The following is a 72,089-nucleotide window of genomic DNA, read 5'->3' as shown; positions in this document are numbered from 1 at the left end:
TGTGCCATTTGACTGATGCACTGCAGGTGATCCTCAAGTGTCTGGAGCAGCACACTTCAGAGCACTGAGCCCCTGCACTTAGAGGGATAAGGTTCACAGAGGCATCTCATTAGCGTTCCTTGCTGGTGCCTTCAATGCCTAGCCCTCTTTCCCACCCCCACTCCACTTCCACAGACAGCAACTGAGTTCCCTGCGCTAAAGGATCAGGAACCCATAGCGGCTTCTGCACTTGCAGACAAGATGGGGACTATGAAGTATCACATTGTCACATTGAGTAGCTCCTTTATGCAGGGGTTGCATGGATGGCATCTTTGCCACTGAAGCTCATGTCCCCTCTACCAGGTCTGTCAGGTGAGTGGAAGCAGTTGAGGGTCCACAGCTTGTTGGCGCAGTTGATTCATTCATCTATTTGTGGCATTGTAGGGCAGTCCTCTGCTGGGGTCCCTGGGCAGTCACCACCCTGAGACTTCCTCCCATGCAGAGTTAGCCTGACAACTCGGCCACCCCTCCTGGATTAAGCACCGAGGGAAGTGTCACTGAACCTGGGGACTCAAGCTCCCTGTGATCAGCGAGCTATCTCCTCCTTTGATTTGATTTATTATTGTCACATGTATTAACATACAGTGAAAAGTACTGTTTCTTGCGCGCTATACAGACAAAGCATACCGTTCATAGAGAAGGAAACGAGAAAGACTATTTCCTCGGGTGGATGGAGCTATTACAAGGGGGCATAACTATAGGGTTCATGGTGGGAGATATAGGAAGGATATCAGAGGTAGGTTCTTCACGCAGAGAGTGGTTGGGGTGTGGAATGGACTGCCTGCAGTGATAGTGGAGTCAGACACTTTAGGAACATTTAAGCGGTTATTGGATAGGCACATGGAGCGCACCAGGATGGTAGGGAGTGGGATAGCTTGATCTTGGTTTCAGATGAAGGTCGGCACAACATCGTGGGCCGAAGGGCCTGTTCTGTGCTGTACTGTTCTATGTTCTATGAAAGTGCAGAATGTAGTGTTACAGTCATAGCTAGGGTGTAGAGAAAGATCAACTTAATGCGAGGTAGGTCCATTCAAAACTCTGGCAGCAGCAGGGAGTCGCTTGGTACGTGACCTCAGACTTTTGTATCTTTTTCCCGATGGGAGAAGTCCAGGGTGCGTGGGGTCCTTAATAATGCTGGCTGCTTTGCCAATGCAGCGGGAAGTATAGACAGAGTCAATGGATGGGAGGCTGTGGTTATGGAGGCACAGTGGTTATGGAAGAAGTTGAAGAATCTAACAGCACGACGCACACCATCCAGTCCTCACGTTACACGAGGCAACCCCCCACTGCATAATTAATCAGTCTAGAATCGCACAATTCGGTGCAAATTCCCACTGGCCTCCACAACAGGAAACATCGCTGGTTCCTTCCAAGGACATGGACTTAGAATGAAAACTTCCACCCAACAAATCAATAAAAGAGTGGCAACAATTCCAAATCCAGGGCCTAGCTTCATGTCTCATGGAGGTGAGTGCGACACTATTCAGTGATCACAAAGATTCTGTGAATGATAATGATGCTCTGATGTATATCGAATATTTCATTCTGGGGACATGGGCATCATATCACGGCCAGCATTTTATTGTCCATCCCTAGGTGCCCTGAGAAGGTGATGGTGGGCCTTCTTCTTAATACTGGTGGTAGATCTTGATACAAATGACTGCTTCACTGAGCAACATCAGAGGGGTGTTAAGAGTCAAGCACAGTGGGGCTGGAGTCACGTATAGACCCAGACTGACAAAGACTGGCAGAATTCCTTCCCACAAGGGCATTAGTGTTGAGCTGTTTTCCTCTTCTGGATTGACAATCCCATTCGCTTGCCCACCTCCAACTCCCTTTCTCTGTGTTTTATGAAAGGTTGTAATTTTAGCTGTCTAGTTTTAAAATGCCAGGTCTAGATTTTCAATTTGCACATCTAATGAATGGGTTCAACATTCAAAAATAATCTGTTTCTTCTTGTTACAAACACTGACTCACCTGCCGTGTGCGTGTATTTTTATGTCTGAGCCTCAGTCTTTTCTGGTTTTTATTTTAATTTTACAACACATTTGAACCAGAGATCTTGTGTTGCAGTGGTTACCATCCCTGCCTCCTGAGCCAGCAGTTCTGGGTTTGAGTCCCACCCCAGGACCCAATGGCCAAGGAAGGTGCATTCAAAACACAGCCAAACAGGTTTGAGTGCCAACCTGTAAAATCCTTCCAACATGGCAATGGCTGGCAGTAAGAGAGGATCTGATGGAGGGATATGAAACTTAAAAAGAGATTGATAGAGTAAGTGTAGATCAAATGTTTCCTCTTCTGGGGTAATCTAGAACAAGAAGTCACAGGTATAGGTTGCGATGCGGTAGATTTAAAACGGAGATGAGGAGGAACTACTTCTCGCAGAGGGGGGTGAATCTGTGGAACTTGCTGCCCCATAGCGCGGTGGAGTCTGAATTGCTGAATGGTTTCATGAGGGAGATAGATATATTTCTAATTTAAAAAAAAGGTATAAGGGGAACAGATGGGAAGGTGGATTTGAGACCAGGGACAGATCAGCCATGATCTGATGGAATGGCAGAGCAGGCTCGAAGGGCTGAATTTGTCTACTTCTGTTCCTAATTCCTATGTTCCTATGGTCAGTTGTATGATGCGAGGAAAGTTCTGACTCCACCATCACTATCCTTTTAAAGTGCATGTTCCAGAGCAATTGGATCCCTGAATGGTCTGTAATAGACCAACACCACACAAATACCTTTGTGCTCAGCTTGTATTTTCCGGTGCAATTGCCTAAGATTTCATGTGTCATCACTTACCCGAGTGTGAAATTTCACAGAAACTTTACTCCACTGGATTATATTTTGCATTCTTCTGTTCCTGCCTCATTATCCTTATTTAATGTTTTAAAAAAGCCATGGCCTTTTTCAAACTCCCCACGGCACAGGATAATATAAACATCTAGTATTTAGTTAATATCTTTAATATCGTACAAAAAAACCCCAAGACCTTTGGGCGGCATGGTGGCACAGTGATTAGCACTGCTGCCTCAGTGCCAGGGACCCGGGTTCAATTCCGGCCTTGGGTCACCGTCTGTGCGGAGTCTGCACGTTCTCCCCGTTTCTGCGTCGGTTTCCTTCCACAAATCCAGTCCAAAGATGTGCGAGTTAGGTTGATTGGCCATGCTAAATTGACGCTGGTGCCAAGGGATTAGCAGGGTAAACATGTGGGGTTATGGGAATGGGGCCTGCGTGGGATTGTGGTCACTGCAGATCCGATGGGCTGAATGGCCTCCTTCTGCACTGTATGGATTCTAAAGAAAGAAGCAGATACTGATGTCCAGCCAAAAAAGGACAGCTAGCCAAAAACTTGGTCTAAGAGATTTTTAAGGAGTGGCTGGAAGGCGGTGAGGAAAAGTGTTTGAGAGGCGGAGAGGTTCAGCGAGTGGATTCCAGGGCTTTGGGCCAAGTTAGCTGAAAGCAAGAATGATGCTTAACCTGAATTGGAGAAATGCAAATATCACAGAAGATGAGATGACACCAGAGGTGGTTAGAGAATTAGAGTGGTGCAAATTGGTGACAGGATTTGAAAACAAGGAAGAGCATTCTAAAATCGAGGCACTGTTTGACCTGAACCCAATGTAGATTAATGAGCCAGTGGTGCAAGGTAAAGTGGATTAGCATCTACAACAGAGATTTGTATGACTGAAAGATTATGGAGGGTAGGATGTGGGAGAGCAGTAAGGCATGCTTTAGAATAGTTGATTCTGCAGGTAGCAATAGCACGGATGAGGATTTCAGCAGCAGATGAACAGAGGTAGGGATGAAGTTGAGCTTCATCTTTTGAGATAGAAATAACTGGTCTTCGGGATGGCATGAATGTGTGGTTGAAAGTGCATTGCAGGGTGGAATATGACACCAAGTTTAGCAGTCTGGTTCAACTTCAGGTCAGTAGCCAGGGTTGGAATGGAGTTTGCGACAGGGGCCGAAGGCAATGGCTGCATCCTTCCCAATATTTAATTGGAGGAAATTTCTGACAATCAATACAGGATGTCTAGCCAGTTTGCAAATTAGAACTGCCGACATGGTGGCGGGGAGGCAAGGCTGGATGTCATCAGTGATGCTGATGGTTTCAGATGACATTGCCAAAAGGCAGCATGTAGACGAGAAATAGAAGAGATCAAGGATAGATACCAGAGTTGGGCGATTCCATGTGCACAGTTAACAGATAAGTGTGGGACAAGGTGAGTGTGGTGCCACCGAGCTGGAAGAGTGGAGAGGCATTGGAGGATGGGGTGGTCAACCATGTTAAAGTGACAGTTAACCAAGTTAATCTTTGTCACAGTTCCAGAGGATGTACTTGGTGAATTTGGCAAGAGTCATTTTGGTGCCATGGCAGAGGATGGTACTGAGGGAATTATTGGATATAGGGATTGTATGAGAAGGTGGAATTAAGGTCGAAGATCAGCCATCATCATACTGAATGGTGGGACAAACTGGAAGGGGGTGGCACGGTGGTGAACACTGCTGCTTCACAGCGTCAGGGACCCGAGTTCAATTCCAGCCTCAGGTGACTATCTGTGTGGAGTTTGCATGTTAGAAATCATAGAATCATAGAAACCCTACAGTGCAGAAGGAGGCCATTCGGCCCATCGAGTCTGCACCGACCACAATCCCACCCAGGCCCTACCCCCACATATTTACCCGCTAATCCCTCTAACCTATGCATCTCAGGACTCTAAGGGGCAATTTCTTCTTTTTTTTTAACCTGGCCAATCAACCTAACCCGCACATCTTTGGACTGTGGGAGGAAACCGGAGCACCCGGAGGAAACCCACGCAGACACGAGGAGAATGTGCAAACTCCACACAGACAGTGACCCGAGCTGGGAATCGAACCCGGGACCCTGGAGCTGTGAAGCAGCAGTGCTAACCACTGTGCTACCGTGCCGCCCATGTTCTCCCCGTGTCTGCGTGGGTTTCCTCCGGGTGCTCCGGTTTCCTCCCACAGTCCAAAGATGTGCGGGTTAGGTTGATTGGCAATGCTAAATTGCCCCTTAGTGTCAGGGGGATTAGGACTGTAAATATGGGGTTATGGGGATAGGGCCTGGGTGGGATTGTTGTCAGTGCAGGCTTGATGGGCCAAATGGCCTCCTTCTGCAGTGCAGGGATTCTATGAATAGTCTAATCCATGTTCCTAATCAATAGCTCTCAGGAAGTGGAAATGCAAATCAAACAATCATCCCAATTCGCTGTCCTCCAAAACAAGGGCCAGTGCTTACGATCTGAAATTATTGAACAGTGTTGAGTCTGGAAGACTGAAAAGTGCTATTAGAACATAGAACATAGAACAGTACAGCACAGAACAGGCCCTTCGGCCCACGATGTTGTGCCGAGCTTTATCTGAAACCAAGATCAAGCTATCCCACTCCCTATCATCCTGGTGTGCTCCATGTGCCTATCCAATAACCGCTTAAATGTTTCTAAAGTGTCTGACTCCACTATCACTGCAGGCAGTCCATTCCACACCCCAACCACTCTCTGCGTAAAGAACCTACCTCTGATATCCGTCCTGTATCTCCCACCACGAACCCTATAGTTATGCCCCCTTGTGATAGCTCCATCCACCCGAGGAAATAGTCTTTGAACGTTCACTCTATCTATCCCCTTCATCATTTTATACACCTCTATTAAGTCTCCCCTCAGCCTCCTCCGCTCCAGAGAGAACAGCCCTAGCTCCCTCAACCTTTCCTCATAAGACCTACCCTCCAAACCAGGCAGCATCCTGGTAAATCTCCTCTGCACTCTTTCCAGCGCTTCCACATCCTTCTTATAGTGAGGTGACCAGAACTGCACACAATATTCCAAATGTGGTCTCACCAAGGTCCTGTACAGTTGCAGCATAACCCCACGGCTCTTAAACTCCAACCCCCTGTTAATAAAAGCCAACACACTATAGGCCTTCTTCACAGCTCTATCCACTTGACTGGCAACCTTTAGAGATCTGTGGATATGGACCCCAAGATCTCTCTGTTCCTCCACAGTCTTCAGAACCCTACCTTTGACCCTGTAATCCACATTTAAATTAGTCCTACCAAAATGAATCACCTCACATTTATCAGGGTTAAACTCCATTTGCCATTTTTCAGCCCAGCTTTGCATCCTATCTATGTCTCTTTGCAGCCTACAACAGCCCTCCACCTCATCCACTACTCCACCAATCTTGGTGTCATCAGCAAATTTACTGATCCACCCTTCAGCCCCCTCCTCTAAGTCATTAATAAAAATCACAAAGAGCAGAGGACCAAGCACTGATCCCTGCGGCACACCACTAGCAACCTGCCTCCAACCTGCTATTCGTCAAGCTTTGTTGATCACATTGGAAGAGTGTAGGGGTCCCAGGTGTGAACGACAGTGTGGGGGTGAATTAAAGTGACAGGATAGCAGGAGCTTGAGATCATGCTTGCGGACTGAACAGATGTGTTCAGTGGTGAGAATGCACTGGAATTGGCGGAAATGATGGAGGAGGATCCATGGAAGCTGATGGGTTGGAAGGTGAGGACAAGAGAAACCCCACTGTGATCCTGGGAGGGAGGAGATAGGACAAGGTCAGGAGGGTGGGGCAGGGTACTAGCCCTGTCAATCATATTTGGGGAATCGTCGGTTGGGGAGAAAGGAGAACATATTGGAAGCATATCCATTTAGATTGGACAGAGACTCAAACTAAAACAATTCCTTACTGAGAAAGTGAGGAAATACAGTCAAGGTAACTGTCGGAATCAATAGATTTATCGTGGATTTTGGTCAACTGCACATCCCCGAAGTAGATATGAGAAGTAGAGGAAGGGAAGAGCCAATGGAGCATGGAGCAAGAGAATAGTGGATTCACTTCAGGCTCAGAACAGGAAATAGCACTGATAAGAGTCCTCAATGTTTCAGAAAAAGAGATGATAGAGGGTACCAGAGTAGGACTGGAACAAAGAATGTTCCACAACCAGGTACAACCAGGATCCACATGGGTTCCCATTGCAACACCCTTCACTTGGAGAAAGTGAATCAAGTCAATGCAGAGGTTTGGCTAGGTGAAGGATGGTGGTGGATGATGAGGGTTGCCTGAATGTCTGCTGGAGTGAGGGCCTTCACGACTTCCTTGATTTCTTTCGAAAAAGATCCACTGAGATGGAGTAGTGTCTCAGTGCGAAAAACAGCACACCAATACTGCACTGAGTGGGCCATTCAGCCCTTTGAACCTGCTCCGACATTCAACAGGATCATGGCTAATCCTCTATCTCAACACCATACTCCCACGCTCTCCCCATACCTTTGACATCTTTTAGGGTCTAGAAATATATCTATTTCCTTCTTAAATATATTCGTGACTTAGTCTCCACAGTCTTTTGTTGTACAGAATTCCACAGGTTCCTCACCCTCGAAGAACCTTCTCCTCATCTCAGTCCTAAATGGCCTATCTGTATCCTGAGACTGTGAACCTTTGTTTTAGGCACCCCCAGCCAGAGCAAACAACATCCTTGCATCCAGTCTGTCCAGCCCTGGCAGAATTTTATTCATTTCAATTAAATCTCATTTTTCTAAATTCCAGTGAATTCAGGTCCAGTTGACCCAATCTCTCCTCATTCAACAATCCTGCCACCCCAGGAAACAGTTTGGTGAACCTTTGCTAAACTTCCTCTATATGGCAAGTATATCCTTTCTTAGACAAAGAGACCAAAACTGCACACAGTGCTCCAGGTGTGGTCTCACCAGCTGCAGTAAGACATCAATTGCTCCTGTACTCAAATCCTCTTGCAATGAAGACTAACATACCATTTGCCTTCCTAACTGTTTGTTGTACCTGCATTCTTGCTTTCATTAACTGGTGTAATAGGACACCCAGGTCCCTTTGCAAGTCAGGATTTCCCAGCTATCACTATTTAAATAATACTCTGCCATTCTGTTTCTCTGTCCAAAGTGGGTAATTTCACATTTATCCCCATTATGCTGCATCTGTCATGTATTTGCCCACTCATTCAACTTTCCAGAATCACCCTGAAGCCTCTTAACATCCTGTCGTTAGCAACCTTGAAAATATTACATTTGGTTCCCTCATTCAAATCATTGATGTATATCGTGAATAGCTGGGGCCCAAGCACTGAACCCTGTGGGACCCCACTGGTCACTGCCTGCCACTCTGAAAAAGACCCATTTATTCCCACTCTCAGGTTCCTGTCTGTGAACCAATTCTCAATCCATGCTAATACATTATCCTCAATCCCATGCTCTTTAATTTTGCACACTTATTGGGACTTTATCAAAAGCTTTCTGAAAATCCCAATACACCACATCCACTGGTTCACCCTTATCTATTCTACTAGTTACATCCACAAAAAAAAAACTCCAGTAGGATTGTCAAACAGGGTTTCCCTTTCATAAATCCATGTTGATCTGTCTAATCCCGTTGATGTTTTCTAAGTGTCCTGTTATCGCATCCTTTATAATGGACTCCAGCATTTTCCCTACTACTGATGTTAGGCTAACCAGTCTGTAATTCCTTGTTTTCGCCCTCCCTCCTTTGTTAAATATCAGAGTTACACTTGTCACCCTCCAATCTGTCGGACTGTTCCATAATGTACAGAATTTTGTAGATGACAACTAATGCATCCATTATTTCCATGGCCAACTCTCTTAGTACCCTGGAAATTACATTCTCAGCCCTGGGGATTTAATGACTTTCAGTCCCATTAATTTCACCAACACTATTTTTCTAGTAATATTAATTTCCTTCAATTCCTCCTTTGTACTAGATCCTTGGTTCCTTAGCATTTCTAGGAAGTTATTTATATCTTCCTCTGTGAAGACAGAACTAAATTAATTGTTTAATTGCTCTGCCATTTCCTTGTTCTCTATTATAAAATCTCTTGTTTTGGGCTGTCTTCGCTAATCCGTTTGTTTTTATATACTTACAGAAGCTTTTACAATCCACTTTTACGTTCCTTGCACTTTTGCTCTCATACTCTATTTTGCTCTCTGACTCAAATCTCTTGGTCCTCCTTTGCTGAATACGAAACTGCTCCCAATCCTCAGGCTTGTTACTTTTTCGAGTAACTTTATATGACTCCTCTTTGGATTTAAAACCATCCTTTATTTCTTCTGTAAGGCATGCTTGGATCATTTTCCTTGTGTTTTTGCAATGCATACATTCATTCCTTGAGTATTAGACAATGCCTGTCCACCTTCATGCCTTTTAACAAAGTTCCCCAATCTATCTTAGCCAACTCAGGCCTCATACTTTCATAATTTCCTTTGTTCAGATTTTGGAACCTAGTTTGATTGGTCTTCTTCACATTCTATTCACTTGTTGGACTTAGGCGTTGCTGGCTGGCCAGCATTTATTGCCCATCCCTAGTTGCTCGAGGGCAGTTGAGAGTCAACCAGATTGCTGTGGCTCTGGAGTCAGATGTAGGCCAGACCAGGTAAGGACGGCAGATTTCCTTCCCTAAATGGACATTGGTGAACCAGGTGGGTTTTTCCGACAATCAACAATGGTTTCATGGTCAACAGTAGATTCTTAATTCCAAATTTTTTATTGAATTCAAATTCCACCATCTGCCGTGGCGGGATTTGAACCCGGGTCCCCAGAACATTAGCTGAGTTTCTGGATTAATAGTCTAGCGATAATACCACTAGGCCATTGCCTTCCCATGTCACTTCTATACTAATGAAAAATTCTATCGTATTATAGTTGCTGATTCCTAAAGAACACTGCACAACAAGATTATTAAATAAACATTTCTAATTGCATCACATCAAAACTAGGATAGCATGTTCCCTAGTTGGTCCCTCAACATACTGGTCTTAAAAGAACATCTTGTACACACTCCTTGAATTCATCTGTCACAGTATTGTTGCTAATTTGATTTGTCCAGTATATACGTAGATTAAAGTCACCCTTCTTACAAGCATTTCTAATTTCCTGTTTAAGGACATCCCCGACTTTACCATTACTGTTTGGAGGCCAACAGACAACTCCCACTAATGTTTTCAGTCCCTTGTTGCTTCTTCGTTCCACCCAGACCCATTCGGCATCTAGATTTTCTGAGCCAATACCTTTTCTCACTATCGCACTGACTTCATCTTTAACTAACAACCTCACCTACCTCCTTTCCTTTTTGTCTGTCCTTCCTAAAGATTGAATACCCTTGGATATTCAGTTCCCAGCCTTGGTCACCCAGCAACCATGTCTCCGTAATCGCAATCATGTCATATCCATGTATACCGCTGTTAATTTGTCTACCTTATTGCGAATGCTCTGTGCATTCAGACATACTGCCTTTAGACTTGTCTTTTTAACACTTTTACATTGTTTTTGTGCTATGGCCTATTTGCTGCTAGCCCTTGTTTCTTCTGCCTTCCACTTGAGTTTTCTACTCTTCTGTCTTTCACTTCTATTTTTGTTTCCCTCTCTTATCTCCCCACTCAGATTCCCATTCCCCTCCACTCTAGTTTAAACTCTCCCCAACAGCACGAACAAATACCCCTGCAGGGATATTGGTCCAGCTGGGGTGCAACCTGTCCAGCCTGCACAGATCCCATCTTACCCAGAATTGATCCCAATGTCTCAAAGAACAGTACAGCACAGGAACAGGCCCTTCGGCCCACCAAGTCTGTGCTGACACAGATGCCTCTCTAATCTAATATTTTCTTGTCTCTGTGTGGTCCATATCCCTCTATTCCCTGCCTATTCATGTATCTATCCAGATGCCTCTTGAACGTTGTTATAGAATCTGCTTCCACCACCTCCTCCAACAGCGCGTTTCAGGCATTCACCACCCTCTGTGTGAAAGAATTGCCTCTTACATCACTTTTAAACTTTCCCCCTCTCACTTTCAACCGATGCCCCCTGAGTAATTGACCCTTCAACCCTGGGAAAAAGACTCTGACGATCCACTCTATCCAAGCCTGTCATAATCTTGTAAATCTCTATCAGGTCCCCCCCCGCCCCCCCCCCCCCCCCTCCTCTCCTCATCCTCTGATGCTCCAATGAAAACAATCCATGTTTGTTCAACCTTTCTTCACGCTCCATATCCTCAGGAATTCAAATCCCTCCCTCCTACACCATCTCTCCAGCCACGCATTCATCCGGTCTATTCTCTTATTCCTGCTTTAGCATGTGGCACTGGGAGTGATCCTGAGATTATTACTGAGTCAGCCTAGATTCTGGGCTCAAGTCCATGAAATGCAACTCAAACCCACGACTTTCTGACTCAGAAAGGAAGAGTACTACCCAGGGAGCTATGGCTGTCACTTAGTATTACCCAATACCTCTTTGCTTTTCCTAAATTTCTTAATCCGTTTTTTTCTACGTAAATAAAAATAGTCAAAGTGATTCAAAAACATGGCCGTGCGAGTCATCCCAGAATGTGACACATCATCAGTAACCAATCAATTGAACAGACAAGATTTTTCCTCCTGAAAGACAGAGAAAAACATTAAAAAGAGCAATTTGTGATAAGGAAACTGGTCGGGATTTGATTTTAAATTTGAGAAGTTGTGTTTTCAACAGTCAAGACCTAGAACTCCCTTCACAAACTTCCCTGCCTCTATACCTCTCTCTTAAAACTTAAGGCACTCCTTAAAACCTCCCTTTTTCACCAAACCTTTGTCCACCTGCCCTAACTAATGTGGCTGTGTCATATTTTGTTTTCTAAGAATCCTGTGGAGCACATTAGGATGTTTATCACATTAACGAGCTATACAAATACATCAGAAAATCTACTGATCTCTCTGTCTCAAGTATATATATTCCTGTCCCATTTTGCTTTATCATTCAATCTATTCTGCTTGCCACAGATCGCCTTTTTGTCCTCTCTCTCCCCCTTTTCCCTGCCTCCATACTTACTTAAAAACCTGAGTTCTCGCCAATATTTATCCCACAATCAATATCATAAAAATAAAACATTTTCCGATTCTGATGAAAAGCCGTCAACCTGAAACACTCACTTCACATCAAGGCTGGCAGTACTGGAACTTACTGCACTGTCGGAGGTGCCATCTTTCAGGACAAGACATTAAACCCAGGCACCATTTTCCCCTTAATCGTGTGGATGTTAACAGAACCTCTAATGAACGCTGTTTTGAAGCAAAGCAGGTTCTCAGTATTCCGGTGAAGGTTTAACTCACAACAACCAAAACACGACAAGGAATAAAAACATCTCCCATTATCTCACTGCTGTTTGTGCAAATCCTGTCGTGTTTTCTACATAACAAAACACAACAGCGGCTGCAAAGAGCACTGGGACATCCTGTGAGCACCAGAGGTGTTTTTTTCAATGCAACTTCTCCCAATTTTTAAACAAAAAATAATTTGTTCTTCTTTCCGATTTCGGCTTTTGCCGAGCTGCTGGATGTTGGCAGCAGTTTCTCTGGTGGTTTGAGATTGCCAGAGTGTATTGATTAAGGTATGAGGAGAGCTTTGACTGAACAGCAGCCAGTGTGAACAGGCTGGAACCAGTTACCGAGACAGACAGAGAGCTTTCAATAGCTTCAACCTGCCCCCAATGTCTCCCTCAATGCAGAGTCACCATCAACCCCCCCCCCCCCCCCTCTCTTCACATCAGTGAGAGCGCAGAGAAGAATTGGAGAGTATTTACCTGGACGTGTGAAGACACACACAGCAGTTAGAAACAGGAGCAGCAATGTGAGGGTGCAGCCCAGTGACAGACACAATCCACAGCCTCTGGGAGGGCGGGTCCTGGCCTCACAACACCGCATTCCTATTGGTCACTGCCTACTCTGACTGACAGCCGCCTCTGGCCAATGGGCTTTCGAGTGCCCACAGGAGAGGGAGACGGGCACGGTATGCAAATACCTGCCCTCCCGCCAACGCTGATTGGCCGGACCCCCCTCTCGGGAGCGCGCCCCGTGCGTGCGCGCTGACTGAGTGCGCGCGCACGAGAGGGGCCCCGGCTTCCAGGTGGGTGGCGGCGCGCGGGCTCCTTACCTGGCGGGACGGGACGGGACGGGGGTCTCTGGCAGGTATGGATTGCATTTATATATCAACGGCGGCGTCCCTCAGGTTTGGAATGCGGACGTTGCAGTGTGTGTGGGGTTGGGGCTCCGCCGCTGCAGCCTTGCACAATGTGGACCTTCCCTTTCTTTCTTACACACACAGCAGAGACTAAAACTGTTACAAATCAGACGCTGTGTATCCTTGAGTTGTTCCTGTGCGGGGAAACACAATAACAACATCTCTATCCCCCACCCCAAGGGCACTGTGTCAATGCACTGAGGTCAAGGCTGGAGGCACTGCAAACACCATGGCCACATTCACATGTGTGAATTGTGCAGTGAACAAGGCTACATTCCCATCTCTTGTTGCTACAGTTCAGTTCTCAGTGTGACATTCAGCGTCACTGGGCAGAGAACAAGTGTCCCCATCTCCAAAGGGGGAGAGGAGAGGAGGCTCGGTTCAACCTGCGTGGTAGGTGGGGGAATCAACAGGGGTGGCACAGTGGTTAGCACTGCTAACAGATCCCCTGCTAACGCCAGGGACCCGGGTTCGATTCCCAGCTTGGGTTACTGTCTGTGCGGAGTCTGCACGTTCTCCCTGTGTCTGCGTGGGTTTCCTCCGGGTGCTCTGGTTTCCTCCCACAGTCCAAAAGACGTGCTGGTTAGGTGCATTGGCCATGCTAAATTCTTCCTCAGTGTACCCGAACAGGCGCCGGAGTGTGGTGACTAGGGGATTTTCACTGTAACTTAATTGCAGTTTAATGTAAGCCGACTTGTGACACTAATAATTAAAAGATGTGGTTGTGGCAAGTGTCAAAGTTTAGATAGAAGCATCATCCTGTCAATGTTGGGAGGAATTGGGTATCATTCTGGGAGTTGTCACATGACAGTCATGAGAAAATATCAGGCAAAAACCAGGAGAGGAATACCAGGCCAGGGGGCACAAAATGCAATACACTATTTTAGTGCTAAGTTACTTTATTTATTAGTGTCACAAGTAGGCTTACATTAACACCAATGAAATTACTGTGAAAAGAACTGAGTTAAAAACTGAGTAAGAGTTTTAACAACACCAGGTTAAAGACCAACAGGTTTATTTGGTAGCAAATGCCATTAGCTTTTGGAGCGCTGCTCCTTCGTCAGATGGATTGGATATCTGCTCTCAAACAGGGCATACAGAGACACAAAATCAAGTTACAGAATACTGATTAGAATGCGAATCTCTACAGCCAACCAGGTCTTAAAGATACAGACAATGTCTCATTGAATTGTGAGACATTGTCTGTATCTTTAAGACCTGGTTGACTGTAGAGATTCGCATTCTAATCAGTATTCTGTAACTTGATTTTGTGTCTCTGTATGCCCTGTTTGACAGCAGATATCCACTCCATCTGACGAAGGAGCAGCGCTCCAAAAGCTAATGGCATTTGCTACCAAATAAACCTGTTGGACTTTAACCTGGTGTTGTTAAAACCCTTACTGTGTTTACCCCAGTCCAACGCCGGCATCTCCACATCTTAAAAACTGAGCCAGAGTAAAGGAGAAAGTAATAAATCAGAGAAATTACAGGGACTTGCAAAAATCATAGCTTAATTCTAATGAGGGACTTCATTTATCCAAATATAGATTGAGATATTGGTAGAATCATAGAGTTTTACAGCACAGAAAGAGGCCCTTCAGTCCATTGTTTTTGAACTGCCCAACAAGCACCTGTCCTAATCCCATTTTCCAGCACTTGGTGCCTAGCCTGTATGCTACAGTATTTCAAGTGCTCATCCAAATGCTTCTTAAATGTTGTGAGGGTTCCAGCCTCTGACACCCTTGTCAAACAGTGAGTTCCACCCTCTAGGTGAAAAAGTTTTTTCTCAAATCCCTGCCCCTTGCCTTAAATCTATGTCTCCCTGGTTATTGACCCCTCTACCAAGGGGAAAAGTTCCATTCCACCTACCTATGTCTTTCAGAATTATATACACCTTGATCAGGTCCCCCTTCAGCCTTATCTGCCCAAAGGAAAACAACCCCAGCCTAACGAGCCTCTCTTCATTGCACAATATTTTGTCTTGGTTGGCGTCAAACATCTTGAATGTTGTTGGAGCTGCACTCTCAGGCAAATGGAGAGCAATCCATCACACTCCTGTGGCTTTGGGGAGTTACTCATCACAGAATTGTTAGATGCTGACCTGATGTTGTAGACTACACCTTAAGTCCATATCCCTTCATACCGTTGACTAACAATTTGTTTTTTTATTCATTCATGGGACATGGGCATTGCTGGCTGGCCAGTATTTATTGCCCATCCCTAGTTGTCCTTGAGAAGGTGGTGGTGAGCTGCCTTCTCGAATCGCTGCAGTCCATGTTCTGTGGGTTGACCCTCAATGCCGTTAGGGAGGGAATTCCAGGATTGTGACCCAGTGACTGCAAAGGAACGGTGATATATTTCCAAGTCAGAATGGTGAGTGGCTTGGAGAGGAACTTGTAGGTGGTGGTGTTCCCATTTGTGTGCTGCCCTTGTCCTTCTAGATGGAAGTGGTTGTGGGTTTGAAAGGTGCTGTCGAAGGATCTTTGGTGAATTGCTGCAGTGCGTCTACTGCTGCTACTAAGTGTTGGTGGTGGAAGGAGTGGATGTTTGTGGATCTGGTGCCAATCAAGCAGGCTGCTTTGCCCTGGATGATGTAAAGCTTCTTGAGTATTGTTGGAGCTGCACCCATCCAGGCAAGTGGGGAGTATTCCATCACACTCCTGACTTGTGCCTTGTAGATTGTGTATAGGCTCTGGGGAGTCAGGAAGTGAGTTACTCGCCGCAGTGTACCGAGCCTCTGATCTGCTCTTGTAGCCACTATGTTTATGTGGTGAGTCCGGTTCAGTTTCTGGTCAATGGTAACCCCAAGAATGTTGACAGTGGGGGTTTCAGTGATGGTTACACCATTGAATGTCAAGGGGTGGTAGTTAGAGTGTCTCTTATTGGCAATGGTCATTGGTTGGCATTTGTGTGGCGCGAATGTTACTTGCCACTTGTCAGCCCAAGCCTGGATATTGCCCAGATCTTGTTGCATTTGAACATGGACTGCTTCAGTATCTAAGGAGTCCCAAATGGTGCTGAACATTGTGCAATCATCGGCGAACATCCCCACTTCTGACTTTATGATGGGAAGGTCATTGATGAAGCAGCTGAAGATTGTTGGGCCTAGGACACTACCCTGAGGGACTCCCGCAGAGATGTCCTGGAGCTGAGATGACTGGCCCTCCACAACCATCTTCCTATGTACCAGGTATGACTCCAACCAGCGGCGAGTTTGCCCCCGATACCCATTGATTTCAGTTTCACTAGGGTTGCTTGATGCCCCACACGGTCGAATGCGGCCTTGATGTCAAGGGTTGTCACTCTTGCCTCACCTCTGGAATTCAGCTCTTTTGTCCATGTTTGAACCAAGGCTGTAATGAGGTCAGGAGCTGAGTGACCCTGGCGAAACCCAAACTGGACGTCACTGAGCAGGTTATTGCTGAGCAGGTGCTGCTTGATTGCACTGTTGATGACCCCTTCCATCACTTTACTGATGATCAAGAGTAGACTGATTGGGCAGTAATTAGCCAGGTTGGATTTGTCCTGCTTTTTGTGTACAGGACATACTTGGGCAATTTTCCACATTGTTGGGTCGATGCCTGTGTTGTAACTGTATTGGAAGTGCTTGGCTAGGGGAGCGGCAAGTTCTGGAGTGCAAGTCTTCAGTACTGTTGCCGGAATGTTATCAGGGCCCATTGCCTTTGCAGTATCCAGTGCCTCCAACCGTTTCTTGATATCATGTGGAGTGAATCGAATTGGCTGGAGACTGGCATCTGAAATGCTGGGAACCACTGGAGGAGGCCAAGATGTATCATCCACTTGGCACTTCTGGCTGAAGATTGCTGTGAGTACTTCAGCCTTATCTTTTACACTGATGTGGTGAGCTCCTCAATCATTGAGGATGGGGATATTTGTGGAACCTCCTCCTCCAATGAGTTGTTTAATTGTCCACCACCATTCCCGACTGGATGCGGAAGGACTGCAGAGCTTAGATCTGATCCATTGGTTGTGGGAGCGCTCAGCTCTGTCTATCACTTGCTGTTTTTGCCATTTGGCATGTAAGTAGACCTGTTTGGTAGCTTCACCAGATTGACACCTCATTTTTAGGCACGCCTGTTGCTTACAAATTTCAGGTTTCTTAAACAAATTATTTACTTTTCAATAATTGTCATTTATGAAAGCACATTCCAAACTTTCCCACCCTTTGTGTGAAAAATCTGCCTCTATTCCATCGAGTTTGGACCATGCTTAATCCTGGGCATCCCAAATTATGGAAGTAGTTTCACCTATCTCTTTATCCTAATTTTTTGAAAAGTTGGATTAAATCACCCTTAACTTTCTAAATTAAGGGAGTACAATACTAGTTTTTAAAACCTCATCTCAGAGCTTACCCTTAGTATTATTCCAGTAAATCCACACCTCATTCCTTCCAAGACCAGTATGTCCTTCTTGAAGACTGGTGCCTAGAACTGCTCACAGTAACTCCAGATATGATCTAACCAAAGCCTTGTATAGCTGAAGTGTGGCTTTTACATAATAAAAGTAAATCACTGTGGATGCTGGAATCTGAAACCAAAAAGTTGGTTTGCAGGTGCAGCAGGTAATTAAGAAGGCAAATGGAATTTTGTCCTTCATTGCTAGAGAGATGGAGTTCAAAAACAGTGAGGTTATGTTGCAGCTGTATAAGTTGCTGGTGAGGCCACACCTGGAATACTGTGTACAGGTTTGGTCTCCTTACTTGAGAAAGTATGTACTGGCACTGGAGGGAGTGCAGAGGAGATTCACTACGTTGATTCCGGAGTTGAGAGGGTTGGCTTATGAGGAGAGAGTGGGTAGACTGGACTACACTCATTGGAGTTCAGAAGAATGAGGGGAGATCTTACAGAAACATATAAGATTATGAAGGGAGTAGATAAGATAGAAGCAGGGAGGTTGTTTCCACTGGCAGGTGAAACTACAACTAGGGGGCATAGCCTTAAAATAAGGGAGAGCAGATTTAGGACTGAGTTGAGGAGAAACTTCTTCACCCAAAGGCTTGTGAATCTGTGGAATGTTCTGCCCAATGAAGCAGTTGAGGCTACCTTGTTGAATGTTTTTAAGGCAAAGATGGATAGGTTTTTGAACAGTAAAGGAATTAAGGTTGTGGTGAGCGGGCGGGTAAGTGGAGTTGAGTCCACAAAAAGATCAACCATAATCTTATTGAATGGTGGAGCAGGTGTGAGGGGCCAGATGGCCTACTCCTGTTCCTAGTTCTCATGTTCTTATTTAAAAATCAAGCGTTACGTACCCCATGCTGAAAATGTTCAAGGTGATCAGTCACCCTATCCTCAGTTTTGGATCCTAGTTTTTCCCAATAAGAGATGTTAGGCTAACTGGTCAATAATTCCCTGAATCCTCTCTCTCATCTTTCTTAGCAGAATGTCTGGAGCAACTTACCATCTCCAATAAGTTACAAATGTAATTGTGAAGACTCTGAACAGGACAAGGAGACCAAAAGAGAAGAAATTGTGAGGAGCGGGGTGAGCTAGGGTTGTATGTAGCACTGATAGATTTGATATTTTGAAGAGTGGGTACGATATGTTCTCGGCACAGATTCCCAGATGCTTTGATGACTCCTAGGAATGTTTCAGGAGAAAGTGAAGAGATTCTGGAATGGTGGAGGGGAAAGCAGTGGCAGCCAGTTAGCATTGTCCATGTGGGAGCCGACAATATCGGGAAGTAAAGGCCTGGTTCAGCAATGGAAATTTGAAAACTAGTTTAGGAACAGTATAGTGAGAATGATATAGAGTTTGGATTACTCTTGCAGCCTTGTGCTGGGATAAAGAAGATTAGTTGGGGAGACGGGGGAGGGGGATTCAGAAAATTATCGACCAGTTAGCCTGGCAGTTGGTGTTGAGAAGTTGCTGGGGTCCATGATTAAGAATAGGGTGACTGAAGACCGTGGCATTTTCAGATGATCATGGGGACTCAATCTTAGCTGTGGGGTTTGTATGAGGGAGACAGCTGGTTTGAGGCGTTGACACTGGGACTGAGGAAGCTATTCTATAAGAATGGAAACAGTGGAATCCTTCCATCTTGCCCGTGGCGTGTTTGGTGGTGGACAGGAGCGAAGAATCAAGCGGGAGCCAAAAGGTCAGAAACCCGCCAGCGTAAAATCCCGTTGCTATTTTCCCAGTGGCGGGTTAATGGTGGATTGGCTTTCCTGTTGTCTGGAGGTGTGAACATATTTGCATTCATTTGCCTCTGATGAATGCTCATTAAACAGCCGCCCGCCCAGTGTCCCGTCAGGACTTCCAATCTTGCTACAGACCAATGGGAAATCATGTTGGCGTCAAACCCGATTGTTGATGGGCGACGTGTACAAGGTGGTTCTCAGTTCACCAGAGACTTCGGGGTGAGTGAAACAACTTCCTGCTATAGCGCTGCGCTTCTCCTGATGCGCTGTTCACCATTCTGCCCGGGAAGACCAGTTCCTACCTCCGTCTCCAAGCCCAGCTGGTCTTCAGGGTCAGCACCGTGCTGCTGGACCTATGGACCCTCCTGTGTCACCAAGTCAGATCAGTACTGAGCCTGGGGTTGGGGAGTACAGAGGCCCCCTTCCTCCTGGTGCCACACACCAGTGTCTATCGGCACGGTAGCACAGTGGGGCGGCACGGTAGCACAGTGGTTAGCACTGCTGCTTCACAGCTCCAGGGACCTGGGTTCGATTCCCGGCTTGGGTCACTGTCTGTGTGGAGTTTGCACATTCTCCTTGTGTCTGCGTGGGTTTCCTCCAGGTGCTCCAGTTTCCTCCCACAGTCCAAAGATGTGTGGGTTAGGTTGATTGGCCAGGCTATAAATTGCCCCTTAGAGTCCAGAGATGCGTAGGTTAGAGGGATTAGCGGGTAAATATGGAGGGATATGGGGGTAGGGCCTGGGTGGGATTGTGGTCGGTGCAGACTCGATGGGCCGAATGGCCTCCTTCTGCACTGTAGGGTTTCTATGATTCTGTGATCTGCAGTATGCTGCAGGACTCATGCAGCCACTACAACAAAAGTCTGAAGTACACCCGGGGAGGTTGCGGGTGCAATAAGAACAGAGAACAAAGAAAATTACAACACAGGAACAGGTCCTTTGGCCCTCCAAGCCTGCACCAACCATACTACTCGACTGAACTAAAACCCTCTATCCTTCCGGAGACCATATTCCTCCATTCCCATCCTTTTTGATGTATTTGTCAAGCCACCCTTAAAAGTCACTATCGCATCTGCTTCCATTACTTTCCCCGGCAGCAAGTTCCAGGCACCCACCACCCTCTGTGTAAAAAAACTTACCTCGTACATCTCCTTTAAACCTCGCCCTTCGCACCTTAATCCTATGCCCCCTAGTAATTGACTCTTCCACACTGGGAAATAGCTTCAGACTATCCACTCTGTCCATACCCCTCATAATCTTGTTGACTTCTATCAGGCCGCCCCTCAACCTCCGTCATTCCAACCTCTCCTCAGAGCTAATGCCCTCCATACCAGGCAACAACCTGGTAAATCTTTTCTGTACCCTCTCCAAAGCCTCCACATCCTTCTGGTAGCGTGGCGACCAGAATTGAACACTATATTCCAAGTGCGGTAGGTGAAGTAGGGGTTTGGCCTGCCCAAGACAAGTGGGGCAATGGAGGGAGGACTGTGCAAGAGGGGGAGGAGGAGCTCATAATAGTCGGCAGAGATGGAAGGGGATGGATGAAGAAGATGAACAATGGAAGGCAGAGGGAAGACCGGTGGGGGTGCGGGAAAGCTGGACTCTGACAAAGCTGCTGGAAAAGCTCACAAACACGTGAGTCGAAGAGAAACCATATTGTTTACGGGAAGGGAATACACACAGACACGCAGGCCGTCTGCATAGTCTGGGAAAGACAGCTGGGCTGGAGAGAGTGATGTGAGTGTGCTGGACTGGGATTTCAATATGGGGCTGGGGCCTTCAAACCCATCAGCTGAGGGTGGATGGATGAATCCTGACCTGCAAAGTGACTCCGAGGGAAAGCACCTGGGCATAATTAATAAGATTCCAAGCGCAAATTCTGGTGTGGGATCTGCCATTCTGGCCAGCAGGAAAGGCATTGCCCGAGCACCTGACACTACACTTAGTCTCAGCGACGGAGACTTCCACCCAGTGTGGGAGTTAATGGACTGCAAAGTGAAGAATCATTTAGAGTAGGACAGAAGATGGGGGAAAATAAAAAAACATTCAGAAAGATCAATGTAGGGAATTTGGAAGTAGATTAAATGAATATGTCAATATAAAAAAGATAGTAAAAGAATAGCATGGAGAAGGAATGCAGGGATCAGAAGTAGGATATCACATCATAATGGGATCAGATACCAGCAGAAAAACTGTATTGTTCAGTGTGAGAAATGAACAGGGTAATCAGAGCAATTATGTCACAGGATATCGAAATAATAACACTCATCATGACATGATTGCTAACTGAGCAGGAGTGGAAAATAATTGGAGCAGGTTAGAGTACTTTTTAAAGGGATTGGAATAAGACGAGGTTGTGGTGATGTCACCAAGAGGTAAATACCTAAAATCATAGAATGGTTAAGGCACAAAAGGAGGCCATTCTGCCCTTCAGGTCTATACTGGCTCTCAAAGAGCAACTCAACTGGTCCTTTTCCTTGTAGCACTGCAATATTTTTCTGTATAGATAGCTATACAATTTTCTTTTGAAAGTCTCAATTGGACCTACTTCCACCACACTCTCAGACAGTGCATTCCAGATCCTAACCACTCGCTGTGTGAAAAATGGTTCTCGTTGTGTTGCAGTTGCTTCTTTTCCCGTTCACCTTCAATTTGTGTCTTCTGGTTCTCAATCCTTCCCCCAATAGGAAGTTTCTCCCGATCTACTCTGTTCCAGACGCCTCATGATTTTGAGCATCTCTATCAACTCTCCTCTCAACCTTCTCCAAGGAGAACATCTCCAACTTCTCCAATTTATGCATGTAACCAATATTCCTCCTCCCTGGAACCGTTATGAATTGTTCCTGTACTCTCTCTAATCCGAGAGTGGGATGCCCAGAACAAGCCACACTCCAACTGAGGCTGAGCCAGTGTTTTTCACAATTTCAACATAAATAACCTCCTTGCTTTTATACTCTCTGCCCCGATTAATAAAACCCAGGATCCCGTGTGTATAACTTGTTAACTGATTTCTCTATCTGTTCTGCCACGTTCAATGACTTATGAATTTATGCAGCCAGGTCCCTCTGCTCCTGCATCCCTTTTAGAATTATAATCTTTGTGCTATATGATACTCTCCTCATTTCTTTTGCCAAAATGAATTGCTTCACACTTCTCTACATTAAAGTTCATCCCCCACCCTTCTATCTATTCCACTAGTCTGTGTCCTTCTGAGGCTTTACAACATCAACAATCAATTCACAAAACATCGCATGTTTTTGTCATCTGCAAATTTTTGAAAGGGGGCCCTGTATACCCAAGCCGACATCATTAATATGTACCAGGAAAAACAAGTGGCCTAACACTTAGCTAAGGGGAGCGCTATTATAAACCTTTCTTCAGTCGAAACCACATCCATTCGCCACTCCTTTTTGTTCCCTTCCATTTAGTAATCCTCATATCCATGCTGTTGCTCTCCCTTTTATTTCCAGGGCTCTAATGTGTTTAAGAAACTTCACGTAGCACTTTATCAAAATACCTTTTGCAAGTGCATGTTACCACATCAACTGCATTACCTTTATCTTCCCTCTGTTACATCATCAAAAAACCCAAGCAAATTGGCTAAACACAATTTTCCCTTAACTGGTCCATGCTGGCTTTTCTTAATTAAGCTGCATTTTCCCAAACAACTTGTTAATTTTATCCTGTTTTTTGGTCTCTAAAAGGTTCCTGACAACTGAGGTTAAACTGAATGGTCTGAAAAAGGCTGTGATGTTTGCAATTCTCCAGTCCTCTGGCATTACCCCTGTATCTCAGGATGCTGCAGTGAGGAGGGTTGGTTCACATCATAAAATGGGCTTAGACAGTCAATGTGGGAAAAGAGGGATTGTACATTCCTGTATTGAAGTCCCCCAGTAACAGGAATGAATTGATGAAGAAATGAGAGAGATTATTGGAAATAGCAGTTATAATTCTAAAATATTATTATCCTACACTCTCTGCATCTCACAATTGAATAAAAATGCTAATCGTAAAATCATACAGCGCAGAAGAGGCCCTTCAACCCATCGAGTCTGCACCAACACGTTAGAAATGGGGTACCAGGATATATGGCTGGAAGTATAGAATAAAAAAGTCAGGGTATAATGGTGAAGTAGAGAATATTATTAAGACTATCTTGGGTATCTGTGTGGAGTTTGCATATTCTCCCTGTGTCTGCGTGGGTTCCGTCTGAGTGCTCAGGTTTCCTCCCACATTCCAATGATGTGCAGGTTGGCCATGTTAAGTTGTCCCTTAGATGTGTAGGTTAGGGGGGTTGGTGGGGTAATTATGTGGGATTTCGGGGGAAAAGGCCTGGGTGGGATGTTCTGTCAGAGAGTCAGTGCAGACTGGATGGACTGAATGGCCTCCTTCTGCACTGTAGGTATTCTATGATTCTACAGTTTAAAAACACTGCGTGGAGTCCAAAGCCATACATCATCTGGTTTCAACGGTTGAGGCTGAGAATGAGGGGGTCACAGATATAAGATTAAATGTAAAATTTGGGACAGAGAGTGGGAGGAACATTTTAATATCAAATGGTTGTGTGGAGTTGGTGGTTGGGTCACTATTTACGAATGGATTAGTCGATGGTTGTGAACATAAAGGATATGGAAATTGGAAGGAATTTGGAATAATGCTCAGTTGAGGATAAGCATCAAGATGGATTGCTTTGACCCAGTGACCTGTATTATGTCGATTCTGTGTATGTTTAGAAGAGGTTAATGATGCCCAAGCATATTGTCTGAAAATGTCACATCTGTTTTCTCAGAAACTAAAACAATACGATTTCTAACATAGCAATTGGAAAAAAAATATTCTTCCTGTATCCCCATTGATTTGGGATCGCTTTCTGTTTCACTCCATTTACTTTATATGATGCATTTGCATAACTGGAGGATTTTACTTACAGCATTTTCTTTTTGCGTTTTGTCATTCCACACTAATTTTTACTCTTTGGGGAACAGTGGGGTGAAGTGGGGGAAGGATTTCTGAACCGCTTATCAGCCAGTTGAGGCACATTGAACAACACCAATACAATACCCAGAGAAATTGGGACCAGAAAATCTGTGTTTGCATTGTTCATTAGCAGAAGTTCTGAGAGAAACAAGTTTTATTGAGGAGCTGAAGGAAATCAGCACTTTTAGAGAAATGATTTGGGGGAAATTGATGGGATTGAAGATGGATAAATCTCCAGGTCCTGATAATCTTCATCCCAGTGTTTAAGAAGGGGAACAGAGACTTCCCCGGGAATTATAGACCGGTGAGTCTCACTTCTGTTGTCGGCAAGATGTTGGAAAAAATTATAAGGGATAGGATTTATAGTTATTTGGAGAGTAATGAATTGATAGGTGATAGTCAGCATGGTTTTGTGGCAGGTAGGTCGTGCCTTACTAACCTTATTGAGTTTTTTGAGAAAGTGACCAAGGAGGTGGATGGGGGCAAGGCAGTGGACGTGGTATATATGGATTTTAGTAAGGCGTTTGATAAGGTTCACCATGGTAGGCTTCTGCAGAAAATGCAGATGTATGGGATTGGGGGTGATCTAGGAAATTGGATCAGGAATTGGCTAGCGGATAGGAAACAGAGGGTGGTGGTTGATAGTAAATATTCATCATGGAGTGCGGTTACAAGTGGTGTACCTCAGGGATCTGTTTTGGGGCCACTGCTGTTTGTAATATTTATTAATGATCTGGATGAGGGTATAGTTGGGTGGATTAGCAAATTTGCTGATGACACCAAAGTCGGTGGTGTGGTAGACAGTGAGGAAGGGTGTCGTAGTTTGCAGGAAGACTTAGACAGGTTGCAAAGTTGGGCCGAGAGGTGGCGGATGGAGTTTAATGCGGAGAAGTGTGAGGTAATTCACTTTGGTAGGAATAACAGATGTGTTGAGTATAGGGCTAACGGGAGGACTTTGAATAGTGTGGAGGAGCAGAGGGATCTAGGTGTATGTGTGCATAGATCCCTGAAAGTTGGGAATCAAGTAGATAAGGTTGTTAAGAAGGCATATGGTGTCTTGGCGTTTATTGGTAGGGGGATTGAATTTAGGAGTCGTAGCGTTATGTTGCAACTGTACACAACTCTGGTGCGGCCGCACTTGGAGTACTGTGTGCAGTTCTGGTCCCCACATTACAGGAAGGATGTGGAGGCTTTGGAGAGGGTGCAGAGGAGGTTTACCAGGATGTTGCCTGGTATGGAGGGGAGATCCTATGAGGAGAGGCTGAGGGATTTGGGATTGTTTTCGCTGGAAAGGCGGCGGCTAAGAGGGGATCTTATTGAAACATATAAGATGATTAGAGGTTTAGATAGGGTGGATAGTGATAGCCTTTTTCCTCTGATGGAGAAATCCAGCACGAGGGGGCATGGCTTTAAATTGAGGGGGGGTAGTTATAGAACCGATGTCAGGGGTAGGTTCTTTACCCAGAGGGTGGTGAGGGATTGGAATGCCCTGCCAGCATCAGTTGTAAATGCGCCTAGTTTGGGGGCGTTTAAGAGATCCGTAGATAGGTTCATGGACGAAAAGAAATTGGTTTAGGTTGGAGGGTCACAGTTTTTTTTTTTAACTGGTCGGTGCAACATCGTGGGCCGAAGGGCCTGTTCTGCGCTGTAATGTTCTATGTTCTATGTTCTACTTAAGGAAGTGGCTCTGGAAATTGTAGATCCATTCGTGGTTATTTTCCAAAATTCTTTGAACTCTGGACGGGTTTCTATTGTTTGGAGGGTAGCTAATGTAAGCCTGTTATTCAAAAAGAGAGGGAGAGAGAAAACAGGGAACTATATTGAGCCTAACGTCAGTACTGAGGAAGTTGCGAGAGTCTATTATCGAGGATTTCATAACTCGGCATTTGGAAGGCAGTGGTATAATCAGACAAAGTCAGCATGGATTTACAAAGGGGAAATCATGCTTGTGAATCTATTGAATTTTTTGAGGATGTAACTAGTGGAGTTGACCAAAGAGAACCAGTGGATGGATGTGGTTTATTTAGACTTTCAGAAAGCTTTTAACCAGGTCTCATGTAATAGACTACAATGTAAAGTTCAAGCATATCAGTTTGCAGGTAATGTCTTGAGATAGATAGAAAGCTGGTTAGCAGATAGGAAGCAAAGAGCTTCCATAAATGGATCTTTTTCTGACAGTGACTAATGGGGTTCCGCATGGATCTGTACTAGGACCCCAACTGTTCACATTATATATTAATGATTTGGAAGTGGGAACTAAATGTATTAGCTTCAGGTTTGCAGATGATACAAAGTTGGGTGGGAGGGTGAGCTGTGAGGAGGATGCAGAGATGCTTCAGTGTGATTTGGACAGGCTGAGTGTGTGGGCATCTGCATGGCAGATGCAGTATAATGTGGATAAATGTGAGGTTATCCACTTTGGTAGCAATAATAGGAAGACTGATTATTACTTGAATGGGTGTAAATTGAGAGAGGTGGATACTCAGCAAGACCTTGGTGTCTTCGTGCATCAGTCGCTGAAAGTAAGCACGCAGATACAGCGGGCAGCACAGAAGACAAATGGTATGTTGACCTTCATAGCGAGAGGATTTGAGTATAGGGATAGGGATGCTTTGCTGCAATTGTATAGGGTGTTGGTGAGGCCACACCTGGAGTATTGTGTGCAGTTTTGGTGTCCTTATGTGAGGAAGGATGTCCTTGCTATACAGAGAGTACAGTGAAGGTTTACCTGGCTGATTCTTGGGATGGCAAGTCTGTCATATGAGGAGAGACTGAGTCAGTTAGGATTATATTCACTGGAGCTTAGAGGAGTGAGAGGGGATCTCATAGAAAATTATAAAATTCTAACAGGGTTAGACAGGGTAGATTCAGAAATAATGTTCCTAATGGTGAGGTTGGGGAGGGGCGGGGGGTCCAGAACTAGGGGTCATAGTTTGAGGATAAGGGGTAAACCTTTTAGAACTGAGGTGAGGAGAAATTTCTTCACCCAGAGGGTGGTGAATGTGTGGAATTCACTACCACAGAAAATAGTTGAGGCCAAAATGTTGTCTGATTTCAAGAAGAAATTAGATATAGCTCTTGGGGCTAAAAAGATCAAGGAATATTGGGAGATGGGGGGGATCAAGATATTGAATTCAATGAACTGCCATGATCAAAATGAATGGCAGAGCATGCCCAAAGGGCCGAATGGCCTCCTCCTGCTTCTAGTTTCTATGTAAGTGGAGCTCTGTTGGTGCACTGATGTGCCAGTAGAGATGATGTAATCCTCAGACAGGTGGCAAATTCCCTTTGTCTTCTTTGAAAACGATTGTAGGATTTTCTTTTACAGCCATCTGCTAGGACAAACTGAAGATAGCCTGTAGGTCTACAAAATTATAGGAGGCATAGACAGGGTGGATAGTCAGAGGCTTTTTCCCAGGGTAGAAGTGTCAATTACAAGGGGGCACAGGTTCAAGGTGAGAGGGGGAAAGTTTATGGGAGATGTGCAGGGGAAGTTTTTCACGTAGAGAGTGGTGGGTGCCTGGAATGCACTGCCAGAGGAGCTGGTGGAAGCAGGGACATTAGCAACATTTAAGATATGTACATGAATAGGGAGGGAATAGAGGGATAGGGACCGAGTAAGACCAGAAGGTTTTTTTACTTTAGTTAGGGCATCATGATTGGCACGGGCTTGAAGAGCTGAAGGGCCTGTTCCAGTGCTGTACTTTTCTTTGTTAGATAGATAGATAGGTTCTTGATTAATAAGGGGATCAGGGGTTATGTGGAAAAGGCAGGAGAATGGGGATGAGAAAAATATCAGCCGTGATTGAATGGCGGAGCAGACTCAATGGGCCGAGTGGCCTAATTCTGCTCCTATGTCTTATGGTCTAATGGTCCTTATGGTCTTGTTCTTTGTCTATCTGGAAGATGCGGCGTTCCCTCAATACTGGGAATATCACCCAGGATTATGAGCCATGCCCCTGAACTGGAGCTTGAACTCCTGACCTTCTGACTCCAAGGCAAGTGTGTGATCACTATAATGATCTTTTCACTGAGTGCGTGGACAGTCTGCCACATGGTGACGCTTGTGAAATTTCCTCAGGAAGCTGAAAAAAGCACACAATTTATTTTTACTCTGAAACAAGATTGAGATCAAATGGATAATTGCAGACTTGGCATCCGCGGTAGGAAAAACCTCAACTTCTCCAAGAGAAAAAATATAGTATTCCAGAGGAGTGGCTGTGGTGGAACCTCATAGAGTTCAGTGTGGAGGTAGGTCAGGACTTGGTCAGTTAGGAAATGCAGTGCATTTCAGGAAAGCATTTGGCAGGATATCACATGGGCCGTTACGAGAGTACATTAAGGAGTGTGACATTCGTGGGAGAACAGAAAACTGCATTTAAAAAATGCTTAGACGAAAGTAAAAAGTAGGAATTAAGGGAATTTTAGTTTGGGTGGGTGAAAGTGGCAGTTGCCCGTGGTTCTGTTTTGGCAGCATTTTGGTTTACTCAGGCTGAGGGAGGTGGTGTGAATTTGTAGACAATATCAAGATAGAAAATGTAATTAACTAGAGAACAAAATAACTTGCAGCAGGAGTGGGCCATTCAGCCCTTCGAGCCATTCCTGCCTGATCTTGGCCTCATAGCCACTCTCCTACCTATTTCCCAGAGCCCTCGACTGTCCTATAGTTCAAAATGTACCTATAAGCTGTAATTCATTGCAACATCAAAGGAAGCTGCATTGGGATATTGGGCTGGATTTAATAGGACGCTGTGTTCCCAGATTAAAGAGTCATTCAGAACTATGGGCCAAGTGCTGGCAGGTGGGATTCGATGGGAGTTCAAGTGTTTCTAATGTGTTGGTGCAGACTCGATGGGCCGAAGGGACTCTTCTGCACTGTGTGAATCGTTTGGGAGCACACCCACGCTGCCCCCAACTGACTCAACGTGAGACCTCTGGCCTCACTTGGGGAGAGAGTCTCGCCTTGGAGCTGCCAGCCAATTGGATGGGTCATCCCAGCAGTGCCAGCTTTGAGCAGAGGTCACTGCTGGGAAGACAGGCAGCCCCCGAAGAAGAGGCAGCCATGGGCGGACTGAAGGTCTGTTGGACTATTGGCAGGGCCTGGCTGGCAGGCACCAGCAAGGGGCATTGGGGGGGTGGGCGTCTGCGTTTGAGATGCCAGAGTGCAAGGTTAAATGGGGGGAGGGGGTGCTTCCAATGTGAATCCACTAAGGAGATTGCTCTCTCGCCACATCATGCCTAACACCAATCTATGTTCAAAGCTGCCAGGCTACCTACGTAATGGGTAAAATAGCAACGGGAGTTGGATGAGGCACTTAAGTGGCCACTTACTAACTTTAGTAGCCACAGTGGTGTAAAGGCCACAGGTCAGCTCCACTATCCTCCAATAGGATCATGACTGGCTTGAGACATTGAGACAGATTGAGGGCAGGGAGGTACACTGCGGGCAAGGCACGCAATGCGTTTGACAAATACTGCTGGCCAGGTGTTTGGGGGGGTACAATCTAGTTGATGGATTAGATGGAGGTTTCAGCTGAAATGTCTGAGTTGATCAATTTTGTCGGGGAGCCTTTTGTAAAACTTTTGAGATCTCTGTTATCATCAGTATTTACTGTTGAGAAAAGCATGGATGTTAGGAAACCTGGGGAAATAAATAGTGATGTTTGAGGAGTGTACATACAGCAGAGACGGAGATGCTGGAAGTCTTAAAGCGCATCAAGGTAGATAAATTCCCAGACCTGATGCAGTGTATCCCAGGGTGTTGTGGGAGGCTAGGGAAGAAATTGTGGGTCCCCTAGCAGAGATAATTGAATCATCGACAGCCACAGGTGAGCTGCCTGAAGATTGGAGAGTAGCAAATGTTATGCCTTTGTTTAAGGAGGGCTGCAGGGAAAAGCCTGGGAATTACAGGCCAGTGAGCCTCAGATCTGTAATGGGTAAATTGTTGGAAGATATTCTGAGAGACAGGATCTACAGGCATTTAGAGACGCAAGGACTGATTAGGGACAGTCAGCATGGCTTTGTGAGTGGAAAATCATGTCTCACAAATTTGATTGAGTTTTTTGAAGGGGTAACCAAGAAGGTAGATGAGGACAGTGCAGTCAACGTTATCTACATGGACCTTAGCAAGGCTTTTGACAAGGTACTGCCTGGTAGATTGTTGCATAAGGTTAAATCTCATGGGATCCAGGGTGAGGTAGCTAACTGGATACAAAATTGGCTTGATGACAGAAAACAGAAGTGGTTGTAGAGGATTGTTTTTCAAACTGTAGGCCTGTGACCAGCGGTGTGCCTCAGGGATCGGTGCTGGGTCCACTTTTATTTGTCATTTATATCAATGATTTGGATGAGAATATCAGAGGCATGGTTAGTAAGTTTGCAGATGACACCAAGATTGGTGGCATAGTGGACAGTGAAGAAGGCTATCTCGGACTGCAATGGGATCTTGATCAATTGGACCAGTGGGCTGACGAATGGCAGGTGGAGTTTAATTTAGACAAATGCGAGGTGATGCATTTTGGTAGATCAAACCAGGGGAGGACTTACTCAGTTAATGGTAGGGTATTGGGGAGAGTTACAGAACAAAGAGATCTCGGGGTATAGGTTCATAGCTCCTTGAAAGTGGAGTCACAGGTGGACAGGGTGCTGAAGAAGGCATTCAGCATGTTTGGCTTCATTGTTAAGAACATTGAATACAGGAGTTGGGACGTCTTGTTGAAGCTGTACAAGACATGGATAAGGCCACACTTGGAATACTGTGTACAGTTCTAATCACCCTATTTATAGAAAGGATATTTTTAAACTAGAAAGAGCGCAGAAAAGATTTACGAGGATGCTATGGGGACTTGATGGTTTGAGTTACAAGGAGAGGCTGGATAGACTGGGACTTTTTTTCCCTGGGACGTAGGAAGCAGAGGGGTGATCTTATAGAGGTGCATAAAATAATGAGGGCATAGATAAAGTAAATAGTCAACATCTTTTCGCAAAGGTAGGGGAGTCTAAAACTAGAGGGTATAGGTTTTAGATGAGAGGGAAGAGATACAAAAGAGTCCCAAGAGACAATTTTTTCACGCAGAGAGTGGTGAGTGTCTGGAATGAGCTGCCAGAGGTAGTAGTAGACGCGGGTACAATTTTCTCTTTTAAAAAGCATTTAGACTGTTACATGAGTAAGATGGTTACAGAAGGATATTGGCCCAATGCAGGCAATTGGGACTCGCTTAATGGTTATAAAAGGGCAGCATAGACAAGTTGGGCTGAAGGGCCTGTTTCCATGCTGTAAACCTCTCTGACTCTATGGGCCAAATTTTACCATTGCGTTGGGCGCGAAAACATGGTAAAGTTGGGCGTGAGGCTATTAATGCAATCTGCGCCTACGTCCGTGCAGGTGCCAACTTTACTGAGGCCTGGGAATGGCCGTGATCCGATTCGCACCCGAAACAGGCACAACGACGATTTAAATGCGTTTGCATGTATTTAAATTGAATTAATAAACTGCCCACCCAACTTTATCAGCATTCCCCCCTTTACCATCGCATTCACCTGTCCAGATTCGGCACGAAACAAACCTGCTCGGCAAAGATCTGTTTCGGCCGCTTCAGCTGCTGAAGAGGTAAGTTCAGTGCTTCCAACGGCTCTCTGACTCAAATCAGTGGGGCCGGGTGGGTGGGGGGGGGGGGATGGGGAGGGAGGCGGGCCAGAACATTCTCTGGTGGTGGGGGTGGGGGGGGCGGGGGGAGGTGGGTCAGATGTACCTCTGGTGGATTCAGGGGAGGGAGGACAGATCACTCTCTGGTTGGGGGGGGGAGGGGCGGCGGGGCAGAGGGAGGCCAGGTTGTCGTCTGGTGGAGGGGGGGGCGGTGGGTGGGCAGGGAAGGCAGGCCTGATCATTCTCTGTTGGGGGGGGGGGGGTGGCCCGATCGTCGTCTGGGAGGGGGGCCAGGGGGTAGGGGGGGAGGCCAGATGGATCCCTGGTGGTAGGGGGGGGGCTGGTGGCAAGGGCATGGGGGTCCGCTGCCACTTTGTGGGCGATCGGTGGGGGGGAAAGGGGGCAGTGGCTCGCAATCGGTCTGGTTAGCAGGGGGGGGAGTGGGTGGATAAGGGAGAAAGTTATGTTGTAGGGTTGAGGGTGATGTCTGTGGGACCACCGCTCCCGCTTTTCGCTCCTGGGCCACTTTATCTGCTTTTTGCGGCCCGGGATTGATGCGACAGGAGCGCCATTTTCAATTCTTTTTCTAACTGCACATGCACAGTTCAGAGCTCTGATTGTTTCGGGCACGTTAAGCCCCGCCCACAGCGCAATTCAGACCCGCGATTTTTTTTTCAAGCTGAGTGTGTATGGGGGAAAGCAGATTTCCAAGTCGGATCTGAATTGCGCCCAGATTCAGCACTTCGAATGAAAATGGTAAAATCGGGGCCCTATGACTCTTTAACTATGTACAGTGTTGAGCTCCTCTGTGGGAAGGATGGGACAGGGTAGATCGAAGCAGTCTGTTTCTCATCATCAAGGGGCCATATTAAAGGTAAATGATTCTGAGCACAGGGCAGAGAGAATTATGAGGCTGCGTGTTTTATTTTGGCTTTGGCTCCTGTCACCATCAGTATGTCAACATGTCAGAGTAGATTGGCTAGATGGATGAGTGGACATGGCAAAAGGACAGATTAATCTGCTGTGGATTGTTTGCTCATGTGAAGCTTGATTGCACTGTTGTAGAGAGTGCGGAGGAACAGAGGCGCCTGTGCGTTCATGTGCAAAGACCTTGGAAAGTGACAGGACACAAAGCACAGGGAATCTTGGGTTTCATAAATAGAGGCATTGAGTCCAGAAGCAGGGAAGCTATGCTGAACCTCCTGAATAGGCCACAACTAGGACACTGCACCAGTTTTGATTACCACACTTTCAGAGGGGTGGCAGAGGGAGATTTACCAGAAGGGTTCTGGAAATCTGGCTTTGGGGTTGGGGTTGAGGGGGGCGGGGGGGGGTGGGTGGAATTTAATTATAGGGTTCAGTTGGAGAAGCTGGGGTTGTTCTCCTTGGAGCAAAGGACTTAGAATAGAATCCCATAATCCATTCAATCCGTCGCGTCTGTACCGACTCTCCAAAAGAGGATCTTAACCCAGGCATCCCCCCTGCCCTATCCCCATAACCCCACATATTTACCCACCCAGTCCAATGCTGGCATCTCCACACCACAGTTACCCTGACTAATCCACCGAACCCGCACATCTTTGGATTGCAGGAGGAAACCGGAGCGCTTGGAGGAAACCCACGCAGACATGGGGAGAACGTGAAAACTCCACACAGTCACCCAAGGCTGGAATTGAATCCAGGTCCCTGGTGCTGTGAAGAAGCAGTACTAACTACTGTGCCACCGTGCCGCCCAGGAGATTTGATGGAGATGTACGTGATTACAGCGGGTTTAAGAACAAAGAACAGTACAACTCAGGAAGAGGCCCTTCGGCCCACCAAGTCTGTGCCAACACAGATGCCTCTCTAATCTAGTATTTAATGCCGTTACATGGTTCCTAAGCCTCTACTCCCTGCCTATTCATGTATCTATCCGGATGCCTCTTGAACATTGTTATAGAATCTGCTTCCGCCACCTCCTCCGGCAGCGCGTTCCAAGCATTCACCACCCTCTGTGAAAAGCTTGCCTCTTACATCTCTTTCAAACTTTCTCCCTCTCACGTTCAACCTATGCCTCCTGAGTAATTGACTCTTCGACCCTGGGAAAAAGACTCCATCTTTCCACTCTATCCAAGCCTGTCATATCTTGTAAACCTCTATCAGGTCCCCCCTCATCCTCTGACGCTCCAATGAAAACAATCCAAGTTTGTTCAACCTTTCTTCATAGTCCATATCCTCCAAACCAGGCAACACTTGTTAAATCTCTTCTTCACCCTTTCCAGTGCATCAACATCGTTCCGGTAGTGTGGTGACCAGAATTTTACACAATATTCCAAATGTGGCCTAACCAAAGTCTTATATAGCTGCAACATGATTTTCCAATTCCTATACTCAACACGCTGAGCGATGAAGGCCAGCATGCCGGACGCCTTCTTGACCACCTTGTCCACTTGAGTTGCCACCTTCAGGGAACTATGGATCTGAACACCTAGATCCCTCTGTATGCTAATATTTCTAAGGGCTCTACCATTTACTGTGTATTTTCCTTCTGCAGCCGACCTTGCAAATCGCATCACCTCGCATTTGTCTGAGTTAAATTCCATTTGCCATCTTTCGGCCCAGGTCCCTAGCCAATTTATAAAGATAAAGATAAGAAATAGCACAGCACAGGAACAGGCCTTTTGGCCCTCCAAGCCTGCGATGATCATGATGCCTGTCTAAACTAAAACCATATGCACTTACGGAGTCCGTATCCTTCCATTCCCCATCCTATTCGTGCACTGTACTTTCTAGCAATCACCCATCTATCTGCCTGCCACATCTCTAAAGCTCCTGTCTATGACGCTTTCCGCCATCTGCATACTCATAAGTGCATCCAACTGCTGCTCCAACCAATCCATGTGGTCTGTGAGGAGCTGCAATTGGGTGCACTTCCTGCAGATGTAAGTGTCCAGAACACTTGAAGTCTCACGGATCTCCCACATCTCACAGATGAAGCACTTTACCCCACTGACTGACATTTATACCACTAATGAATTTATTTACAAATAAAACATTTAAAAAATTTAGGTTAGAATTAGCTCTACAGTCCCTGGTACTAGATTTCCACTATAAATATTAATAATTAAATACACTAGTCTCCTACACTAATTCGTTTTTTAAAAACTGATTACTTATTCCTCTTGATCTGAAATGAAATTAAAACCAGTAACTCAGAATACATTTTCAAATTTAGCCCAGATTCCCTTCCAGCCAATCAGGCCACAGTCTCCTGTGACGTCATGTTACTGGTTTTTTCGAATTATGAAACAAACAAAGTCTCAGCGTTACCCTGCTGCCCCTCTGTCCGTCCCGGTTCCACTTCCAGAATGAAGGCCGCAAATCCCTGAGGTAAAATATTTATACTCTTACCTTAACCCGGCTATCTCTCTCTGTCTGTCCCAGCTCGGCTCCACTCCCGCAGTGAAGGCTGCAAATCCCTGCTGTATCCTCTGACAATCCTCCTCAGTTTAGATGAGATTGAGAAAGAAAAGCTCTTCCCACTAGCTGATGTTGCAAGGTGTCAGGGACAAGGTTTCCAGCGAGAGATAGAGGAGGAAAAATGTTTTAAACCAGCAAATGGTAATGACCTGAACTCGCTGCCCACCAGGGCAGACAGAGACGATGAATGATTTCAAAGGAAATTATATGATGTTTCAAGAATGGAAATTAATGTAAAAAAAGACAAAAGTTCTGAAGATTGAAAGAATGGAAAAGCAGATGGTAAATGGTGGAACAGATATTACAATTTAAGTTTGTGGGAAGCATCTTGACAGAAGACGGTCACTAACCGGAAGAAATCAGCCAGAATAACAATGGTAAAGAATGATTTTCCAAACATGAAGAATTACTCAGCACAGGAATGAGTAAAGATTTTCAGGAAAGAATTACCAAGGCAGTAATTTGGAGTGTCCAGTTGTACGAGGCTGAAACACAGAGCTTATGAAAAGTGGACATTCAAAAGCTGGAAAGCTTTTATTTGATTTATTATTGTCACATGTATTAACATACAGTGAAAAATATTGTTTCTTGTGCACGAAACAGCCAAAGCATACCGTTCATAGAGAGGGAAAGGAGAGAGTGCAGAATAGCTAGGGTGTAGAGAAAGATCAACTTAATGTGAGGTAGGCCCATTCAAAAGCCTGATGGCAGCAGGGAAGAAGCTGTTCTTGAGTGAAATGTGGTCCTGGAGAAGGATGGAGTGGATCAGGTGGAAAGAACAAGAGAATACTGAAAGAAATTGTCACGATGGTGAAAGAGGAAAGATCAATATGGCACATTGTAAAGAAAAGACATCCATTGACTCTGTCTACACTTCCCGCTGCCTCAGCAAAGCAGCCAGCATAATCAAGGACCCCACGCACCCCGGACATTCTCTCTTGCACCTCCTTTCATCAGGAAAAAGATACAAAAGTCTGAGGTCATGTACCAACTGACTCGAACAGCTTCTTCCCTGCTGCCATCAGACTTTTGAATGGACTGTGCATTGAGTTGATCTTCCTCTACCCTAGCTATGACTGTAACATACATTCTGCACCCTCTCATTCTCTTCTCTATGAACGGTATGCTCTGTATAGCATGCAAGAAACAATACTTTTCACTGTATGCTAATACATGTGACAATAATAAATCAAATCAAAAAAGGTTGATTGGCCACATTTTAGGATATAGGAAATTACTGGAGGTGATTGAAGGAAGATTGTTTTTGTTCTTCATTTTATGGGATATGGGCGTTGCTGGCTTGGCAGCATTTTTATTGTCTATCCCTAATTGCTCTTGAGAAGGTGTTGGTGAGCTGTCTTCCTGAACCGCTGCATTCCATCTGGCGCCTACCCACAGTGTTGTTAGGGAGGGAATTCCAGGATTTTGACCCAGCCACAGTGAAGGAACGGTGATATATTTCTAAGTCAGGATGGTGAGTGACTTGGAGATAAACTTGAAGATGGCGGTGCTCCCAGGGTAAAGGGCTGTAAACCAAGCAGGTGATAGAGAATGTTAGATCACTTGAAATTTAAACTGGGAGGTGCCTATGAACGACTGAAGATGGAAGCACAAAACTGAGGTGTGGAGAAGTGAGCAGAGAACTCGCCTTCAGGAAGATCGCTGATTTGCAATAAATTTGCAGGATGACAGAGATGGAGTGGTCAATGGGACTGATTGGATTACTCTACAGAGAGCTAGCATGGATTCAGTGGAGCGAATGGCCCCCTCCTGTGTTGCGATGACTCTTTGGCTGCCTCTGCATCGTATTTTTAATTTATTTTTATGTGAGGTTACAACAGGGGTTCTTGTGCAGCAGCTTACATTGTTATTGTGCCTTTATCATTATAAATCATTGTAATCCTTTCTATCTCTAGTGAACCAAGTTTCTATTTAGCTCAGTTTTTTAAAAGGTGTGTGTGCGTACACGTGTGTGCGTGTGTGTTGTGTTTGTTTGTGTAGTGTTTGCATGTGTTGTCTGTGTGCGCGCGCATGTGTGTGTGGGCGCACGTACGGGTGTGTGGGTGCATGCGCGCGCACTGTGTTTGTGTGTGTGTGTTCTGGGAACGCTGGAATTGCTGAACAAAAACTCGAGGTCTATTGCATTCACCTTTTACCATCCTAGTTGTGCAATGATTTTTATTGTGTAACTGCACACGCACATACACACACACACGTGCGCACACATGTTTCTCCTGCAGGGAATAGTGGGGAGGTAGTGAACAGATTCCTGGGCTGATTAGCAGCCTGTTGAACCATATTGGGGACAGCATTTTTCCGTGGCCAACAAATCCTGTTTGGGACTTGAGCCCAGAGCTCTTGACCCTGAGGTAGGGACATTACCCGCTGTTGCACAAGACCTCCCAGTGCAAAAAATAATAACGAGTTGTTTTTGGAAGAATGCTTTAGCATTTAAAAAATTTGCTGACCTGTCATGTGAGGTATAAAAGGTTTATGAGTTAATCTCTTAGAACTGAATGTGTGACTTACTGTGCTCTGAATAGATTGTTTTGTTTGGTGGGTATAAAACACTTCAATCTGTGATTAAGAATGTGATCGTGATTGTGCAATGACTTGTGGTTTTATCTTGTGATGGTCCAAGTCCAGTTAGTTGGAACGAATGCCTGAGAGTTTCTTTTGCTGAGTGAGATTGTTTTGCAGTTTGCCTTAATGTCCAAATGGTTTCTGTCTGAAATCTGTACTTTGTTCTGGCGACTTGTAAATTAGGCTATTCCTCTGCCACGTTTCAGCAGTTTGGAATATTCTAAGTGGGTAAAAAGGAGAAATGTTTTTTTCTCCAATTCATTCCCAGAGTGTGGCATCACTGGCAGTGCTGGCATTTGTTGCTTTTCTTTGAGGTGGTGAGTTGCAGTGCTGCGGTGCTCTCTTTGTAACGGTCTTCATACAACTGCACAGAACGAAGGCAAAGAACTCCGCCTGAGCGGTGAGAAACAGTGAGAACAGCAGCGATACAATCAATGCAGAGAGCGAAGGAGAGAGCTCAATCTGAATGATAAGAAGCAGCAAGAGCAAAGGGGCTTTTAGCAGCACGGAGGGGGAAGGCAGGAGCTCAGTCCGAGCAGCAGGAATAGTGGGGGTCGGCAATCAGAACCTGAATTCGAAAAGGAAAATCCAGGTGTGACATCACAGGAAAGCAGGTAAGTGTTTAGCTGGTGAGTATTTCCCATCTAAACTATGGAATATTCTGCTATGTCTGATTTTTATTAAAAAGTAAGGCTCCTTACTCGTAGTAAGGTGTGTTCAGTATTAGTAGGAATTGTAAGAATTAGTAAAGTTAATTAGAATTGGTAAGGTTTATTAACAGTAAGGTTTATTAGCATTACAAAAGAACAAAGAACAGTACAACACAGGAACAGGCCCTTTGGATCTCCAAGCCTGCGCCAATCACGTTTACCTCTTCTGGACCAACCGTTTATATCCCTCTATTCCCCTTTTGTTCATATGCTTATCAAAATAAGTCTTAAATGTGGCTAACGTAACTGCCTCAATCAACTCACTTGGCAGTGCATTCCATGCATCACCTTCTATGTAAAAAAAAAACTTCCCTCACACATCTCCACTGAACCTTTTCCCCCTTCCTTGAACTTGTGCCCCCTTGTAATTATCATTTCTTAAACATTGTTAAAGATTTATTCACAGTAGCAAGGTTTGTTAGTAGCAGCAACTTTATTACTAACAGAGGAATGGCAGGCTGGTCTAACCATGAGGGCGCACATTCTGTGATATGTGGGAACCTCCAGGATAGCTCCCGTGTCCTGGATAATCTTTGTGCAGGACGTATCATCAACTGCAGCAACCTGAGCTCTGGGTTTGGAACTGGAACAGCAGCTGGCATCATCGCAGAGCATCCAGGAAGTTGTGGATACACGTTTCTGGATGTAGTTACCCCACAACTTAAGATTATGCAGGATGAGAGAGAAAGGGTGACCACCAGACAGTCAAAAAGAAACAGGTAATGCAGGAGACTGAGAGTGTTTATTCTTTCACAGGATGTGGGGATCGCTGGCTCGGCCAGCAATTCTATTTCTGATCCTTAATTGCCCTTGAGAAGGTGTAAGTGTGCGCATTCTTGAATCACTGCTGTCCATGTGGTGTAGGTACACCCACAGTGCTGTTGGGGAGGGAGTTGGCTTGGAGGGGAATGTGCAGGTGGTGGTATTCTCAATCATTTGATGCCCTTGACCTTCTGGAATCTAGGTGGGTGGAGGTTGTGGGTTTGGCAGGTGCTTTCGAAGGTGAGTTGTTGCAGCGCATCTTGTAGATGGTACACACTGCTGCAACTGTTCGTCAGTAATGCAGAGATAGATATTAAAATTGGTAAATGGGGTGCCAGTCAAGCAGCCAGCTTTGGCCTGGATGGTGTTGAGCTTCTTCAGTGTTGTTGGAGTTGTACTCAAAGTTTAAAGTTTATTTATTAGTCACAAGTAGGCTTACATTAACACTGCAATGAAGTTACTGTGAAAATCCCCCAGTCACCACATTCCAGCCCTGTTCAGATACACTGAGGGAGAATTTAGTGTGGCCAATCCACCTAACCAGCACATTTTTCAGAGTGTGGGAGGAAACTGGAGCACCCGGAGGAAACCCATGCAGACAGAGGGGGAACGTGCAAACTCCACACAGATATTGACCCAAGTCAGGAATCGAACCCGGGTCCTTGGCGCTGAGAGGCAGCAGTGCTAACCACTGTGCCACTGTGCCGCCGTCCAGGCAAGTGGATATTACTCCATTACGCTCCTGACTTGTGCCTTGTAGATGGTGGACAGACTTTGGGGAGTCAGGAGGTGAGTTGCTCACTGCAGAATATTTATATGCCTTGTCCAGTTCAGTTTCTTTTTAGTGGTAACCCACGGGATGTTGATAGTGGGGGACTTAGCAATGGTAATACTATGGAATGTCAAGGGAAGATAATTGGACTCCCTCTTGTTGGAGGAGGTCATTGCCTGGCATTTGTCTGGCATGAATATTATTTGCCACTTATCAGCCTGAGCCTGAATGTTGCCCGGGTCTTACTGCGTTTGGACATGGACTGCTTCACTATCTGTGGAGTTCCGAATGGTGCTGAACATTGTGCAGTCATCAGCAAACATCCCCACTTCTGACCTTAAGATGGAGGGACAGTCATTGATGAAGCAGCTGAAGATGGTTGGACCGAGGACACTCCCCTGAGGAACTCCTGCAGAGATGTCCTGGAGCTGAGACATTGGCCTCCAACCACCACAACCACCTTCCATCGTGCCAGGTATGACTCCAACCAGCGGAGTTTTCCCCCGATTCCTATTGACTCCAGTTTCACTTGGGCTCCTTGATGCCACACTTAGTCAAATGCTGCCTTGATGTCAAGGGCAGTCACTCTCAACTCACCTCTGGAATTCAGCTCTTTCGTCCATGTTTGAACCAAGGCTGTAATGAGGTCAGGAGTCAGTGGTGCTGGCAAGTGCATCCCATTCTTCAACCAGTATCCAGTTCTGAATACTGATAAGATTGATGGCTTATCTGGGGAGTGTTGCCAGAGCTACGTCCATGAGTCCATAAGAGGCTCAACTATACAAGTTGGTACAAAAAAATTAGGAAGAGCGATAGTGATGGACGATTTGATAGTTATGGAAAATAGATCTTACTGCGGCCACAGACATGAATGCAGGATTGTGCGTTGCCTCTCTGGTGCCAGAGTCAAGGACATCACTGAGTCTCTGCCATGCATTCTGTGGAGGGAGAGGGTGAACAGCCAGCAGTTGTGGTCCGTATTGGTACCAGTGACATGGGTAGAAAGAGGGATGTGGTCCTGAAGTCAGAATTTAGGGAGCTAGGTAGGAAATTAGCAATTGAGACAGACCTGAAAAATCATAATCTCCAAGTTACTCCCAGTGCCATGATTGTAGAAGTAGGAGGATAAAGCCATTCGAAAAAGCCTAGACATGGTGATGGCCGAGTGGTATTATCGCAAGACTATTAATCCAGAAACTCAGCTGTTCTGGGGACCCGGGTTCGAATCCCAGCACAGCTGATGGTGGAATTTGAATTCAATTTTTAAAAATCTGGAATAAGAATCTACTGATGACCATGAAACCATTGTCGATTGTCGGGAGAACCCATCTGGTTCACTAATGTCCTTCAGGGAAGGAAATCTGCTATCCTTGCCTGGCCTGGCCTACATGTGACTCCAGAGCCACAGCAATGTGGTGGACTCTCAACTGTCCTCGGGCAACTAGGGGTGGGCAGTAAATGCTGGCCAGCCAGTGAAGCCCGTGTCCCATCAACGAATAAAAAGAAAGAATGTGTTGATAGATGGTGCAAGGGGAAGGGCTTTAGATACTTGGGACATTGTAGCTGGCTCCGCTGGAGATGGAATCTTTAAAGGTGGGTTGCACAAAGTAGACTGGAGATTGAGTTTTGCTAGTGCCATTGGGTTTAAACGGATTTGAACCTGTACGTAATATCAGAGAGGAATATCAGGGTGCACAAAATATATGGAGAGACAGACAGCACTGAAATAGAAAGTAGTAAGCTAGTAGATTGGGTCAGAGTAAGGAGAAAGAAACAAAATCAGGATTAGGTGCACGTAAGTGAAGAGTGTGGTAACTAAGATCGGTGAGTTACAGACACAGGTTGCCATGTGGAAATATGACATGGCTTTAACAGAGACCTGGTGAGAGGAGAGAGATACAAAAGTGTCCAGGGGGGCAATTTTTTCACATAGGGTGGTGAGTGTCTGGTACAAGCTGCCAGAGGTAGTAGTAGGGGCGGGTACAATTTTGCCTTTTAAAAAGCATTTAGACAGTTACGTGGGTAAGATAGATACAAAGGGATCTGGGCCAAACGTGGGACTAGCTTAGTGGTTAAAAAAAAGCAGCATGGACGAGTTGGGCCGAAGGGCCTGTTTCCATGCTGTAAACCTCTAAGACTCTATGGTGAACATTGCAGTGCTGGAGAAAGAGGATGCCCCAAAGGGTCCAAGGACAGAATCAATCTTGCTCGAGCTAAGACACAAAAAAGGTGCAGTTACAATGCTTGGTGTCGTCAATATGCCACCAACAAGTGCAGGAAATGTAGAAGGAAATTGCAGAGAGGTACAAAAATTGTAGTTAGAATTGGGAACTTTCATTAGTCGTGGTGTAAAAGACTGAGGGGGACAAGAGTTCCGAGTGTATTCAGGGAATGTTGTTCAGCAGTGTGTTTCCAGTCTAGTGTGAAAGGAGGCGCTGCTAGAGCTGGCTTTTCGGAATGAGCAGGCCAAGTACTTTAAATGATATTGGGGAGCACTTGGAGAACAGTGATCATTGTAGCATAATGTTTAGGCTAACTACAGAAAAGGTGAATGGAAATCTAGAGCACGAATAGTTAACTGGGGGAAAGTCAATTTCAAAGGGGTAAGAATAGATCAGAACCAAATAAACTGGAGCTAAAAGTTAGCAGGAGAAACGATAGCTGATCAGTGGCTACCTTCAAAGAAGGTCGAGATATATTCCCTCAAAAGGAAAGATAGGGTAAACAAATCCAGCATAGCTGGATGAAAAAGGAGACAGGAATTAAGGTAAAGAAGAAAGAGTGTGTTTGTGACAAGTATCAGGTTAAAAAAAATCCATGGAAAATCGATGGAAAATTTTCGGATTGGAGGCAGGTTGCTAGCGGAGTGCCGCAGGGATCAGTGCTTGGTCCTCTGCTCTTTGTGATTTTTATTAATGACTTAGAGGAGGGGGCTGAAGGGTGGATCAGTAAATTTGCTGATGACACCAAGATTGGTGGAGTAGTGGATGAGGTGGAGGGCTGTTGTAGGCTGCAAAGAGACATAGATAGGATGCAAAGCTGGGCTGAAAAATGGCAAATGGAGTTTAACCCTGATAAATGTGAGGTGATTCATTTTGGTAGGACTAATTTAAATGTGGATCACAGGGTCAAAGGTAGGGTTCTGAAGACTGGAGGAACAGAGAGATCTTGGGGTTCATATCCACAGATCTCTAAAGGTTGCCACTCAAGTGGATAGAGTTGTGAAGAAGGCCTATAGTGTGTTAGCTTTTATTAACAGGGGGTTGGAGTTTAAGAGCCGTGGGGTTATGCTACAACTGTACAGGACCTTGGTGAGACCACATTTGGAATATTGTGTGCAGTTCTGGTCACCTCACTATAAGAAGGATGTGGAAGCGCTGGAAAGAGTGCAGAGGAGATTTACCAGAATTCTGCCTGGTTTGGAGGGTAGGTCTTATGAGGAAAGGTTGAGGGAGCTAGGGCTGTTCTCTCTGGAGCGGAGGAGGCTGAGGGGAGACTTAATAGAGGTTTATAAAATGATGAAGGGGATAGATAGAGTGAACATTCAAAGACTATTTCCTCGGGTGGATGGAGCTATTACAAGGGGGCATAACTATAGGGTTGGTGGTGGGAGATATAGGAAGGATATCAGAGGTAGGTTCTTTCCGCAGAGAGTGGTTGGGGTGTGGAATGGACTGCCTGCAGTGATAGTGGAGTCAGACACTTTAGGAACATTTAAGCGGTTATTGGATAGGCACATTGAGCACACCAGGATGATAGGGAGTGGGATAGCTTGATCTTGGTTTCAGATAAAGCTCGGCACAACATCGTGGGCCGAAGGGCCTGTTCTGTGCAGTACTCTTCTATGTTCTATGTTCAATTGAGAACCAGGTTGACTTTAAAAAGGTTCAGAGGGGAGGTGAAAAAGCAGATAAGAGATGCAGAGTGCGAATTATGAAAAGAGACAACAGCCAACATGAAAGGGAATAACAGAGTCGTCTTTAGGCATATAAATCATTAAAAAATGGTAAAAGGAGGAATAGTGCAGTGCTGTGGCACGGTGGTTAGCATTGCTGCCTCACAGCGCCAGGGACCCAGGTTCAATTCCGGCCTTGGGTCACTGTCTGTGCAGAGTCTGCATGTTCCCCCCAGTGTCTGCGTGGGTTTCCTCCGGGTGCTCTGGTTTTATCCCACAGTCCAAAGATGTATGGGTTAGGTTGATTGGCCATGCTAAGTTGACCTTAGTGTCAGGGGGATTAGCAGAGTAAATATGTGGGGTTACGGGAATAGGGCCTGGGTGGGATTGTAGTCGGTGCAGACTCGATAGGCTCAATCGCCTCCTTCTGCACTGTCGGAATTCTATGATTCGAGGGCTGATTAGGGTCCAAAAAGTGGATTTAAACCTGGAGGCAGGGGCATAGTTAAAGGATTAAATGAACAAATGCGAAGATAATTCAGACACTAGAAGGGTTTACAACAGATAACGAGGAAGTATTGGTAGGCTGTGTACTTGGTGTTGGTAAGGCACCAGACCAGATGAGATATCAAGGGAAATCAGAATGCAAACTGCGGATCCACTCGCCAGAATTTCTTAGTCTTGTTTTAGACTCAATGGTGCCAGAAGATTGGAGAAGTTACATCCTTCTTCAAAAAAGCCAAGGAATTACAGGCCAGTTGGTTTAAATTCAGTCATGGAGAAACCTGTCGAAACAATAATTTGGGACAAAATTAGTAGTCAGAGAAAAATCAGCATGGATTTCTGAAGAGAACATCATATTCGACTAATTTGCTGGCATTTTTTGAAGAGGTAAGAGAAGGTTGATGAGAGCAATGTTGTACATGTGGTGTACATGGACTAACAAAAGGCATTTGGTACAGTGCCACACAACAGACCTCGGAGCAAAATTATAGCTCATGGGGTAAAAGGGACAGTACCAAAACAGATACAAAACTGGCTGCACAACAGGTAACAGAGCACAGTGGTTAATGGATGCTTTTCAGATTGGTAGAAGGTTTGTATTGGAATTCCCCATGGGTCAGCGTTGGTGCCCTTGCTTTTCCTTGTATATCAACTATCTGGGATGTCAGAAGTTACAGAGGGACATAGATAGGATGCAAGACTGGGCGGAGAAGTGGCAGATGGACTTCAACCCAGATAAATGCGTAGTGGTCCATTTTGGCAGGTCAAATGGGATGAAAGAGTACAATATTAAGGGAAAGATTCTTAGTACTGTGGAGGATCAGAAGAACCTTGGGGTCCAAGTCCATAGGACTCTGAAATCGGCCCCACAGGTGGAGGAGGTGGTTAAGAAGGCGTATGGTGTGCTGGCCTTTATCAATCGAGGGATTGAGTTTAGGAGTCCGGGGATAATGATGCAGCTATATATGACCCTCGTCAGACTCCACTTGGAGTACTGTGCTCAGTTCTGGTCGCCTCATTACAGGAAGGATGTGGAAAAGATTGAAAGGGTGCAGAGGAGATTTACAAGGATGTTGCCTGGATTGAGTGGCATGCCTTATGAGGATAGGCTGAGGGAGCTCGGTCTTTTCTCCTTGGAGAGACGAAGGGTGAGAGGAGACCTAATAGAGGTGTATAAGATGTTGAGAGGCATAGATCGGGTGGACTCTCAGAGGCTTTTTCCCAGGGTGGAAATGGCTGCTACGAGAGGACACAGGTTTAAGGTGCTGGGGGGTAGGTACAGGGGAGATGTTCGGGGTAAGTTTTTCACACAGAGGGTGGTGGGCGAGTGGAATCGGCTGCCGTCAGTGGTGGTGGAGGCAAACTCAATAGGGTATTTTAAGAGACTCCTGGATGAGTACATGGGACTTAATAGGATGGAGGGTTATAGATAGGCCTAAAAGGTAGGGATATGTTCGGCACAACTTGTGGGGCCGAAGGGCCTGTTTTGTGCTGTAGTTTTCTATGTTTCTATGTTTCTATCTGACATTGGGATAGAACATGAGAACATAAGAAATAGGAGCAGGAGTAGGCCATCTAGCCCCTCGAGCCTGCCCCGCCATTCAATAAGATCATGGCTGATCTGAAGTGGATCAGTTCCACTTACCCGCCTGATCCCTATAACCCCTAGTTCCCTTACCGATCAGGAATCCATCTCTCCGTGATTTAAACATATTCAACGAGGTAGCCTCCACCACTTCAGTGGGCAGAGAATTCCAGAGATTTACCACCCTCTGAGAGAAGAAGTTCCTCCTCAACTCTGTCCTAAACTGACCCCCCCTTTATTTTGAGGCTGTGCCCTCTAGTTCTAGCTTCCTTTCTAAGTGGAAATAATCTCTCCACCTCTACCCTATCCAGCCCCTTCATTATCTTATAGGTCTTTATAAGATCCCCCCCCTCAGCTTTCTAAATTCCAACAAGTACAAACCCAATCTGCTCAGTCTCTCCTCATAATCAACACCCCTAATCTCTGGTATCAACCTGGTGAACCTTCTCTGCACTCCCTCCAAGGCCAATATATCCTTCCGCAAATAAGGGGACCAATACTGCACACAGTATTCCAGCTGCGGCCTCACCAATGCCCTGTACAGATGCAGCAAGACATCTCTGCTTTTATATTCTATCCCCCTTGCGATATAGGCCAACATCCCATTTGCCTTCTTGATCACCTGTTGCACCTGCAGACTGGGTTTTTGCGTCTCATGCACAAGGACCCCCAGGCAGACTGAATTTCAAGAAAGCAGACACAATTTCAAAATTTGCAGATGAACCAAAATTTGGAAGCTTTGTAAACTGTGAGAAGGAGTGTGTAGATTGTCAAATGGACAGGGACAAGTTGAAGTAGCCGGATAGGTGGTCAATGAAGTTCAATGTGGAGAAATGTGAAGTGATCCGTTTTGTAGGAAGAACACAGACAATGTGAAATAAAAGGTACAACTCTAAAGGGGGTGCAGGGGGGGGGCGCCAGTGTCTATATGTGCAGAAGTCATTGAAGGTGGCAGGACAGGTTTACAGCATACTTAATAAGGCATACAGAATTGGAAACAAATTAAAACATGCTACCGTGCAAAGGGACCTGGGGGTCCTTGTGCGTGAGACGCAAAAGCCCAGTCTGCAGGTACAACAGGTGATCAAGAAGGCAAATGGGATGTTGGCCTATATCGCGAGGGGGATAGAATATAAAAGCAGGGATGTCTTGATGCACCTGTACAGGGCATTGGTGAGGCCGCAGCTGGAATACTGTGTGCAGTATTGGTCCCCTTATATGAGGAAGGATATATTGGCATTGGAGGGAGTGCAGAGAAGGTTCACCAGGTTGATACCGGAGATGAGGGGTTTGGATTATGAGGAGAGGCTGAGGAGATTGGGTTTGTACTCGTTGGAGTTTAGAAGGATGAGGGGGGATCTTATGGAGACTTATAAGATAATGCGGGGGCTGGATAGGGTGGAGGCGGAGAGATTCTTTCCACTTAGTAAGGAAGTTAAAACTAGAGGACACAGACTCAAAATAAAGGGGGGTTGGTTTAGGACAGAGTTGAGGAGGAACTTCTTCTCCCAGAGGGTGGTGAATCTCTGGAATTCTCTGCCCACTGAGGTGGTGGAGGCTACCTCGCTGAATATGTTTAAAGCGCGGATGGATGGATTCCTGATCGGTAAGGGAATTAAGGGTTATGGGGATCAGGCGGGTAAGTGGTACTGATCCACGTCAGATCAGCTATGATCTTATTGAATGGCGGGGCAGGTTCGAGGGGCTAGATGGCCTACTCCTGCTCTTATTTCTTATGTTCTTATGTAGAATCTTAGGTTTTATTAATAGGGACATAGATTATAAGAGCAAGGAGGTTTTGATAGAATCATGATAGAAACCCTACAGTACAGAAGAGGCCATTCGGCCCATCGAGTCTGCACCGACCACAATCCCACCCAGGCCCTACCCCCCTATCCCTACATATTTTACCCTCTAATCTACGCATCCCAGGACACTAAGGGGCAATTTTAGCATGGCCAATCAACCTAACTCGCACATCTTTGGACTGTGGGAGGAAACCGGAGCACTCGGAGGAAACCCACGCAGACACGAGGAGAATGTGCAAACTCCACACAGACAGTGACCCAAGCCAGGAATCGAACCCAGGACCCTGGAGCTGTGAAGCAGCAGTGCTAACCACTGTGCTACCGTGCCGCCCACGTTTTGTCGAAGTGAGACAATAGTTTGCTATCAGTTGGAGTATCGCATCTAGTCCTAGGTGTTATATTTTAAGAGGATGTGAATGCATTACAGAGGATGCAGAAGAGGTTTAGAAGAATGGCTCTTGGCATGGGAACCTTCAGTGATGAGGATAAATTGGAGAGGTTGGGACTGTTCTCCTTGGTTGAGAGAAAATTTGATAGAGATGTTCAAAATCATGAGGGGTCTGAACAGAGTAGAAAAGGAGAAACTGTTCCCACTTGTAAAAGGATCAAGAATGAGAGGACACAGATTTAAAATAATTGACAAAAGGAGCAAAAGTGATATGAGAAAGAAGTCTTGTTCACGTGGTGAGCTTGGAATTCATTGCCTGAGAGTGTGATGAAGGCAGGTTTAATTGAAACATTTGAAATGCACCACACTGCAAGCCTGACTTGACAATCTTAAATTGTAAGTTGGGCTCATAGTGTGGCACATTTGCGTGTACTGGAGGCTGTATATATTAATACACAGGGGCCCTGTTTTTTTGTAGACAGAAAGAACATTTACGCACATTGCATCTAATAAGTGACAGCCATTTGCTGATTCATTCTTGAGGGCAATGTCTTGATCAATCAGGGTCAAGCTGCCTAGTTTACATTTCAAACAAAGCTTGACAGTTATCTATCAGTCACCATTAACTGGGGCATTCTCCATGGAAACACTACATCAATCAGAGTCCACTTGCCAATCAGCATTCTCTTCTCATTGTGGTAAAACACTGTTACCTGTTATCTGTGGTGGTTAACCACTGTTAGTTAGTATTTATTATTACCTGTACTACCTGTATATGTGGCACATCCCTGTCGGTTCCGCCCAAGACTCCTCCCCCTGGTCCGGGTATAAAGGCGGTGGCTCCTCCCCCTGCCCTTCAGTTCAGACCAGACCAGCCATCTCCGACAGGGATGGCTCCAAGTTCTTGCTAATAAAAGCCTATTTGTCTTGCTCACAACTAGTCTTGACTCGATTGATAGTGCATCACTCATGCAATATAAATTGTGAATTTTCCCTTATGTTGGTATTCTTGGAATGTGTCCTGATGAGTGCAAGCTCAAGTTCTGTGCTACAAGTCCTTAAGAATTTTCTTTTAGTTTGATTTGGTTGGTAATTAGAATTTTTATTTTGAAATGTGAGGTCCTTTCTCTTGTGGGTATCATTAATGGTGCAGTCAGTTTTTGTACCTTGTAAACAGAGTTGCAGGGTTCCGTTTTTGTCAGTGCTCTTCGTGGGGTGTTTTTGTGGTTGATTTTGTCACATGATAAAGGGATTTGAACCCTTGTCCCAACAGCATCAGAGTGGGTTTCTGGGTTACTTGTCCAGTGACATTTCTACCACACCATGTTCAAATGCAACAAGATCTGGACAATATCCAGGCTTGGGCTGACAGTGGCAAGTAACATTCACACCACACAAATGCCAGGCAATGACCAAGAGACACTCTAACCACCGCCCCTTGACATTCAATGGTGTTACCATCACTGAATCCCCCACTATCAACATCCTTGGGGTTACCATTGACCAGAAACTCAATTGGATTCACCACATAAACACAGTGGCTACAAGAGCAGGTCAGAGGCTAGGAATATTGCGGCGAGTAACTCACCTCCTGACTCCCCAAAGCCTATCCACCATCTACAAGGCACAAGCCAGGAGTGTGATGGAATACTCCCCACTTGCCTGGATGGGTGCAGCTCCAACAACATTCAAGAAGCTCGACACCATCCAGGACAAAGCAGCCCACTTGATTGACACCACATCTGCAAAATTCAATTCCTTCACCACCAACGCTCAGTAGCAGCAGTGTGTACTATCTACAAGATGCACTGCAGCAATTCACCCAAGATCCTTAGACAGCACCTTCCAAAGCCATGACTACTTCCAACTAGAAGGACAAAGGCAGCAGATAAATGGGAACACCATCGCCTGCAAGTTCCCCTCCAAGCCACTCCCCATCCTGACTTGGAAGTATATCACCGTTCCTTCGTAGTCGCTAGGTCAAAATGCTGGAATTCCCTCCCTAACGGCATTGTGGGTCAACCCACAGAACATGGACTGCAGCGATTCGAGAAGGCAGCTCACCACCACCTTCTAAAGGGCAACTAGGGCTGGGCAATAAATGCTGGCCAGCCAGCAACGCCCATGTCCCACGAATGAATTTTTAAAAAACCACTACCTCCCCCAGTTGTTTTAGAATCCTATTGCCTTGTCTACACACAGATGTTTACCATTGGAAACAGTGGGGAGTGTGTTTTTACATTTTTCATTTACTCTGTCATGTTTCTGTTGTGCTGAGCTGTCAAATTCCATTTGTCAATAATGTTAAAATTAGAGTGAGGCCATTTGAGGGTGATGTGGGGGAACACATCTTCACATAAATAGTGATAGGAGCCTGACAAACTCTCTGCTAAGCAGCTGTAGACACTGGGAGTCAATTGAATATTCTGAAACTGAGGTCAGTATGTTTCTGTTAGGTAGGTGTAAGGGATATGGATACAGATCAGATGTGATCGAATTGAATAATGGAATTGAATCAAAGGGTTGAATAGTTCACTCCTGTCTCAGTAAGTCTGTTGTTATGCAGCCTGTTTCCCAGGGAAGTTACCACAATCCCTGTTTCATTGTTGGACCACACTGTATTCATTTTTCATCCTGTATCTGAGCACCTCCTGCAAAGAATGAACACATTGGAACCTCTGGTGCATCTGATCTTTGACTGGCATTATGAATCATTGACAGATAATGTCAGACTCTCGCTCGTTCTCTGTACCCATTGCATGTGCGCTCTCCCTCACTCACACACGCATTCACACTCACTCACGTGTGTGCACATGCGATCACTCATGCTGCTCCACACGCTGCCTCACATGGTTGATCTGAAATACTCTGCTGTGACATGTCTGCTGATTCATGAGTTTTTTTCTGGCGTTCGCGGTTTAATTGTGTCTGATTTGTTCCCGAGTTTACTGTTTCACATAGTTTAATTAGTCCGGGGCGCGTGCTCCTGAACAGGGTCAGCTGCTGGTCAGCTTGAACATTTGGTTTTAGGATGACCACTGGTGTGTGGGAGTGACTAACTTACAATAAACAAGTGTATTCTCCCCTTCCCAGCGAGACCATGAGTCTTTATCTGGTGAACCCTGGGACAGAGCCCTCTTGCCAAATGCCTTCTGGAAGTATAAACTGTTTATATCATAGAGACAGTCCTTGCATGTTAAATTGCTGACGACATGAGGAGGCAATGACTTACTGACTGCCTTGTACTATTATACAGACTATCCCAAACATCCTGTCGAATAGACTATGAGCAGTCACGGGTATTGTCTGCCACTGTGATTCTATTCCCCGGACTGACTCGTGAGTCAGCTAAGAGAACACAATTGATTTAATCATTCTGAGGGTGATGGTGTCACTGGCATTTATTGCCCATCCCTAGTTACCCTGAGAAGGTGGCAGTGGGTCACCCCCCTGAACCGCTGGTTGAGGTTTTATGCAATTGAGTGGTAGGGGACTGTTAACAAGAACGAAAGTGACGAGAGCACACAAGGTGAGGGAGCAAAAATGATATTTAAAAGTAAAATAGTTTTGTTTATGACACTTATCCATTGCTATTTGGACTTTGTTCCTTCAATATTTGTCTCTTGGTCCTCGATTTAATAGAAATGATTCTTACTGTCCTCTGCTTGAGATCTTTTCTGTTACTTAAATGGAGAACTGAACTCACTGCCATTTCTATTGCAGATGGAGTAGTAATACTCGTGACGTGCTGCTGTCATGGTGACTCTGAAGAAATATTTTTCGTTGTTTTGATAACTTTTCATCTCTTACAGCAGAATGAGTCGTCTCTTCATTTCCCTCGCTCATTTCTTCATAACGCTGGCTGCTGCTCAGGGCTTCACAGTTGGTGAGTGTGTGGCTCAGTCTGTCTGTCACTCAGGAGCCCCTCTTCCACCAGCACCCTCTCGCCATCTTCCTCTTAGGCGGTCCCTCGGAATGAAGGATGATTTGCCTCCACTCTGGTTGGCTGGTTGGGAGAAGGCTGATCAATCCAATGTGCCATGTGTGGACTCTGCCACCTGCTGGGCAGGTGGTGTTTGAAGAGTTGTGTAGGTGGGTTGGTGAGAGGTTTGCGTGCTCCCACCAATGCCTCAACTTCACCTCTACACAATCCTGAATGAACCTTTGACATTTTGCTTGGATACGTGACAGGGTCTCCCGTGAGTGGGTGGGTATGTTTCATCACTTGAGGCTTGCTTGAGGACATCCTGAGAGTGTTTGCGCTGTCTCCTGGCAGTCTCCCGCTGGGACTGAGTTCCGGGTGGAACAGTGGCTTTGGGGATCTGCTGTCAGGTACACAAACAGCGTGTCCCACTCAGCGGAGCTGGTTCTGGGTGATTAACACCTCAACGCTGGGCATGTGGGAGAGGACGATGCTGTTGGACCATATTCCTTGCCACTGAATTTGGAAGATGTTGAGAAGGCGACATGGGTGACACTTCTCCAGTGCTTTCGGATGCCTGCTGTAGGTTGTCCATGTCTCCAAAACATACAGAGGAGCGCGGATTACTGTGTTACTGACTGTGTCTCTACTGATATTCATCCAGCTCCCTTACACTGTCACTCAGTAACCCCTCTCCCCCCAGCACACTGCGTTACTGACTATATCTCTACTGATAATCCAGCTCTCTCACACGGTCACTCTGTAACCCCTCTTTCCCCCAGCACCCTGTGTTACTGACTGTATCTCTACTGATGTTAATCCAACTCTCTCTCACTGTCACTCAGTAACCCCTCTCCCCCAGCACCCTGTGTTACTGACTGTATCTGTAGTGATGTTAATCCAGCTCCCTCACACTATCACTCAGTAACCCCTCTCCCCCAGCACCCTGTGTTACTGACTGTATCTCTACTGATGTTAATCCAACTCTCTCTCACTGTCACTCAGTAACCCCTCTCCCCCAGCACCCTGTGTTATTGACTGTATCTGTAGTGATGTTAATCCAGCTCCCTCACACTATCACTCAGTAACCCCTCTCCCCCCAGCACCCTGTGTTACTGACTGTATCTGTACTGATGTTAACCCAACTCCCTCACATTTGTTAATATCTGAGGCCCTGGTTAAAACCGAGCAGTGATCTGACACCATGTTTGTTACAGATGATTTGAAGGTTAACTGTGAGGGGGACCAAATCACAGTGAAGCTTGGAAGAGATCTTGTTATTGGCTGCAGTTACCATCCTGTGGATGAATCCAGACCCATTGCTTTGTACTGGATGAAGGTGGAGACTGTGGTGACAATCTATAATTACACAATGAGCAGTAGCAGCCTGGGACATCTGGACCCCAGCTATTGGCACAGAGCTGAGGTCCGTAACCATGAGATCCGGAATGGGAATGTGTCCCTGAGATTGAAGAATGTGACTCTGTCTGACTCAGGACTGTACAGACTCTCTGTCGCTAGTCAATCCCAAAGCAATGAGATAACGGTCGCTGTGGAAGTAAGAGGTAGGAAGAAGCAAATACCCTCAATCATATTGCGTGCATGATTATGGCCCCCTGTCCCCTCCCCCTTCCCCCCAACCCCCCTGTCGCGTGCCTCCTGTCACAAACCGCAAATGAATAGAAAGCCAAAAGGCAGCAGTGTGTGACCTGTACTGAATGGTTCCTGCACTTAAAATTTATACCGACATCAGACTTTCTAAAAATTATGATGGGATGTGGGCGTCGCCGGCTCAGCCAGTGTTCATTGCTCATTGCTCATTTCTAGTTATCTTTCAGAAGGTGGTGCTGAGTTGCCTTCTTGAACCATTGCAGTCCCTGAGGTGTGGGTACATCCACAGTGCTGGTACGGAGAGCGTTCCAGGATTTTGACCCAGTGACAGTGAAGGAATGCCGATGTATTTTCAAGTCAAGATGATGAGTGGCTTGGAGGGGAAGTTGCAGGTGGTGGTGTTCCCTTGTCCTTCCAGATGGTAATGGTTGAGGGTTTGTAAGCTGCTGCCTACGAAGCAGTGGTGACTCCCTGCAGTGCATCTTGTAGATGATACACACAGCTGCTACTGTTTGTTGGTGGTGCCCAGTGGGCATTATTAAGGTGCCAGGCTGGCAGTGCCAAGATGCCAGGCTGGCACTACCCAAGGGGCACCCCCACCTTGCCCTCAGCCTCACCGGGGGCCCTCAGTGGCCTCCGGTTCCACCGGCGAGGCCAAGATGACTGTTCCCCATTCATGGGGAGCAGGTGTTTTCTCGCCGGAGAGAACCTCTCCCGGTGAGGCCAGAAAGGCAAGCGAACCCGGAGGATTGATCGCCGGACTCACTAAACAGATGCAAATCTTCATTTCAATAAATTTAAATACATTATTCAGCCTCTCGCCAGAGAGGCTGACCTTGCCAGAATTCTGGCTCCCGTAAGATCACGAGAGCCGGGAAATCAGGCGATTCTGATTCTTGACTGTTGCGCGATTTCGCCGGCCCATCGACGGGTGACCGTAAGACATAGGAGCAGAATTAGGCCACTCGGCCCATTGAGCCTGCTCCACCATTCAGTTATGGCTGACTTTTTCTCACCCGCATTCTCCTGCCTTTTCCCCATAACCCCTGATCCCCTTATTAATCAAGAACCTATCTATCTCTGTCTTAAAGACACTCAATGACCCGTCCTCCTCCGGTAAAATTCCGCCCTCTGTCTTTGATCCTTGTGGGACATGATGTCTCTCCACACTGCAGCATCTTACTTAACCAATCCTACCATTTCCCCCACCCCCCATCTTTCTTCCTTTTCTAAACACCTTTAATGCAGTATATTTATTATCCAGTCCTACTGCCTTTGAACTAGGTATAGCCAGGCTTTCATGTGGTAATCTGCACCTGTAACTCACCAATCTCATCGACCACACTCTGCACATTCACATTCATCAACAGCAGCCCTGACTTAATCTTTGTTACTCCCTTATTCTGAACCCACTGAATAGCTTACAATCTCCTGCTATAGTGCTGTCTGTCTCTCCCAGTGTTCTGTAGAGTTTGATATTCCTCTCTGGTATTTCCGTCTGCTTCCCACACCCTTGCCAAGTTCCCCAACAGCACAAACAAATTGCTCCACAAGGAAATTGCTCCCGGACCTGTTCCGCTGCAGCCAGTCTGGCTCGTACAAATGCCACCTCTCCCTGTGCCAGTCCCAGTGCCCCAGGAATCTAAAACTCTCCCTCCTGCATCATCTTTATGGCCGTGCACCCAATCCCTGCCTATTCCTATAGCCACTTGTGCTTGCTGCTAAGAGAAGTTATTTAAATTGTAGTAAGTACAGATATGGATACTCAATGTCACAAATAGCTTTCATCCTGGAATTTTCCATGGCTTTGCTTATCCGTTTTTAGTTTTATACAAAAGCTCCTGCTGTATTTTCAACTTCTAAAACTTTCAATTAAAGAAATTAAACACATTGGAGTTAGGTTATGGAGTTGCCAGCTGGAGGCCGTATTAGTGTACATCTCCATCTAATGGGGTCACGTTGAGACAGGACATATCCAGTGGTTCAGGTCTTTCATTCTTTCTTTAATCCATTTTGCTGCTCCATTCCATCAGAGGTTTAAAACGCAAACTCCTTTCATCTGACTAGAAATGTGACTGAACTGCTTAATGAGTGCAGACATGGCAAGGTGAGGAGAAACCCTTTCGCACAGCGTCTTGTTGTGAGCTGGAATCTGCTGCCTGAAATGGCAAAAAAAACCTGATGGAAGCAGATTCAGTTGCGGCGTTGGAAAGAAAGTTGAATAAAAGTGAAAGTTTGCGAAGCTATGCGGAAAGGACAGGAGAGTGGGATGAATTGATTGTCCTCTCAAAGGGCTGGCACAGGCACGATGGGCCAAATGGCCATCTCCTATGATTTATTACAGGCACTTGATATGAAACACAAGACTGTATAATGTAAATCCATTACACTTGTTAACCAGTTTGTGTTAGTCTCCAGTATTTCTTCTGTACCATAATGCACACACTCCGGGCTATGAGCTGTCTGATGGTTAAAGGTCACGGGGTGGGGAGTGGGGGAGCTGGTGTTAAAGAACATGTGGACTTTGAACACTGTTAGTATCCAATGACCCCTTAAAGTAATGGAAGGACAGAACCCATGCTGTGGGCTCCCTGGGGTGGTGGAGGCCATATTAAAGGGTTCCTTAGGTAGTGGGCTGCCATATTAGGTAAGGGCGGCACAGTGGTTAGCACTGCTGCCTCACAGCGCCAGGGACTTGGATTTGATTCCCGGCTCGGGTCACTGTCTGTGTACAGTCTTCACGTTCTCCCCGTGTCTGTGTGGGTTTCCTCCGGGTGCTCCGGTTTCCTCCCCCAGTGCGAAAGACATGCTGGTTAGGTGCATTGGCCGTGCTAAATTACCCTTAGTGTCAAAGGGTTAACAGGGGAAATAAGTAAGGTTATGAGGAATAGGGCCTGGGTGGGATTGTGATCAGTGCAGACTCGATGGGCTGAATGGCCTCCTTCTGTACTGTAGGGATTCTATGTTGGCGTGGTCCCGGTGGTTTTGCAAGTTGTGTTCAAGGGGTCCTTGGTTGGGATGGGTGTGTGGGAATGGGGCCATGTTAAAAAGGTCCTGGGGCTACGGGGAGCTCGGGTTAAAGGGGTGCTGAGAGAAAGGGGCTTTCCTGGTAAGTGTGTACTCCATTACAGATGTTTCCTCTTCTCTCACAGCTATCGGTGAGCAGCCAGTCATCCACTCCTACGTTACTGACGAGGGTGTCCCCATGTTGGTCTGTGAATCATCTGGATGGTTCCCAGAGCCAACTGTTACCTGGGAAAATGGGCTTGGGGTACAGCTGACTGAACACGTGCAGACAGAGAGAATCAACAGCACAGATGGGACTATCCACATGAAGAGTACAATCAGGATAGACCATGGAGTAATCAGCAATTACACCTGCACCATAACGGACCAAGACTTGAACGAATCACTCTCATTTGTCTTTGTCGTTCTGAGTAAGTATAAAAGTCATGGGCCCGATTCGCCCAAAAAAATTCTTAAATGCTGAATTGGCGAGAAAACTGGTGTAAATCACGATTGTATTTTTAGTGATACTTCAGACTCGAATCTCTGCAGAGGTCACAATCGTGAATATCATTAAAAGCTCGGGGGAGGCGGGGCCTATTCGTACTAGAGTCTGACAGTTCTGGAACCCTGCGCATGCGCGATGGCCCCGGTCTGTCAGACTCCCATTCACTGGCCAGCCCGGGTCCCCTGCAGTGCTGCACCCCCAGCCGCTCCACGGCCTGATCGCGGCTCCCACAAGCCTTCCTGGGCCATACCTGACCCCCCCCCCCCCCCCCTCCCATTCCGGAGCACCCTGATCTCTAGCCCTCCACCCCCAACAGTGACGATCCCCCGGGAGGCAGGCATCCCCCCACACCCCCCGCCCCTGTGCCCAATCGCTGGCCTCTCTCCAGCCCCGATTGATCCCAATGCAGAATGGCAGCAGGACCTCTCACCCCCACTGATCACCCCCCCCTCCTTAGGCCCTGTTCACAATAGGCCCCGTCCCTTGACTCCACCCACAATAGGCCCTTTTCCCTTGGCCCCACGCACAATAGGCCTGCCCGTGGCCCCGCCCCCTTGGTCCTGCTGCCTTCCCCGGCCTCACCCCCTTGGCACTGTCTGGTGGGCAATGCCAAGATGCCCCATGGGCTTGGGCACTCTGCCCTTTGGGCAATATCAGGGGGCACCACACCCTTCTGACCAACCCCCTGGGGGCCCCGCTTGCCCCCCCTTCACCCCAGCAGAGTCTCCCACTAGTTCCCTGCAAGTGGGGAGCTACTCTAAACCCCACCGGACCGAATTCTCGAATTAGGGGTGGGAGGTGCTATCGGGCCCGGAGAATTCCGTGCTGGGCCCAATAATGACATTTAAAATGCATGAAAAACAGATTTAAATGACTTCCCTCTCCTCCCGCTGGTTTCCAGCATGGTCCCGACTGCGTCAGGAACGCATGCGCGAATTCCGCGAAATGGCCGACTTGCGATTCTCCCATCCCGACGCGCCAAGAAACGTGCGTGCTGAGATGGGAGAATCGGGGCTCCACTGTCTTTCACAGTGTCTGGAATGTGTCGACCTTCTCTGCACCCCCACTCAGCGGCTGGACTGAGTAAAAATCACATCAAAGTGCAGCTTGTCAACTGCTTGTTGGTTCCCATTGTGTGCCAGAGGAGGTACAAATACTCAACAAGAACATTGTGTATCCAAGGTTGCTGATGATACAAAGAGGCCACAGTGAACTGTGAATAGAGGCAGAAAGTTACAAAGTCAAATTCAGTGAGTAAAAGGGTTACTGATTGAGTTCAATGTGAGTAAGTTCATTCCAGAAAGGTGAAGGGTTGTGAGGGATATGGAGATTAGTTAAATGTGTATGTTATCTGTGATTTAATTGAATTGTGGAGCAGTGTGAGGAGCTTTAAGGCCATATTCTGTTCCGATACTGTAATCACTGGACATAAATGACAGCAACAAGGATGTTTTTTTCTATGTGGGGAAGGAGCAGTGTTGAAGGCGGTATTTTTTCCTGTAACTGTCTCAATCCTACCAATCCCAACTTCCCTTTGAGAAGGAAGAGGATGGAGGGAGTGGAGAAGGGGAGGAGACACAATGGCAGCTTGGTGCACGTCCACTCAAACTAAACTAAACTTTATTTATATGTCACAAGTAGGCTTACATTAACACTGCAATGAAGTTACTGTGAATATCCCCTAGTCACCACACTCCGGCGCCTGTTCGGATACACTAAGGGGCAATTTAGCATGGCCAATCAACCTCACCCGCACATCTTTGGACTGTGGGAGGAAACTGGAGCACCCGGAGGAAACCCACGCAGACACGAGGAGAACATGCAAACTCCACACAGACAGTGACTCAAGCTGGGAATTGAACCTGGGTCCCTGGTGCTGTGAGGCAGCAGTGCTAACCACTGTGCCATCGTGTCGCCCTGTGGTTGGGTTCAACTTCAGGTCTTGATTATCAGGACCAGTGGGAGTGGGCGGCTGGCCTCTACGCAGGTCCTGCTTTCTCCTACTGAGAGAGAGTGACAGGTGGAGGGACAAATGTAGAGACGGAAGTTGGGAAGAAAACCATGTTTGACATGGGGTTGTGGCAGATCCCCACAGGAAGGTTCTCCAACAAAATTTAACATGCGCCCAAGGATTGAGACATTAAGCCAGATGCTCAAAAGCTTTAGCTGTTTAACGGAGCATCCCATAGGAGAAGAGAGAGAAACATAAAAGACTGAGATGTTTAGAGAGCATAGGGCCTTATCGACTGAAGGCTGCACCACCAATAGACTGCTGAAGGAACAAAGAACAGTTTAGGACAGGACCAAGCACTTTGGCCTACCAAGCCTGTGCTGATCACATTGTCCTATCTAGACCAACCGCCTGTATCCCTCTATTCCCCACCTGTTCATGTGTCTATCCAGATAAGTCTTAAATGTCGCTAATGTTTCTGCCTCAACCACCTCACTTGGCAGTGCATTCCAGGCCCCCACCACCCTCTGTGTAAAAAAAAACTCCCCCCGGAACATCTCCACTGAACCTTTTCCCCCCTTACCTTGAACTTGTGCCCCCTTGTAATTGCTATTTCTGCCCTGGGGAAAAGCTTTTGACTGTTCACCCTATCAGTGCTCCTCATAATTTTATAAACTTTTATCAGGTCGCTCCTCAGCCTCCGTCTTTCCAGGGAGAACAATGCCAGTTTATTCAATCTCTCCTCATAGCTAATACCCTCCATACCAGGCAACATCTTGGTAAACCTTTTCTGTACTCCCTCCAAAGCCACCACATCCTTCTGGCAGCGTGGTGACCAGAATTGGACACAATATTCCAAATATGGCCGAACCAGCGTTTTATATAACTGTAACATAATTTTCCAACTTTTATACTCGATACCCCGGGCAATGAAGGCAAGCGTGCCGTCTGCTTCCTTCACCACAGGAGTCCAGGGATTGGAGGGGTGCAGAGATCATGAAGCCTTGTGGAACTGGGGGTGGTCAAGGAGATGGGGGCGGGGGGGGAGAACAGGACGGGCCTGGAGGTGTTGGCAGAAGTAGGTCAGCGAGCACAGTAAGGTTGGTGGGAGTTAGCATATGATCAGCTGGGATTTTAATTGTGACTTTAAATTATTAAATTAATAAAATTAAAGCTGCTGATGGAGTGAGGTAAAGAGGGCAGCAGTTTGAGCAGTAACTGAAACAAAGATAGAGTAAATTAATTTTCCCTCATTCACATGCTTCATCCAGTTTTTGTCTGAAGTTACAGCAGCACAGCTGGACCATACAGAACAGATTCAACTCTGGGTACGCTTTCTAAAAACAAACGACCACCCAATTGGTATGGAAAGTGAGGGCTGGTTAACCCAGGAATGTGGAGTTGGGTTGAGGTTACAATGTTCAGCTCTCGGGTTGCTCTAACTCCTGATTTAGCAAACAGCAGGTATTCAGAGTTTAACTTCTGCTTCTGTTTAATGTTGAAATGACGAAGAATATTTTTCTTTCCCCTGCCCCTCTCCGCAGTTGCAGGATCACCGTGGAATATTGTAATCGGAACGGCTGGGACCATCGTCCTGTCTGTGATTTTGGCTGTTTCAGTTTACTGGAGTTGGTGACCAGATGGAAAAAGGTGCTTGCAGGTAGGTGCAGTGTCCACTCCAAACCCCCTCTGTCGCTTCAGCTGTTCACAGCAGCAGGAGGAAGCCATTCAGCCCATCAACCTTATTCTACCATTCAGTCAGACAATGACTGATCTCTATCTCATATCTATTCACCAGCTTCATATCCCATGTATGGGGGTCCCTAAACCCTCCCATGTGCCTAAGAAACAAAAATCTATCAGGTCAGAACATTGAATACAGGAGTTGGGATGTCTTGTTGAAGTTGTACAAGACATTGGTAAGGCCACACTTGGAATATTGTATACAGTTCTGGTCACCCTATTATAGAAAGAATATTATTCCTCCACTCACCTGATAAAGGAGCAGTGCTCCGAAAGCTCGTGATTCCAAATAAACCTGTTGGACTTTAACATGGCGTTGTGAGACTTCTTACTGTGCCAACCCCAGTCCAACGCCAGCATCTCCACATCATCATTAAACTAGAAAGAATGCAGAAAAGATTTACTAGGATGCGACCGGGACTTGATGGTTTGAGTTATAAGGAGAGGCTGGATAGACTGGGACTTTTTTCTCTGGAGCGTAGGAGGCTGAGAGGTGATCTTATAGAGGTCTATAAAATAATGAGGGACATAGATCAGCTAGATAGTCAATATCTTTACCCAAAAGTAGGGGAGTCTAAAACTAGAAAAAACAAATTTAAGGTGAGAGGGGAGAGATATAAAAGGGTCCAGAGGAGCAATTGTTTCATAGAGGGTGGTGAGTGTCTGGAACCAGTTGCCAGAGATAGTAGTAGAGGCGGATACAATTTTGTCTTTTAAAAATCATTTAGACAATTACGTGGGTAAGATGGGTATAGAGGGATATGGGCCAAATATGGACAATTGGGACTAGCTTAGTGGTTAAAAAAGGGGCAGCATGGACAAGTTGGGCCGAAGGCTGTAAACCTCTATGACTCTGAAACTAGGAGAGAGCTGTGAGGACACATCACTCCTGAGTGGCTGGGTATTAATTTTAAGGTTTTGTTCCCTTGTTTGGGATTCTTCCCCCCCCAATCCCCAGAGAACATTGTTTCTCTCCATCTACCTTAACAAATCCCTTAACTCCCTGCTTTCCTTTCCTACCTATCTTAGTGTCATCAGCAGATTTAACAACCGTACATCCAAGCCATTGATAAATTGTAAACAGTTGAGGCCACAACATTGATCCCCGTGGAACTTTACTCATCACGCCCTGCCAACCCAAAAAAGACCCATTTGTCCCTACTATCTGCTTAGCTAACCAATCCTCTGTCCAGGCTAACATATAACCTACCACCTACACCATGAACTCTTATTTAGCCTAGTGATCTTTGATGTGGTTTAGTATATACATGAGATCAAATGTTCCATATCATAATGTTCTGTGAGGGACTTGATGTGATTATATAAACGTAATATTATAAAATTACAAAATCGAAGGTAAAGGAGAGAGTACAAGTGCATAGAACATAGAACATTACAGCGCAGTACAGGCCCTTCGGCCCTCGATGTTGCGCCGACCAGTGGAACCAATCTAAAGCCCCTCTAATCTACACGATTCCAATATCATCCATTTGTTTATCCATTAACCATTTGAATGCTCTTAATGTTGACGAGTCCACTACTGCTGCAGGCAGGGCATTCCACGCCCTTACTACTCTCTGAGTAAAGAACCTACCTCTAACATCTGTCCTATATCTCTCACCCCTCAATTTAAAGCTATGTCCCGTCGTGCTAGCCAACACCATCCGAGGAAAAAGGCTCTCGCTATCCACCCTATCTAATCCTCTGATCATCTTGTATGCCTCTATTAAGTCACCTCTTAATCTTCTTCTCTCTAACGAAAACAACCTCAAGCCCCTCAGCCTTTCCTCATAAGATCTTCCCACCATACCAGGCGACATCCTGGTAAATCTCCTCTGCACCCTTTCCAACACTTCCACATCTTTCCTATAATATGGCGACCAGAACTGTACGCAATACTCCAAATGCGGCCGCACCAGAGTTTTGTACAGTTGCAACATGACCTCCTGGCTCCGAAACTCAATCCCTCTACCAATAAAAGCTAACACACCGTACGCCTTCTTAACAACCCTATCAACCTGGGTGCCAACTTTCAGGGATCTATGCACATGGACACCCAGATCCCTCTGTTCATCCACATCACCAAGTATCTTACCATTAGCCCAGTACTCTGTATTCCTGTTACTCCTTCCAAAGTGAATCACCTCACACGTTTCCGCATTAAACTCCATTTGCCACCTCTCAGCCCAGCTCTGCAGCTTATCTATGTCCCTCTGTAACCTGCCACTTCCCTCCGCACTGTCTACAACTCCACCGACTTTAGTGTCATCCGCAAATTTACTAATCCATCCTTCCACGCCCTCATCCAGGTCATTAATAAAAATGACAAACAGCAGTGGCCCCAAAATAGATCCTTGCGGTACACCACTAGTAACTGAACTCCAGGATGAATATTTCCCATCAACCACCACCCTTTGTTTTCTTACAGCTAGCCAATTCCTGGTCCAAACCACTAAATCACCCTCAATCCCATGTGTCCGTATTTTCTGCAAAAGCTTACCATGGGGAACCTTATCAAACGCTTTGCTGAAATCCATATACACCACATCAACCACTCTACCCTCATCCACCTCTTTGGTCACCTTCTCAAAGAACTCAATAAGGTTTGTGAGGCACGACCTACCCTTCACAAAACCGTGCTGACTATCCCTAATCAAATTATTCCTTTCTAGGTGATTATAAATCCTATCTCTTATAATCCTTTCCAATACTTTGCCCACAACAGAAGTAAGGCTCACCGGTCTATAATTACCAGGGTTGTCCCTACTCCCCTTCTTGAACAAGGGGACAACATTTGCTATCCTCCAGTCTTCTGGCACTGTTCCTGTAGACAATGACGACACAAAGATCAAAGCCAAAGGCTCTGCAATCTCCTCTCTAGCCTCCCAGAGAATCCTAGGATAAATCCCATCCGGCCCAGGGGACTTATCTATTTTTACCCTTTCCAGAATTGCTAACACCTCCCCCTTTTAAACATCAATCCCATCCAGTCCAACAACCTGCATCTCAGTACTCCCCTCAACAACACTGTCCCTCTCCAGTGTGAATACCAACGAAAAATATTCATTTAGTGCCTCTCCTATCTCTTCAGACTCCACGCACAACTTCCCACTCCTGTCCTTGACTGGCCCTAATCTTACCCTAGTCATTCTTTTACTCCTGACATACCTATAGAAAGCTTTAGGGTTTTCCTTGATCCTACCCACCAAAGACTTCTCATGTCCCCTCCTGGCTCCTCTTAATTCTTTCTTTAGGTCCTTCCTGACTAACTTGTAACTCTCAAGCGCCCTAACTGAGCCTTCACGTCTCATCTTAACATAAGTCTCCTTCTTCCTCTTCACAAGAGATTCAACCTCCTTAGTAAACCACGATTCCCTCACACGTCTGCTTCCTCCCTGCCTGACAGGTACATATTTATCAAGGACGCGTAGTAGCTGTTCCTTGAACGAGTTCCACATTACAATTGTGACCATCCCCTGCAGTTTCTTTCCCCAACCTATGCCAGCTAAATCTCGCCTAATCGCATCATAATTTCCTTTCCCCCAGCTATAACTCTTGCCCTTTGGTATATACCTATCCTTTTCCACTGCTAAAGTAAACGTAATCGAATTGTGGTCACTGTCACCAAAGTGCTCAGCTACCTCCAAATCTAACACCTGGCCTGGTTCATTACCCAGTACCAAATCCAATGTGGCCTCGCCTCTTGTTGGCCTATCTCCATACTGTGTCAGGAAGCCTTCCTGCACACACTGGACAAAAACCGACCCCTCTAACTTACTCGAACTATAGTTTTTCCAGTCAATATTTGGTGCAGGTTAATGTTGAGGACATTCAACCAGTTAAAGGCGTAGAGAGCTCGGGAGATGTTAGTAGCATTTCAACAAACCGGGTCCAGATAAAGGCTGGCATAAAGACACTTTGTTTCGAATGCTTCGTGCATTCAGACAAAGTAAATGAGTTGATGGCACAAGTCCATATAAATGAGTATAATCTAGTGGCCATCGCAGAAACGTGGTTGCAGGGTGACCGGGACTGGGAACTGAATATCCAGTGGTATCAGACATTTAGGAAGGATAGACAGGTAGAAAAAGGAGGTGGGGTAGCTCTGTTAATAAAGGATAATATCAGGACGGTAGTGAGAGACAACATAGGCTCTAAGGAGCAAAACGTGGAATCGTTGTGGGTGGAGATAAGGAATAGTAGGGGGAAAAAGACACTGGTAGGCGTGGTCTATAGGCCCCCAAATAATAATGTTGAGGTGGGGAGGGCTATAAACAAGCAAATAATGGATGCGTGCAAAAACGGAACGGCAATAATCATGGGGGATTTTAACCTGCATATTGATTGGTCGACTCAAATTGGACGTGGAGGGCTTGAGGAAGAGTTCTTAGAATGCTGTCGGGATAGTTTCATTGAACAGTATGTTACAGAACCTACGAGAGAGCGAGTTATCTTAGATCTGGTACTGTGTAATGATGATGTGGAGATGCCGGCGTTGGACTGGGGTAAACACAGTAAGAAGTTTAACAACACCAGGTTAAAGTCCAACAGGTTTATTTGGTAGCAAAAGCCACACAAGCTTTCGGAGCTGCAAGCCCCTTCTTCAGGTGAGTGGGAATTCTGTTCACAAACAGAGCATATAAAGACACAAACTCAATTTACATGAATAATAGACAATACACATCTTTTTAGCCTGTCTTGATGCTCTCTCCACTCACATTGTTTTGTTTCTTAAAGACTTGATTAGTTGTAAGTGTTCGCATTCCAACCATTATTCATGTAAATTGAGTTTATGTCTTTATATGCTCTGTTTGTGAACAGAATTCCCACTCACCTGAAGAAGGGGCTTGCAGCTCCGAAAGCTTGTGTGGCTTTTGCTACCAAATAAACCTGTTGGACTTTAACCTGGTGTTGTTAAACTTCTTACTGTGTAATGAGACAGGTAGAATTAAAGATCTTCTTGTGAGGGATCCTCTTGGGTTGAGTGATCATAATATGGTTGAATTTCTGATACAGATGGAGGGTGAGAAAGTAGGGTCCCAAACCAGTGTCCTCTGCTTGAACAGAGGGGAGTACGATAGGATGAGGGCGGAATTGGCTAATGTAGACTGGGCGAGCAGACTGGTAGGTAGGACAGCTGAGGAACAGTGGAGGATTTTTAAGGAGATTTTTTTAAATACTCAGCAAAAATATATTCCAGTGATAAAGAAGGACTGTAAGAAAAGGGATAACCAGACGTGGATAACGAAGGAAATAAAGGAGAGTATTAAAATAAAAACAGATGCGTACAGAGTGGCCAAAAATAGTGGAGAATTAGTGGATTGGGAAAGCTTTAAAAAACAGCAAAGAGCGACGAAGAAAGCGATTAAGAAAGGAAAGATAGATTATGAAACTAAACTAGCTCAAAATATAAAAAATGATAGTAAAAGTTTTTACAAATATATAAAAAGGAATAGAGTGGCTAGAGTGAATGTTGGACCCTTGGAGGACGAAAGGGGGGATTTAATAGTGGAAAACGAGGAAATGGCTGAGACTTTAAATAAGTTCTTTGTGTCGGTCTTCACGGTGGAAGACACAAATAGTTTACCGAATATTAGAGATCGAGAGTTGGTGGGAAGTGAGGTCCTTAATACAATTACTGTTACTAAAGAGGTAGTGCTTGGTAGACTAATGGGACTGAAGGTAGACAAGTCCCCGGGCCTGGATGGAATGCATCCCAGGGTACTGAAAGAAATGGCTGAGATAATAGCAGATGCGTTAGTAGTTATTTATCAAAATTTGCTGGACTCTGGGGTAGTGCCAGCTGATTGGAAAACAGCTACTGTTACGCCGCTGTTTAAAAAAGGAAGTAGACAAAAGGCGGGTAACTACAGGCTGGTTAGCTTAACGTCCGTAGTTGGGAAGATGCTGGAGTCCATCATTAAAGAGGAAATAGCAGAGCACCTGGATAAGAATGGTTCGATCAAGCAGACACAGCATGGATTCATGAAGGGAAAGTCGTGTTTGACGAATTTACTGGATTTTTATGAAGATGTGACTAGTGCGGTTGACAGAGGGGAATCGGTGGATGTGGTGCTTTTAGATTTCCAGAAGGCATTCGATAAGGTGCCTCACAAAAGGTTGCTGCAGAAGATTGGGATACACGGAGTTGGGGGTAAGGTGTTGGCGTGGATTGGGGATTGGCTATCTAACAGGAAGCAGAGAGTTGGAGTAAATGGATGCTTTTCTGGTTGGCAGTTGGTGACCAGTGGCGTGCCGCAGGGATCGGTACTGGGGCCTCAACTGTTTACCATTTACATAGATGATCTGGAGGAGGGGACTGAGTGTAGGGTATCAAAGTTTGCAGATGACACGAAGATGAGTGGGAAAGCGAATTGCGTGGAGGACGTGGAAAGTCTGCAGAGAGATTTGGATAGGCTGAGCGAGTGGATCTGGCAGATGGAATATAACGTTGGCAAATGTGAGGTTATCCTCTTTGGAAGAAATAATAGTAAATTGGAATATTATTTAAATAGAGAAAAATTACATCATGCTACTGTGCAGAGGGACCTGGGGGTCCTTGTGCACGAATCGCAAAAACTCAGTCTGCAGGTGCAGCAAGTGATCAAGAAGGCGAATGGAATGTTGGCCTTTATCGCGAGGGGGGTAGAATATGAAAGCAGGGAGGTCTTGCTGCAACTATACAAGGCACTGGTGAGGCCACAACTGGAGTACTGTGTGCAGTTTTGGTCCCCTTATTTGCGAAAGGATATACTGGCCTTGGAGGGAGTGCAGAGAAGGTTCACCAGGTTGATACCGGAGATGAGGGGTGTAGCTTATGAGGAGAGATTGAACAGATTGGGTCTGTACTCGTTGGAGTTTAGAAGGCTGAGGGGTGATCTTATAGAGACATATAAGATAATGAAGGGGCTGGATAGGGTAGAGGTAGAGAGATTATTTCCACTTAGAAGGGAAACCAGAACTAGAGGGCACAGCCTCAAAATAAGTGGGGGCCGGTTCAGAACAGAGTTGAGGGGGAATTTCTTCTCTCAGAGGGTCGTGAATCTCTGGAATTCTCTGCCCATTGAAGTGGTGGAGGCTACCTCGTTGAATATGTTTAAATCACGGGTAGATAGATTTCTGATCGATAAGGGAATTAAGGGATATGGGGAACAGGCGGGTAAGTGGAACTGATCCGCTTCAGATCAGCCATGATCTTGTTGAATGGCGGGGCAGGCTCGAGGGGCTAGATGGCCTACTCCTGCTCCTATTTCTTAAGTTCTTATGTTCTTACGTAATATAATTGGAAAAATCCATATTCCCATTCCCTGTATTGAGACACTACCCAACTCCACATGTTGTACTTGGATGAAATGGAATGACTATTAAACCCTGTTCTCATTGCCAGGTTCCCCCCCCGTGTGTTTATCACTGAAGGCTCTGTTGGTTTAAAGGATATACCTGGTGTGAACACAAGATCTACTGCAGCGGGTGAAAGGAATTTTTTTTTTGACCCTGTACACAAGGACTTGTTCTCTTTCCTAATGGAAGACACCAGAACCAACAGAGTTTCAGCGCTCGACCCTCCTGAATGCACCTCTTCAGAGAAATTAGTGCCTTTTTGAAACAAAATGATTGATTTTGCACTTTACAGTGTGGTTCCAGCACTGTCTGAGTTTCAGCACTAATCCTGCTTCTCACACTGAAGTTCAAATCTAATTCATTTACAATCAGGAATTTTTGCTGCTTGAACAATGTGCTTTGTGCTAACGGGTGAATTTCCACTTTATAACTGGCATCTTGTTTAGTTTGTTGAGAATTTGATTTGAATCATCCCAGTTAAAGTGGGGTTTGCACTGTTGTGGACTCAACACAACTTATTCCCTTCTCCCCAGGACATAGAATAAGCTAACTAAATTAAATAATGGAGAAAATTCTCCTTGGCTCAGACTACCCTGGCAAGCTCTAGGATAGAGGTCATACATTAGTAACACGTCCAGTCCTGAGCATTTCATTTTCCACTGACACGAGAGCCATGGTGCTTAATTCTCTAAATGTTAGATTAACTTAATCTTTCCATACTGTGGGAATCGCTGCTAAATCTTTCTAACACAGGAGGTGGCTCGTACGCACTAAACCAGTCATGCCAAATCCCACACTCCTTCATCTCCCTAAAACCCTGCAGCTTTCTCTGTTTCACATTTACCATTCCCCAGAAAGATGCAGTGGTCTCGACCTAGGACACTTCCTGTAGCAAACACCAACTCCTGAGTCAAGAAGTATTTTCCTAACACCTCACTCTTAACGACTACTCTAACTGATGGCCATTCAGCCAGAGGCAAGAGTGTTTTTTTTCCAATTCTGCCTTCAGAACTTTTTTTAAAAACCTTATTACATTTGTTCTGTTAAGAAGTGGGGGAGGTGGGAGATCTTTTCTCTGGTTATTGGCATTGAGTTAACTTTCTAATTCAACTCGACTGCCATTCTTTGTGAATTGTGGAATTGGACCCAGTACTCCATCTGTGGCCAAACTAGTCCCTGTACAACAATAACTTAACTTAATAACTACAAACAGCTGTCAGACCTGAGTATTTCTAGCATTTCTTCCTCACATCCTTACCAGTTCCCGGGAATAATGCTGTATTCCAAGGTCTGGTTAGTTTTCCATGTCAGTATTGCATACTGCTGTTAAAATTGTTGAGCTGCCTAACAACACATCACCACCTCTTTCGACAGTGTGTAAAGTGGCCCAGAGCTGCTTAGTTATTCTCCTTGTCCAGTCTCACTATCTGGTGCTTATAAGCCTCAACCTGTCTTCACACACAGCTGGCAACTCAATTCCAAGCTAGCTGGTAAAGCCTGAAACTGGACATCAATACTTCTCTTTGCAATAGGTTTATTTTACAGAACGCAGCATTTAGAATGTCTGCTTTCTACCTCACACCCCTCTGTCCCAGCCGTCTCTGCTTTCAGTACTCTGTGAACAAATTGACAAATTAACAAATAGACAAATTGACAAATAGTCAAATTAAAGGGATAACCCCTTAAAGGGACACTGTAACATAGGAGAACATTTTTAAAGGAACCCTACTAAATTAAATTAAAATGTCCTTTCGGGGGCTGAGGAAACACTCCAGCTACTGCAGGACTCACCAGTTGCAGATGGCCTCAAGTGTGATAGCAACACCGCCTGCTCCCTCTCCAAGGACACCCAGCTGTGAACATAACCGCAGGGGAGAACAATGCAGTGGAGAGAGGTCTCTATAAGTGCTCAAGGTATTTAGTTAAACAGTGCCCTTCACCCATGTGTCTTAAATAATATAATTAACAGTAACACTTCCAGGTTACTAATTTACTTTGATGACATATAAAGCAGTAGGTCTTCAAATGGAATATTTGGGTCCACATAGTGCAAACGAAGTGTTTAAAATGTGACTTTCCATTTCGTAAACCTTACTGTGCGAAGAGAGGGAGGAGTGTTGTAAGGTTTGTGAAATATTGCCTGAATGACTGCATTGTGTTTTTGTGTTCTTTGTAATGTTTGTACCTGAAGTGTGAGCTTCACTCTGCTGCTGTAACAGGCTCCCATTGGAAATGAAGAGCAGAGAATGTGAAACACTGCTATAACCGTCCTACTGTTAAATGGATAAGAACTGGAACCATTCAGCCCCTTGAACCCACTCCACTATTCAATAAGACATAACCAGACATCTACATCACAGGCTATTCCCATATCCATTGATTCCCTTAGTATCCAAAAACCTATCAGTCTTAGGCTTGAATATTCTCAATGCCTATGCACCCTTTGAAGAAGAGAATTAGAAAAAATTACAACCCTTCATAAGAACATAAGAAATAGGAGCAGGAGTAGGCCATCTAGCCCCTCGAGCCTGCCCCGCCATTCAATAAGATCATGGCTGATCTGAAGTGGAACAGTTCCACTTATTCCCTGAGATTCCCTAATTTGAGAGAAGCCCCTTTGCATTTCAATCCTAAATGGTCAACCCCTTATCCTAAGACTGTGCCCACACACTCTCGACCATTGGGAATGGGAGCAATTGACTGCACTGGCCTTGAAGTCTCATCCTATTCAGTGTTGCTTCATTCCTTGTCCTCTTCTGTTCCATTAATACTTCTGGCTGTTCTGTAGATTGTATTTTCTGTTCTGCAGTAAATAAGCACTTGGTTAATTTAGGTCTACTGTGTAAGGGTCTTTGGTAACTTTGAGCTCATTAACTTGCCCTGTGCTCCTGCATGTTGTCTGGTGCAAGGCTGTGTCACTGTGCTGTGTTGTATATTGCATACTGTCAGGCTAGCATCTCTTCATAAGCTTAGGACTGTCTCACTGCACTAATAGGCAACTTGAATGCTTCAGTGTTTTATACTGTGAGGCTATTCAGTTCTCTTCCTGCCTGTTGTAGTTTCTAATCGCACTGTTCTGTAAGTGCTCGCCCACTGAGTACTAAATTAAACCCTCCCCGTTTACACAGTAAATTCACCTGCATCCCAAGATTAGGCTATGGGGTCACACCTGGGTCTTGGCTCCATATATCAGAACCAGAGGCAGGTAATGGAGTGAAAGATGTGATTTATATGGACTTGCAGAAGGCATTTGATAAAGTCCCCCATAAGAGACCATTGGCCAAAGTTGAAGATTATGAAATGGAAAGAAAATGATTACCATGGTTAGGAAATTAACCAAGTGCCAGGAAGAATAGAGTAGGGATAAAGGGCATCTATTCCAATTTTCAGGATGTGTTGAATGCTGTTCCACAAGGATGGGTGTTGTAGTCACAGAGATTCACCATATTAATTAATGATTTAGACAATGGAACAAAAATCCACAAATCCAAATGTCATAAAGCTAAATGACATTTTAAGTCATATACATGGAAACATAAAATTACAAACAGATAGTGACAGATTAAGTGAATGGGCAGAATGGTGGTAAATGGATTTCAGCGTTGGCAAATATGAAGTCATTCACTCTGGAACTAGCTAGAATGCAAATGGTGAAAAGTCATTCAT

At 45.7% G+C, this 72,089-nt stretch overlaps 1 protein-coding gene across 1 annotated transcript; it reads left to right on the top strand.

Annotated features, from left to right (window-relative positions):
* Positions 1-12,950: 12,950 nt before the first annotated feature.
* Positions 12,951-71,021, top strand: LOC144504272 (butyrophilin-like protein 2). The gene is made up of 6 exons (XM_078229369.1): positions 12,951-13,045; positions 52,154-52,227; positions 53,481-53,828; positions 57,027-57,311; positions 60,884-60,999; positions 68,470-71,021. Exons 2-5 carry the CDS (start codon positions 52,158-52,160, stop codon positions 60,973-60,975), a joined length of 795 nt encoding a protein of 264 aa, XP_078085495.1. The 5' UTR covers positions 12,951-13,045; positions 52,154-52,157; the 3' UTR covers positions 60,976-60,999; positions 68,470-71,021.
* Positions 71,022-72,089: the final 1,068 nt, after the last annotated feature.

Source organism: Mustelus asterias, chromosome 15 (assembly GCF_964213995.1).
Source record: "Mustelus asterias chromosome 15, sMusAst1.hap1.1, whole genome shotgun sequence".
Taxonomy (NCBI): Eukaryota; Metazoa; Chordata; class Chondrichthyes; order Carcharhiniformes; family Triakidae; genus Mustelus; species Mustelus asterias.
This window is presented reverse-complemented; position numbering and strand designations above follow the sequence as displayed.

What these genes read in the sequence shown, in the direction of transcription:
- LOC144504272 (XM_078229369.1), top strand. Translation starts at nt 52,158, where the DNA reads ATGAGTCGTCTCTTCATTTCCCTCGCTCATTTCTTCATAACGCTGGCT. An exon ending in TGCTCAGGGCTTCACAGTTG is followed by an intron (nt 52,228 to 53,480) that starts GTGAGTGTGTGG and finishes TGTTTGTTACAG; the next exon opens with ATGATTTGAAGGTTAACTGT. An exon ending in GGTCGCTGTGGAAGTAAGAG is followed by an intron (nt 53,829 to 57,026) that starts GTAGGAAGAAGC and finishes CTTCTCTCACAG; the next exon opens with CTATCGGTGAGCAGCCAGTC.